This window comes from Vicia villosa, unplaced genomic scaffold, assembly GCF_029867415.1.
Source record: "Vicia villosa cultivar HV-30 ecotype Madison, WI unplaced genomic scaffold, Vvil1.0 ctg.000972F_1_1_3, whole genome shotgun sequence".
NCBI lineage: Eukaryota > Viridiplantae > Streptophyta > Magnoliopsida > Fabales > Fabaceae > Vicia > Vicia villosa.
The window spans coordinates 2044-74132 of record NW_026705439.1 but is presented as its reverse complement, the minus strand read 5'-3'; the positions used below and the strand labels follow the sequence as shown (position 1 = coordinate 74132).

Here is a 72089-nt window from a genome sequence, read left to right as displayed (position 1 = left end):
GCAAGATTGGTGCAAAGGTGAAACCTGAAAGATAAACCTTCCACTTGGTTCACCAGAAATCCTCTTCACACCTCTTTGATCCACTATTCTACTAGCTCCCTCAAAGTTCTTACCAAACAAAAAATGTAAACTGAATTTTCACAAAAACATACAATTTTCAAACACAATAACAATAACAATAACAATGTATGCTATATAAATTGAAAGAAAAGAAAAATGGAAGCAATATACTTACATATAAAGTTGATCATCATTCACTGTCAATTGAAATAAAACCAAAATTAGGGTTTCAAATTTTGTATTGAAATGATTAAAAATGAATACAAAGTAATCTTATACCTGTTTGGGTGGATTCAATTTTCTTCCACACTTTTTCTGCTACTAAATTACTTGCATTCATTCTCAGTTTTGTAGTGACTACCCCTGTTATACCCCAAAATTTGCCCGCGTCTTTTTTCAAGAAAACTCCAATCTGAAAATTAAGAGTCTCATATAATCATGGATTTTTATTTCAACAAATATCCTGACATATGAAATACTTAGTTTTTAGAATTTTTCTTATAAAGTAATTTGGCTTGCAGTTGAATTTATTTTACGCAAACTCCAAATACTGTTTATTACTTCACACATGCTATTTATTTATTTACAGATAAATAGTACTGACACAACTGGTACAGATTTAAATCTTTTGCAGGCGCAGAATCAGGAAACTCAGACTGTACTGGTAACAAGTAGATTATTATTATCTTTTGTTTCCCACTAATTGTTGTACTATTTGTCATAATATTGCTTAATTACTCAGATAATATTTTGTGTGTTTTCTGCCAGTCAAATATTCATTTTTCTGTGCATTAAATGATTTTCAGGGTTATTATCGGTAATTTTACCCGCATACAGTAAATAATAGTTATTTATTATGTCTGTGTTTTTTTTAACAAGTCATGTAAATAAACTTTCATTTTTTACATAAAACAAAAACAAAAACAACAAAAAGGAAAATTAACTTTGACTGTTGATTTTTCACTCTAACTGCTACGTCAATACCTGAACAGTCAGTTGACAGCCAAACTGCTGGCAGTACAATTCTCAGTGTTTTGTACCATCAATCAAATCAATATTTTACAATTCAAAATTCCAAGATTTTTGTTCTAGAAGTCTTCTGAATATCACGCGATTAGCAGAGACTCAACACTGCACAAAAATCAGGTACGCTTAACTGTCTCCTACACAAACAGTCCCTGACTAGGGTTTTCTTGTTTTTACAGGAGAAACAAGTTTTTGAGACCTCAAATGGATTTCATGCACATCCATATATCTCAAAGTACCATCATACAAATTTTCAAACTTCAATTCACTCAGACGCACCGTCAGCAGCTCAAACAGTCAACGGACGACCCGTTTGACCAAAAAAGTCAACAGACAGTCAAAAATGAAATTTTTTGTCAAAGTCCATATTTTGTCAAAGGATTCATCATTTGATCATTGGATGATCATAATTCATCAAAGAAAGATCAAAAATCAACAAAACCCTAAGATTCAAAATTAGGGTTTTTGCCTGAAAAGTCAACTCAACTTTGACTGGTCATAACTCTCTCATCCTTCATCCAAAAAATTCAAACCAAAGCTCATTTTGAAGGAAATTCAATTATCTTTCAAATTAAATTGATCCCATGGTCATTGCATTCACCATTTGAAAAATATGACCAAAGACATTACAGGTCATTTTCAAAGTCAACAAAAAGACACTTTTTTCAAAAGGACACACAAGGAGCATCAAAAATCATTTTGACATGAGACCAAAGACATTAGTTAGAGGACTCTTTGAGGTTTCCAAAAAGTGCAAGATCTCCTTCATATGTCAAAAATTGAGGGATTTACACCTTGTTGAAGTTGGCTAAATTTTGGGAAAATGCATAAAACCAACATTGCTCAAAAATGCATTTTTTCCAAATGGGGCCAAGTTTTCATGGTTCAAACATGTTTGCCATGATATTATGGGCCTCCCACGACCAGGACAAAGCCCACACCATTTTTATTCATTTTTGGTTTAATTTTATCCCATTTTAAGATTAAATGAAAATGAAAAATGGAGGGATAATGCATAGCTTTAATCTTAAGCTAAAGCCTCCACAATTGACTTACTTCTGCAGCAAGAAACAAGTACAGCAGAGGGAGAGAAGAAAATCAAGCCATAGTGGCTTAAATGCCAAGCTACACATGTGGAAAAAGTCAAGATTCCAATAAAGGCATAAATGCTTCTTAGCTTATCTTCTAAGCACTTCAATGCTTATATAAGGGCTATCATACTTCAGTAAGAGGAGAGGACGAATTTAGAAGCTCCCATAGGCATATATCACTCTTGTAACAACTTGTAAAAAATCAAAGAAACTTGAAATTCGAATTTTAAGTTTAAGTCATTTTCAATACAAACTAAGCATTCAAACATCATCCTTGAACATCAATAAACATAACCAGATCAATTGCAAGCCTTGAAACTCACTAAATCGAGCACTACAGGTCACAATTTGTCCAAACATAAATCATTTCGTATTTGATCATACACGCATGCTTAGCAAGATGTAGACATATATTTGAGTTTGGTTTGATGTGTAGATCATTTCTGGAAGTTTAATTAAAGTTTGAGGGCTTGTACACGAAATTGCCATTCTAGGGTTCTTGAGATCCGTTTTAGGATTATTTGATATAGGCAAAATTAGAAGAAACTAAGGGCATATTTGAACTCAGGGGAGAATTTGCAATCGAACCATGGTCTCACATCTCATTTATTTCACGTATTTCCTAACGTTTGATTTGCAGGACATGTAGCTACAGCAAAAAAAACCGTCGCTAAAACCTTTAGCAACAGTTAAAGGCCTAAGCCAACGGACGAAGGAAGAAGACGAACTCGTGTCAGCCTCTCATTGGCTGCCCTGCGCGCGTTTGTTTTTTTTTAAATATATGATTCAGTGCTTTGCAGGCTATGTGCGCACCATGCTCCCTCGTTTCAGTGACCATATGATCGTTCCAGTCACACAATCCAACGCACCAGACACGCTAGTCCATGATATAGACTCTTAAGCCAACCACACTTGATCATTATCTTTTTATTTTCTATTTTATTTTAATTTCTTGTTAAATTAATTAAAAATAGTTTTAAAAATCCAAAAAATACACAAAAAATATTTTTAAGTTTCTAAAATAATATTTTATTTTATGATATAAAAATATTTTATTTTTCTTCATAATTTCAATATTTTGCATAATTAATTAGTATATATTTATATATTTGCTTTTTAATTATCTTAACCAATAAAAAAATCATAAAAAAAAAATTGTTCTTCATATTAAATATTGTTTATATATTATAGACTAATTTTGTACATATTTTGAATAATTTTCTCTTTAAGTTTTAATTATTTGTATAATTATGTATTAATTAGCTTAATCAATTTCAAATCAATTTCAAATAAGTTTCAAAAATTCCAAAAAAATTAGTTTTGTTTTAAAATTAATTGAAAAATATTTTGTGCATATTTTAAACTTAATTTCTAGGTTTAAATCTATTTTCATCTTTTTTCTTCATTTTAATTTAATTAATCATGCATTAATTTTAATTAAAATAAATCATAAAAAATCCAAAAATATGTCTTTTATTTTTCTTGCAATTTAAATTCCTAGATAAATGTATAGGATGTCAAATTCATGTAAATAGGCTAGTTTACATTTCCTGCACAATCGATGTAATAGCGTAGATTTACTTTCCGCACTTTACATTTCCGCATTTTAATTTCCAGCAAATATAAACTGCGTGTATGTCAAAGATAAAATTGAACCGTTAGATCACTAACTTCAAAGATAAAATATCTGAATCCAATCACAATCACACTTGCACCTCTTAAGGTAATCCCTTCTCATTCTTTTCAAAATCAAAGTCAAAATTCTACTGTTGCGAGTACAAAATTGAACCTTTTGTTTATATCCGGTGAAAGGATAGATTTTTAAAGGAAATAGGATAAAGACCTTACAACTCAGGGTAGACCTCCTAGTTTGATTGCTCAAATCAAAACAAAATTCTCATACACTGTTGTTTTTCAAAACAAAACTTTCCAAAATAGATAATATTTTGTATACATGCAAACACGGATCATTACAAAGTTAACGTTCTTTTCAAAACATCTTTCGAAAGATAAACAAACATTTTGTATACATCCGCACAAGGATCATTACAAATTCAATTTACAAAGGTATTTGAAACCACATATGAGCATTCTAAAGCAATTGAAAAGTAATCGAAAAACAAGTGAGCTAAGCAAACTTAAGAGCCCATGGATAACCATGGATACAAAGGGTGCTAACACCTTCCCTTTGTATAACCTACCCCCTTACCCAGAATTTCTTAAAGGTCTTTTTTCTGTTTCTTTTATAAACCTTTCCTTAATTGGATAAAATAAAAGGTCGGTGGCGACTCTGTGAATTTTCAAAAATGCGAAAGCATAAGCGATAAATAAGAGTCAGTTCACGTATCTCTCCCGCTCAGAGGTATGGCCCGAAAAACGGAGGTCCACAGAACTGGCGACTCTGCTTGGGAGTCACTTTCAAAAAACAAAATGTTTTCTAAAGGGGTTACCTTAAGAGAATAGATTACTTCGATGTTTTCAATTGTTTGACTTGATTGCTCTATTTTTCAAAGGTTTGTTTGGGTATTTTGCTTGTGTGAAAGATTCTAACCCGAATCTCGAGATACCTTAAGTATATGACAATAGACCAAGGAAACTGTACGGCATGTACCGATACGGTTGATCTGGTAGTCATCGTTAGTGCGATACTTTGGTTTATACTGATGTCCCTTGAAAACGATCAAGGAGTATATTAGGCTTCCGAAATGTCATTAAACACTAATTTGTCTTAGAACCTTTTTAGTTGAACTTGACTTATGGCCTATTAAGTGGCTAGCTTTGAAATTGATCGAAGTTAGTTATCCTCGAGGAATATTTTGATCGGCCGCTCGAGCGCCGTATTGAGATGTTACTTCCAAGGATCATAGAACCCGAATACTATTCTAGGACAGGTTTTAACCAACTCAACTTCAATGGGGAGGGTATCACCTATCAGCTCCATGCAAGCCTTTAAACCTAAGGCTATTGTTTGATTTGTTTTTGTGTGCCACATGTTTGCATCATAAGCATATCATTTTCTCACAAAACACTTCAAGGATCAAAGAGTTTACCTTTGTTTTTGCAGGTAATGGCTCCCGCTACCCGAGATTACATCCGAATCAACATCTCAACGGTACCATCTGAACTAAAAGACTTAGTGTCAGAATTCCCCAGGAATGTTCAATTCACCGAAAGGCATGGTCACCTACTCCATTTGGTTACCTCAAAATTTGAAGAAGACATGATACGGGTCCTGTTCCAGTTCTTTGACCCTGAACATCATTGCTTCACCTTTCCTGATTACCAGTTGGTACCCACTTTGGAAGAATTCTCTGAACTAATTGGATTACCTGTTCGAAATTAATTACCTTTCACTGGTTTAGAAAGGATTCCAAAACCTGAAGTCATTGCTGCTGCTTTACATCTGCGAAAATCAGAAATCGAGTCCAATTGGGAAACAAAGAGTGGAGTTAAGGGTTTGCTTGCCAAGTTCTTATTGGAAAAGGCTCGACTACTGCTAGAAAACAAAAGTTATCCAGCTTTTGAGGAGGTTATGGCCCTTTTGATCTATGGGTTGGTTTTATTCCCAAATCCCGACCAGTTCATAAGTGTACACATCATCAACCTTTTCCTAATCCGTAACCCGGTACCAACATTGCTGGGAGACATTCTACATTCTCTACACACTCGTACCATGAAGAAACGAGGATCTCTCATGTGCTGTATACCACTACTGGCTAGGTGGTTTACATTTCATCTTCCCCGATCAGTGTTGAGAAATGAACAAAGAATGCAATGGTCTCGCAGGATTATGTCTTTGTCTCATTCAGATATCCGGTGGAACAACTTCTTTCAAAGAGACATTACTATCATTGATCATTGTGGAGAGTACCCTAATGTGCCACTCCTTGGCATCAAAAGAGGCATCACTTACAATCCCTCTTTAGCTTTACGCCAATTCGGATATGTAAGGAGCAACGGTCCTCATGACATTATTATCCGTGGCATTGTGTTTGATTACGAGAATGATTCTCATAGACACCGACGAAGGTTCATACATGCATGGGACAGTGTCTATAGAATAGAAAGCAAAACTTTGGGGCAATGGAATTCTATCCCTATGGAACCTTACCTCAGATGGGTCCGCACTCATGCTCAGAAACTCATTATGCCATATCCCTCTATTCTACCTGTGACTATTGAGCCAGAGGTCGAAGGAGACGAACCCCAAGTTATTCTACACCCGGATATGCCAACTGACCTAGAAGAGTTGCAAAAATCTCGGGTTCAACTAAAAGAGGAAAGAGACACCTTCAAAGCACACTGTCAGGACTATGAGAGAAGGATATTGGAGCTTACCGGACAGCTTCAAGAAGAACAGCAGATCAACATATTCCTGGGGGGAAAGAGAAAGCGTCCATGGGAGACCTGAAGGATCATTTATTTTATTTCTGTCTTGTAAGCCCGAATAAGGCAAAGAAAAAAAAAGAGAATAAATTGATTAACTAATGTTTGTTTCTTCTTTAACAAATCTAAACTCTAAGATCCTTGAAAACATTGCACACACATTTCATTTCATGCATTGCATATACATTTCATGCATTGCATATACATTTCATACATTGCATATACATTTCATTCATATACATTGCATCCAGTCATACACATTGCGTAACAGGTTCTCATGACGGATTTCTCATCTCCTCGCTGTTTATTTCAGTCAGAAGAGATGGAATCTGAGACAAGCATCAAGAATCTCGAAGCACAGAACGCCCCAAGTTCAAGTGGCAATTCTGGAACTGGCAAAGGGACAACAAGAACTGAAAGCCCTGATAATCAAGAAGAAAAAGAAGCCCAAAGGATCTGTAGGCTTGAGTCACCTGAAAAGGAAGATCAAAATCCCAGTCAAAAAGTTCAAAAAGCCACCGATCCCTGAAACAGTCGGTGATGGTGAACAAGAAGACAATCAAAGCAACCAGGGTTCTGCTAAACCCTCTCCCTCTTCAAATGAAGAAGATGATCATTCTGGGGACGAACCGGATGATGACAAATACCAACAGCTGGAAGACCGTATGAAAGCTATGGAGATACAAAAAGTACCTGGTTTAGATTTCAATGATTTGGGGCTCATCTCGGATGTTGTTATCCCTCCAAAATTCAAAGTTCTTGTCTTTGCAAAATATGATGGAGTTTCTTGCCCGAAACTACATCTGAGATCCTATGTGAGGAAGATACAACCTCATACAACAGATAACAAATTATGGATTCACTTCTTCCAAGAAAGTCTGTCGGGTACACAACTTGAGTGGTACTACCAGCTGGAAAATACTAAGGTTCATACTTGGGAAGAATTAGCTGCTGCTTTTTACAAACAGTACCAATACAATGCTAATCTTGCGCCAACCCGTACTCAACTAAGGGGCATGTCTATGGGACCAAAAGAAAGTTTCAAAGGATATGCACAAAAATGGAGAGATATGGCTGGAAGGGTTCAACCACCCTTATCTAATCGCGAACTAGTCGACATGTTCATGGGCACTTTAACTGGCCCTTTCTATAGCCATTTGCTGGGAAGCTCATCATCAGGTTTCACTGACCTGATACTGACCGGAGAACGTGTCTAAAGTGGCATTCAAAATGGAAAAATTCAAATAGGTTCCTCCTATGGTACTACAAAAAGGCCCATCAGCGGGAGAAATGAGGTCAATGCAACACAAATTCAGAAAAGTCGCAAAAGTGAGCAGCATCAATCTGTAGGGGCTGTTCTGATCTCCGCATCTGCACCTCAAAAAGATCAACAGCCAAAATATACGCATCAACCAGATGCACCAAGAAGAAATTTCACCAAAATCAACATGCCAATCTCTCATGCATTGCAGCACTTGCTAAAAGCAGATTTGATCACATTAAAAGGTCCTCCAAAGAATGTCAACACTTCCTCTCCGAATTATCGCCCTGATGCAACATGTGCCTATCACTCAAACTGTCCAGGACATGACGCAGATCACTGCTGGGCCTTGAAAAATAAAATACGAGATATGATAGATGCTGGGGAAATTGAGTTCGATCCTCCAGAAACTCCAAATGTCATCACTGCACCTATGCCAAAGCATGACAAAACTGTTAACGCTATCCTGGACACTGTTTACATCTATGATGTGAACGAATTATCAACTCCACTCTGCGAAGTCAAAGGAAAGCTAATCCGAGCTGGTTACTTCCCAGGATGTGACCCCAATTGCTTTTATTGCTCATACTGGCCCAATGGTTGTGAAAATCTGAGGATGGGAATTCAAAAGTGGATGGATCACCGTATCATGATGTTTGAAAGGCTCCCTTCTATGGATGTGCTGTGCGAAGTCTTTGCAAACGGGATGAGAATAGAGGATGCCTCAGTGATCTCCAGCTTACCATTCAAAATCTCTGCCAAGGCTCCATTCAAAATTTCGGCTACACTCAAAGTGGCATCAGTAGTCATTGCTAGTCCAACTCCATTTCCATACTCCTCAGACAAAGTTGTCCCATGGGGATACGACACTAATGTTTATGTTCATGGAGTTAAGTAGGGTACCTCGACTGAAGAGGCCGCAAAGTTAACTACTCCAACTGTGGGTAATATTGTGGGTACCAGCAAGATCACGAGAAGTGGAAGAATCTTTTTGCCAGAAATTTCTCCAAATGTTGCTGCTGGTCCAGTCCGAGTCCCAGTTCCTAATCAAGATGACAGCGCTCGAGGCAAAGAGCCACAAGTTGATCAAGTTCAAACCCCGGTGGAGATCACTGCTGAGGATCCATCAAAGCAAGAAATGGAGGAAATATTGAAAATCATCTGCAAAAGTGATTACAATATTGTTGAGCAACTGGGGCACACCGCTTCAAAAATCTCAATGCTATCTCTGCTAAAATATTCAGAAGCTCATGCCAAAGCTCTGATGAAGTTCCTGAAAGCTGCGCATGTGCCTCAAGAGATCTCAGTCGACCAATTTGAGAATTGTGTTGCCAATTTAACCGTGAACAATGGCCTCGGTTTCTCTTATGTGGATCTAACTCCTGCTGGGAAAAATCACAACAAAGCCCTACATATCTCCATTGAATGTAATGGCACCACTCTATCTCATGTGCTAGTAGATAACGGTTCTTCTTTGAACGTGTTACCGAAAACAGTACTAGAAAAGCTTGACTTCGAAGGAATTGTGTTACAACCAAGTGATGTTGTGGTAAGAGCCTTTGACGGGTCAACAAGAACGGTATACGGAAAAGTGAATCTCCCAATCAGAGTGGGTTCTCAAATCTTTGATTCTATCTTTTACGTAATGGAAATTCACCCAGCCTACTCCTGTTTACTTGGACGCCCTTGGATACATGGGGCAAACGCTGTAACTTCTACCCTGCATCAGAAGTTAAAATATCCAGTAAAAGGAAATATTGTCACAGTCTATGGCGAAGAGGAATATGTGGTTAGTCACCTAAGCAATTCCAAATATGTTGAGTTGGAGGACGAATTCATCGAAACTCCATGCCAATCATTTGAGGTGATCTCCCCAAATGTCTCTACCACCAAGCATATTCCTGCTACTCCAACTACAACTATGGCTTCTCTCAAAGATGCCAAAGCCATGATTGAACAGGGTGATTGCACAGTATGGGGACGGCTTCCCGATATACCCTACAAGTCCAACAAGCTAGGCATGGGCTATGATAGTGGAAATCAAAAGAATGATCAAGGTCCTCGTTCTGGAGGATTAATGTCACACTTCGTCAGCCAAGAAGTAAACGCTATTGAAGATGAAGGAGTGTTCTTGAACCATATCATTCAGCCATATCCAGATGAAATTCCACCCATTTCCATGGGAATGTGGGATGCTGTGGGAGAACCAAGCGGCGGGTATAATTATCAATATACCGCACCTCAGAATTCTTATATTGCTATGGAAGACATTACCCCGACTGGATGGGGTGATCAAATTAAAAATGACGAAAGTTTCACAAGTCCCGTCACTGAGCAATATCAAAATCCACCCAAAGAAGTATGGGACACGCTAGGAGAACCCAGCGGCAAATATGACTATATGGTGAAATATTCCGCTCCTCCGAGCTCATAAATTGCTATGAAGGACATTGTCCCAACTGGATGGGATGAACATTACGATGAAAATTTCACTTTTGAAGAAGCCAGAGAGATACCAAATAACGAGGTTTGCTTTCTGTCAGCATATACTCCTCATCAGGATGCACAAGTCTCTATTCAAAACATCATCCCGACTGCATGGGACGGCCTTATTGAGCATCTTGCTCAGCCAGCAGAGATATCTCAGCCTGGGCTCTCGTATCCAGCAGAGTATATCGCTTATCCCGAAGGATCGCCGGCTCATTTTCCCACTAATGGAATTAATGCTGTGGAAGATGAAGAAGACAACTGCAACTGGAACAGCTGGATACTCCCTGCTCACAACAGTGGATTGAACAACTGGAAAGCTGAGGATGTGATCTCCTTTGACCAGGAGTAAATGCCATTTCCTGTTTTCTTTGTGTATATTGTGCAAAGATAAAAATGGTTCCTGAACAATCGAACCATGAGCCTGAAAGCCGTGTGCCTTGCCCAAAGCACACTGGTCCTTTTATAAGGGCTTATCATATCATGATCATGTGCATTCAATAAAATCATGTGACGCTTGCATATATAAATTTTGTGATCCTTTTTCTTTCTTTCTTCGCTTTCAAATAGCTATGTTTTTTCTTCACACACACTCACATAACTAACATGCAGATTCACATACACTCTGGATCCAGTCAACAACGATTCTGCTATTGCCCGTCATGACTTTGAAAGTCCGATCTACCAAACTGAGGACGAAAGTGAGGAAGATTGTGAAGTGCCAAGAGAAATTGCAAGGCTGCTAGAACAAGAAGACAAGGCCATACAGCCTCACGAGGAGCCAATTGAGGTCATCAACTTGGGCAGCAACGAAGAAAAGAAAGAAGTCAAAATAGGGGCTGATTTAGAACACAGCATCAAGCAAAGACTGATTCAAATGCTGCGAGACTACGTCGAGATATTCGCCTGGTCCTATGAAGATATGCCAGGCCTTGACAAGGACATTGTAGTTCATCACCTGCCAATCAAAGAAGGTAGCACTCCAGTCAAACAGAAATTACGAAGGAGTAGGCCTGATATGTCAAAAAAGATCAAAGACGAGGTTGAGAAACAGTTCAATGCCGGATTCCTAAAAGTTGTAAGTTATCCTCCTTGGATAGCTAACATCGTGCCTGTACCTAAAAAAGACGGGAAAGTCAGAATGTGCGTGGACTACAGAGATCTGAACCGGGCAAGCCCCAAAGATGATTTCCCTTTACCACACATCGATGTACTGGTTGACAATACCGCACAATGCAAGGTATTCTCCTTTATGGACGGATTCTCAGGGTACAATCAAATCAAGATGGAACCCGAAGACATGGAAAAAACAACCTTCACAACACCCTGGGGAACCTTTTGTTACAAAGTAATGCCCTTTGGTCTGAAAAACGTAGGAGCAACCTATCAACGTGCAATGGTAGCGCTATTTCATGATATGATTCATCAAGAAATAGAGGTGTATGTCGATGACATGATTGCAAAATCCAACACCGAAGAAGAACATCTGGGTCATTTACACAAGTTGTTTGACAGACTCAAGAAATACAAGTTGCGACTGAACCCAAATAAGTGTACCTTTGGAGTAAGATCCGGCAAACTCTTAGGTTTCATCGTCAGCAGCAAAGGTATTGAAGTTGATCCCGCCAAGGTTAAAGCCATTCAAGAAATGCCTATACCTCGTACCGAGAAACAAGTCAGAAGATTCTTGGGACGTCTAAATTACATCGCCCGATTTATTGCCCACATGACTACTACTTGTGTGCCGATCTTCAAACTGTTGAAGAAAGATCAAGTGGAAAGGTGGAATGACAAATGCCAGTTAGCCTTTGACAAAATCAAAGAATATCTCCAAAAACCTCCAATCTTGTTGCCACCTGTGGAAGGCAGACCTCTGATAATGTATCTAACTGTGTTAGAAGACTCAATGGGGTGTGTACTAGGGCAACATGACGAATCCGGCCGAAAGGAGCACGCAATCTACTATCTTAGCAAAAAGTTTACCGATTGTGAAACAAGATACTCACTACTCGAAAAAACTTGTTGTGCCTTAGCTTGGGCGGCTCGCCGACTAAGACAGTACATGCTAAATCACACCACCTTCCTAATCTCCAAGATGGATCCCATCAAATACGTGTTCGAAAAACCTGCTCTCTCTGGAAGAATAGCGAGATGGCAAATGATCTTAACAGAATATGACATTCAATACACTTCACAAAAAGCAATCAAAGGAAGTGTGGTAGCTGATCATCTGGCTCATCAAGCAGTGGATGATTATCAAGCATTGAACTTTGACTTCCCAGACGAAGACATTATGCTAGTCAATGACTACAAACAACCAGGACCAGAAAAAGGACCCGAGCCAGGATCCCGGTGGACTATGGTTTTTGACGGAGCTTCTAATGCACTTGGCAATGGCATCGGAGCTGTGATCATTTCCCCCGCAGGAAGTTACACACCATTCACTGCCAGATTATGCTTCAATTGCACTAACAATATAGCCGAATACGAAGCATGTATTCTGGGTCTTAAAGCTGCAATCGATCTAAGAATCAAATTCCTGGAAGTCTACGGAGACTCGGCCTTGGTAATCTACCAAGTCAAAGGGGAATGGGACACGAAGCACCTGAATCTAATTCCTTACAAAGAATATGTGCTGAGTTTGATTCCTTACTTCGAAGAAATCACTTTCGAACACATCCCACGCGAGGAAAATCAACTAGCTGATGCTTTAGCTACCATGTCATCCATGTTCAAAGTCCGGTGGGACAACGAGGCGCCTATAATCACCATTTACAGGCAAGATGAACCATCATATTGCAATGAGATCAATGCCGAAGGAACAGAAGAAAAACCATGGTTCCATGAAGTAAAAAGATATCTCGAAGCTCAGGAGTACCCTGAAGGGGCATCCATTAACGACAGAAAGTTTCTAAGGAGATTTGCTGCCAAATTCTTTCTAAGCAATGGAACCTTATACAAACGCAACCATGACTCGACTTTACTTCGCTGTGTAAACAAGAAGGAAGCAGAACAGATCATGGAAGAAATACACAATGGTACCTTCGGTACTCATTCCAGTGGACATACAATGGCTAAAAAGATCCTGAGAGCAGGTTATTACTGGTCTACCATGGAAACAGACTGCCATCATCACTCCCGAACATGTCACAAATGCCAGATATACGCTGACAAAGTACATGTACCTCCAGTTCCATTAAGCGTCCTGACGGCTCCTTGGCCTTTTGCAATGTGGGGTATTGATATGATTGGAGAAATCAAACCTACTGCCTCCAACGGACATCGCTTTATCCTGGTCGCTATTGACTACTTCACAAAGTGGGTAGAAGCAGCTTCATTTGCTTCTGTTACCAAGAATGTGGTGGCCCGGTTCATCAAATACAATCTCATTTGTCGGTACGGCATCCCTGAACGGATTATCACGGACAATGGCACAAATCTAAACAACAGAATGATTACTGAACTTTGCACACAGTTCAAGATCAAACATCATAATTCTTCTCTATATCGACCAAAGATGAACGACGCGGTGGAAGCTACCAACAAGAACATCAAGAAAATCATACAAAAAATGACAGTAACCTACAAAGAATGGCATGAGAAGTTGCCTTTTGCTCTTCATGGTTATCGCACATCTGCGCGTACTTCAACAGGGGCAACTCCATTCTCCTTAGTCTATGGTATGGAGGCAGTTCTTCCAATTGAAATTCAGATTCCTTCCCTAAGGATTATGAAAGAAGCCAATCTAGACGAAGACGATTGGATTCAAACACGGTTGGACCAAATAAACTTGATTGATGAGAAAAGGCTCGCAGCTATTTGTCATGGTCAGCTATACCAAAAGCGTATTAGCAAAGCCTTCAACAAAAAATTCAAAAGTCAAGCATACCAAACTGGTGGCTTGGTTGTCAAACGCATCATCTTACCACAAGGTGATCCCAGAGGCAAATGGACTCCCACCTACGAGGGACCATTCATAATCAAGAAAATATTCTCCGGCGGCGCCATGTTGCTTACCACCATGGATGGTGAGGATTTCCCACACCCTGTGAATGCTGACATAGTCAAAAAATACTTCACTTAAAAAGAAAAAAACAGCTCACTAAGTTGAAAACCTGAAAGGGCAACTTAGGCAAAAACTGAGCGTCTCGGTGGATTGAAAACCCGAAAGGGCGGTCCAGGAAAAAATTAGAGACTAAACAAATACTATCCCGGTAGGCTGAAAACCTGAAAAGGGAGCCTAGGCAAAAGTTAGGGAATGAAGCATACAACTATGTTTCGTTCAGCTGCCTACTCACCATCAAGATTCAACAACTCAAAGACACCGATCAGTCCAATCACTTTCTTCCAACAAGTGAGGGATGAGATGCTCGAAGACAGATTGGCAATAGCAGAGTTGAAACTTGACTGGATTGTTTTCACATAGCTATTTATCTTTATAAATATTTTCCAAAACTTTATGACAGTTTCCTACTTCTAGGATTGTTGTCTCCCTGTGCTAATCAGCCTATCATGGCTCTTTTTCAAAAATCAATGCAACTTAGGCTCAAAAATCACTATTTTCACTTTTTCTGTTTTAAATACGTAAACGTCCCAATGATAATTCTGAATGAACATGTGCATTTGAATATGATTGATGTTTACCAGGAAAAACAGGAATAGCATTCAGGAAATGTCCCAATTATCTGGACATCATTCCATCAGAAGAAAATCCCCAAGAGAAACGCATTTCTCAGCAAATTCTTCAAAATGATTTTCTCTTCAAAAGAAGTCTTATCCCTCAGACGGGTTGTTCCAGATTACTATCTTCAGAAGGTGTGATCCCCGCACCCGGACTTGGTCAGATAGTGCATCGGAGGTCATTCCCATTTGAAAGGGCATCAGAACTTCCAGCTACCTTTCATTCCCAAGTGATAGTCAAAGATCCTTCAACAGAGTACCATGGTTCTCAAAGAATTTCCCCAGCCGATGGTACTCAAACAAGACAAAAGATCATCAACAATCACAATATAGTCATATCCAGATGACTGACGGAAATTTATTTTCCCAAATAGAAGCTTGACATCATATTCATATATCACACATCACACATTCATATATTCATACATCACACATTCATATTCACATTCATACATCACACATTCACATTCATACATCATACATCATACATCATACATCATGCATCATGCGCATATTCATACGCATATTCATACGCATATTCATACACAACATAACATGCATATTTCTCCTTTAGCTCACATTACATGCATCATAAACATTGCATATCACTAACTTGATTTTTCAGGTAGACGGATATCTTCAACAAAGATGTTCTCAATCACATGCGGTGTTCACCTGAATTCCATGAACGGTTCTCTCAGATATAATCAAGCCGAAGATTCATTCTAATCACTTACCAACTCAAAAACAAACATTGCAGATCTAAAGTTGATACCTCAGACGGTTCCAGAACGATCTAACATCGAAGATCTAAAGTTGATACCTCAGACGGTTCCAGAACGATCTAACATTGCAGATCTAAGTCGATACCTTAGACGGTTCCAGAACGATCCAACATTACAGATCTAAAGTTGATACCTCAGACGGTTCCAGAACGATCTAACATCGAAGATCTAAAGTCGATACCTCAGACGGTTCAAGAACGATCTAACATCGAAGATCTAAAGTTGATACCTCAGACGGTTCCAGAACGATCTAACATTGCAGATCTAAAGTTGATACCTCAGACGGTTCCAAAACGATCTAACATTGAAGATCTAAAGTCGATACCACAGACGGTTCAAGAACGATCTAACATCGAAGATCTAAAGTTGATACCTCAGACGGTTCCAGAACGATCTAGCATCGAAGATCTAATGTTGATACCTCAGACGGTTCCAGAATGATCTACCATCAAAGATCTAAAGTTGATACCTCAGACGGTTCCAGAACGATCTAACATCAAAGATCTAAAGCTGATACCTCAGACGGTTCCACAATGATCAACTTTCAAAATCTAAAGCGAAAAAACTTTGGACAAGTCCCGTGGCAATCATCCTCCTAGACTTAAAGCGGTAACCTTGGACGGTTCCGAAACAGTCAACACAAAGACTTTCAAATCCTTCATCAAGATATAATCAATGAATTCATTCTGATGAACAAACCATCAACCCATTTACCAGGTGGCATCTGAAAGCCCATCTCAGGTAATGTTTCAATCTGCCAACAACATTTCGAAGACGACATTCAAATGCAACTTCCAACATCTCTTCTGATCAAGGTAAGTGCAAATTTTCAGGGCATCTAAATATTCAATCATCTTCTACCTTCAGATTTCAGACAAATCTCTTCAGGTTTAAGAAGATTGAATAGGGGCAACTGTTATACCCCAAAATTTGCCCGCGTCTTTTTTCAAGAAAACTCCAATCTGAAAATTAAGAGTCTCATATAATCATGGATTTTTATTTCAACAAATATCCTGACATATGAAATACTTAGTTTTTAGAATTTTTCTTATACAGTAATTTGGCTTGCAGTTGAATTTATTTTACGCAAACGCCAAATACTGTTTATTACTTCACACATGCTATTTATTTATTTACAGATAAATAGTACTGACACAATTGGTACAGATTTAAATCTTTTGCAGGCGCAGAATCGGGAAACTCAGACTGTACTGGTAACAAGTAGATTATTATTATCTTTTGTTTCCCACTAATTGTTGTACTATTTGTCATAATATTGCTTAATTACTCAGATAATATTTTGTGTGTTTTCTGCCAGTCAAATATTCATTTTTCTGTGCATTAAATGATTTTCAGGGTTATTATCGGTAATTTTGCCCGCATACAGTAAATATTAGTTATTTATTATGTCTGTGTTTTTTTTAACAAGTCATGTAAATAAACTTTCATTTTTCACATAAAACAAAAACAAAAACAACAAAAAAGAAAATTAACTTTGACTGTTGATTTTTCACTCTAACTGCTACGTCAATACCTGAACAGTCAGTTGACAGCCAAACTGCTGGCAGTACAATTCTCAGTGTTTTGTACCATCAATCAAATCAATCTTTTACAATTCAAAATTCCAATATTTTTGTTCTAGAAGTCTTCTGAATATCACGCGATTAGCAGAGACTCAACACTGCACAAAAATCAGGTACGCTTAACTGTCTCCTACACAAACAGTCCCTGACTAGGGTTTTCTTGTTTTTACAGGAGAAACAAGTTTTTGAGACCTAAAATGGATTTCATGCACATCCATATATCTCAAAGTACCATCATACAAATTTTCAAACTTCAATTCACTCAGACGCACCGTCAGCAGCTCAAACAGTCAACAGACGACCCGTTTGACCAAAAAAGTCAACAGACAGTCAAAAATGAAATTTTTTGTCAAAGTCCATATTTTGTCAAAGGATTCATCATTTGATCATTGGATGATCATAATTCATCAAAGAAAGATCAAAAATCAACAAAACCCTAAGATTCAAAATTAGGGTTTTTGTCTGAAAAGTCAACTCAACTTTGACTGGTCATAACTCTCTCATCCTTCATCCAAAAAATTCAAACCAAAGCTCATTTTGAAGGAAATTCAATTATCTTTCAAATGCAATTGATCCCATGGTCATTGTATTCACCATTTGAAAAATATGACCAAAGACATTACAGGTCATTTTCAAAGTCAACAAAAAGACACTTTTTTCAAAAGGACACACAAGGAGCATCAAAAATCATTTTGACATGAGACCCAAGACAATGGTTAGAGGACTCTTTGAGGTTTCCAAAAAGTGCAAGATCTCCTTCATATGACAAAAATTGAGGGATTTACACCTTGTTGAAGTTGGCTAAATTTTGGGAAAATGCATAAAACCAACATTGCTCAAAAATGCATTTTTTCCAAATGGGGCCAAGTTTTCATGGTTCAAACATGTTTGCCATGATATTATGGGCCTCCCACGACCAGGACAAAGCCCACACCATTTTTATTCATTTTTGGTTTAATTTTATCCCATTTTAAGATTAAATGAAAATGAAAAATGGAGGGATAATGCATAGCTTTAATCTTAAGCTAAAGCCTCCACAATTGACTTACTTCTGCAGCAAGAAACAAGTACAGCAGAGGGAGAGAAGAAAATCAAGCCATAGTGGCTTAAATGCCAAGCTACACATGTGGAAAAAGTCAAGATTCCAACAAAGGCATAAATGCTTCTTAGCTTATCTTCTAAGCACTTCAATGCTTATATAAGGGCTATCATACTTCAGTAAGAGGAGAGGACGAATTTAGAAGCTCCCATAGGCATATATCACTTTTGTAACAACTTGTAAAAAATCAAAGAAACTTGAAATTCGAATTTTAAGTTTAAGTCATTTTCAATACAAACTAAGCATTCAAACATCATCCTTGAACATCAATAAACATAACCAGATCAATTGCAAGCCTTGAAACTCACTAAATCGAGCACTACAGGTCACGATTTGTCCAAACATAAATCATTTCGTATTTGATCATACACGCATGCTTAGCAAGATGTAGACATATATTTGAGTTTGGTTTGATGTGTAGATCATTTCTGGAAGTTTAATTAAAGTTTGAGGGCTTGTACACGAAATTGCCATTCTAGGGTTCTTGAGATCCGTTTTAGGATTATTTGATATAGGCAAAATTAGAAGAAACTAAGGGCATATTTGAACTCAGGGGAGAATTTGCAATCGAACCATGGTCTCACATCTCATTTATTTCACGTATTTCCTAACGTTTGATTTGCAGGACATGTAGCTACAGCAAAAAAAACCGTCGCTAAAACCTTTAGCAACAGTTGCAGGCCTAAGCCAACGGACGAAGGAAGAAGACGAACTCGTGGCAGCCTCTCATTGGCTGCCCTGCGCGCGTTTGTTTTTTTTAAATATATGATTCAGTGCTTTGCAGGCTATGTGCGCACCATGCTCCCTCGTTTCAGTGACCATATGATCGTTCCAGTCACACAATCCAACGCACCAGACACGCTAGTCCATGATATAGACTCTTAAGCCAACCACACTTGATCATTATCTTTTTATTTTCTATTTTATTTTAATTTCTTGTTAAATTAATTAAAAATAGTTTTAAAAATCCAAAAAATACACAAAAAATATTTTTAAGTTTCTAAAATAATATTTTATTTTATGATATAAAAATATTTTATTTTTCTTCATAATTTCAATATTTTGCATAATTAATTAGTATATATTTATATATTTGCTTTTTAATTATCTTAACCAATCAAAAAATCATAAAATAAAAATTGTTCTTCATATTAAATATTGTTTATATATTATAGACTAATTTTGTACATATTTTGAATAATTTTCTCTTTAAGTTTTAATTATTTGTATAATTATTTGTATAATTATGTATTAATTAGCTTAATCAATTTCAAATCAATTTCAAATAAATTTCAAAAATTCCAAAAATAATTAGTTTTGTTTTAAAATTAATTGACAAATATTTTGTGCATATTTTAAACTTAATTTCTAGGTTTAAATCTATTTTCATCTTTTTTCTTCATTTTAATTTAATTAATCATGCATTAATTATAATTAAAATAAATCATAAAAAATCCAAAAATATGTCTTTTATTTTTCTTGCAATTTAAATTCCTAGATAAATGTATAGGATGTCAAATTCATGTAAATAGGCTAGTTTACATTTCCTGCACAATCGATGTAATAGCGTAGATTTACTTTCCGCACTTTACATTTCCGCATTTTAATTTCCAGCAAATATAAACTGCGTGTATGTCAAAGATAAAATTGAACCGTTAGATCACTAACTTCAAAGATAAAATATCTGAATCCAATCACAATCACACTTGCACCTCTTAAGGTAATCCCTTCTCATTCTTTTCAAAATCAAAGTCAAAATTCTACTGTTGCGAGTACAAAATCGAACTTTTTGTTTATATCCGGTGAAATGATAGATTTTTAAAGGAAATAGGATAAAGACCTTACAACTCAGGGTAGACCTCCTAGTTTGCTTGCTCAAATCAAAACAAAATTCTCATACACTGTTGTTTTTCAAAACAAAACTTTCCAAAAAAGACAATATTTTGTATACATCCAAACACGGATCATTACAAAGTTAACGTTCTTTTCAAAACATCTTTCGAAAGATAAACAAACATTTTGTATACATCCGCACAAGGATCATTACAAATTCAATTTACAAAGGTATTTGAAACCACATATGAGCATTCTAAAGCAATTGAAAAGTAATCAAAAAACAAGTGAGCTAAGCAAACTTAAGAGCCCATGGATAACCATGGATACAAAGGGTGCTAACACCTTCCCTTTGTATAACCTAACCCCCTTACCCAGAATTTCTTAAAGGTCTTTTTTCTGTTTCTTTTATAAACCTTTCCTTAATTGGATAAAATAAAAGGTCGGTGGCGACTCTGTGAATTTTCAAAAATGCGAAAGCATAAGCGATAAAAAAGAGTCAGTTCACGTATCTCTCCCGCTCAGAGGTATGGCCCGAAAAACGGAGGTCCACAACCCCCTTCAAAAAAATAAAACTAATTGCAATAACAATGAAACGGTTCATTTTCTAGAAAACCAAACTGGGTCCATTTATGGTTCATAAACCGGTCCGGGTTTTGAAAATTCACAATTAAAACAATGGTATAAAAGAGGGAGTAAAAATCCACACAAGACAGACATTATCCTAGCGAACCTTAATACAAACAAAAATAGATAGCAAAATAAAAGGTGTAGTATGAATCCTCACAATCTTTAGATAATGGTGAATAAATCGGTTGCCAACACAAATTAATTCACGTACCAACAATTCCTATGATAAATTACAGAAAACATAAAAGTTCTCGCAAGCAAAACAAACCTATATTACAGCGAACCATAACTAAATACAGCAAGGCAGCGACAAGGTTGTGAAACATAACAAAATCGTTGTTGTGGTAGCGTCAACCCAAATGCTTTGATAACGACATATTTCAGCAAATTTGAACCAAATCAAAAATCAAAAGCAAAGGCACACCACCACTAACTAACATAGTTTAACAAAATTTAATTGCTTGCGGTAATTTAAATAATGAGTGATTTTAGAAAGAGAATTTTAAAAAGATTGAAAAATACTCTCAACGATATTCTAACAAAAATTAATTGCATGCATTAAATTTACTCACCCGAATTTAGATTGAGTGTTTTAGTGGCAGAAAAGTCACAATCTTGTAGCCGAGGGTGGTTGCGATTATTTTAACGGTTGAATTATCTTAACGAATATGTATACATTATCTCCTTTTTAGCATATTGCTTGAGATGCCCTTCTCTAATCAGTATCTCAATCGCATCCTTTAAATGGATACAATCTTCGGTGTTATGTCTGTGGCCTTTGTGGAACCTACAATACTTCGACTTGTACACATTCGGCCTAGCGAGCATAAACTTCGGGAAGAAATCCTTTCTTGTCTAGAATTCGGCATTGACACACTCGGCAAAGATACGCTCCTGAGACGCGTTCAGAGGGGTATACTCTCTGAACTTCCCAGTTGGACCCTTGTAATCCTTGGCACCGCGATTTTTGTCTTCTCTCTTTTTATCCGCTCCTCGGCGAGAGCCTTCCTCCTGTCGGGAACTCTTGGAATTCTCTTCGTGCCTGGAATTTATGACCGCGTGCACGGCCTCTTTTTCGTCATACTAGATGTACGCTTGTGCCATGAGGAAGAAGGCGTCCAAGGTGGCTAGCGTCTCAATGCCCACAACCTTGGAAAAATCGAACCAAGGTCAGAGGCCCCACTCTAGAAGATACTTTTCACGTTCCCTCCATGGTGGAGACCTGTACGACTGACTTCCTTGTTGAATATTTCAATATACGGGAGGGGCTCATCTTTCCCCTAGACGATGGCCTCCAATGAGGCTTCCGAGTTGGGATGCCTGCGGGAGGCCATGAAGTGCCTCGAGAAGAGTCTACCGAGTCCTTTCCAAGACGTGATGGAATCGTTTGGAAAGCTTTTGTACCAAGTCATTGCGCCTTTGTGCAGATTGGTTGGAAACAAGAGGCACTTTATTGCACCGGGGACCCCTCGATAATCAAGAAGGGCATCAATGTTCTCGATGTGTTCGTCTGGATCCGTGGTCCCGTCGTATGTGCCCAATGAAAGAGGTTTTTCTAATCCAATGGGCAGAGGAGCCTCCAGTATGGCCCGGGACAGGGGGCCTCTGGGTTCTTCTTCGCCATTGTGAATTGGAGTCGGGGAGCGGTTGCGACTTTGCCTATGGTGACGGTGGTGGTCCTTTAGCTTTGGAGAAGGTGATCTTAACCGTCCTTTTGACCGCGGAGAGGTCGAGAGGCGACAAGAGCGGTGATCTTCCTTGCTCCTTTTAGCGAGAGAGGAAGGCTGGTCACTCCTTGAGGGAGAATGTTGGTGTTTCTTGGTCGCCATAGTGTCCTTCTCGGCTCAAAGATGTTTCATGGCACGACACTGTTGTTCCAATGCCCCAATCTGATCATTCTGCTGTCGAATCAGGGTGTTGGTCTGATTTAGAGCTGCAAAAATGGAGGCCATAATGGTATCTGCCGGGTTTGGTTCTGTTATCAAGAAAGGGTTCTTAAGAAGGGTTTCTTGATGGTCTTTTCTGCTGGTGTCTCCGTAATGGAAGGTGGCGTTGTTGTGGCCGTCTTTCGAGGAGGGAGAAGCTTTGTGACCATCACGCAACTAGGAAATGGTGGTGTGTTGAGTTCCAGAAATTCGTTATTTTTACTATTGTTTTGTGGCACTTATCAATTCTTTTGTATTATATTCTCTGAATAATTCCCCGCTTTTTGTATAAATATGTATAAATAGGATTTAATTGAGTTTTTATTCATTTATATACCATTTGATAGTTTTCTATTCATTTTGTAGATATCGAGTCGCTTTTGGAGCACGAGCAATAAAGTGCCAAAGACACGGCTTCAAAACGCGCAATTTTGAGCGACGGAACCAACGAATCGTCGAATAAATCTCAAAATCAAATAAAAATAAATCATCAATTTAGTTGATATTCATTCATTATTGGATAGAGCATGGAATAAGCTTTCCAACGCTTCGAACCGGGCGCAAATCGGAGTTACGGTTCTCAAGTTATGGCCGAAACAGTGCAGAATTTTTCTGCTACTGGTGTCACTCGCCGGGCGAAGGATTAGGCTCGCCGGGCAAGTCCGACTGGCCCAAAAATGTGATTTGCTACTGCCTGGAGTCGCCGGGCGAACCATTTTAGTCGCCGGGCGAAGCAGTGTCGGCAGAAAACGCAATAAAGCTGTTGGAAATCATTTTTTCAAGGATGGTTGGATATTTTAGAGCTCCAATCCATCCAATAGCATTTTTTGAGTGTAATGATGCTAGAAAACACATTGGAGCTGTCAAATGGATGATCCGGGGTTGAATCCTTCATCAATCGGAGCCGACAAACCGGGAGATTTTTGGGTTTTTCTCCATTTCTTCTCTTTGTAGTTTCTTTTGTGAGTTTTGTTATGTATATACTTTGATCTCATGTATATTTGTTGACTATTATGTTATATAAAGCTTGCTTTCATATTTTTATGGATTATTGTCTTAGATTGTTGCTTTGTTGCTATGTGTTTGAGTTGCTATAGAGATGTAGGGCTCTAATGCTTATCCTGGATGATTTTCTATTAACTTAATTGCAGAGATGGATTAGGTTGATAATCACTTAGTGTCAGTGCTTAATGTGTCTGAGTGGTCGTGTTTGTCTGAGAGATCGACATTTACGGGAAGCTCGGATTTCTCATGTGTTGTTTAGGTGTCTGAGAGATCGTCACTTAGATAATTTTGTGGGTTGTGTTGTTGACATGTGGTGATATTGATAGGTTACAAGTTGAGTATATTCGGTCAACAAGTTTAAGTTTGTGAAGAGTAAATTATATGCAATACTTGATAGTTTCTTCTCTCTAAAGAATGAATTCTGTTTGTGTTAATATTTACTTTTCCATTTTTTATCTTTAACAAATTCAATCCAAATTTATAACTATGGAAACTGTTGAACGGCAGTTCAATGCACTAGTCCCTGTGGAGACGATAATTTCCCGGATAAATACTTCCAAAACTTTTGTTGCTTGCCACTTTACTGCCTCAACATGGTGCTGGGAGGTATGATGAATTCAACATCATTCTTTCCCATTAGTGCGGGATAACAGGTGGAGAAATATTCGCCATACCCAGCCATAAAAAATGAAAAGTGAAAGATTTTGGCTCATGAGTTCTTGATGACGCAAGAAGCGGTCAAGAAGGTTCAAGAAAGAGGAAGGGGGAAGCTAGAAGTTTCCCAAAGATGGTGCCATTGTTCTCTCTGGTTGAATAGGTGGCCAACAACGGTAGGCTTGATCTTTGGTGATGGTTGAGAGAAAAAAAGGGGGTTGTACCTGCAAGGCACCCCGACGCCAAAGTAAGTGAAGGAGTAAGGAGGTACAACATAAAGTATGAGATTTTTTTGGGTGAGAGAAGAAAGGTTCCCTTGCCCCGCAGAGGTAGATGACTATTATAGTGGTCCCCTTGGAGTGGATTGGATCTCATACTTTTGCGGGCTTGGGCTCTATTTACGGCCCAAAATATAGGAGACCATTAGACTAGGTATATGCTCGGAATACTAGTCGTTGCTAGGGACGGGGTCCCGCGTGCTCGGTTGATCACCAGTCGTGCCCAGTAGAGAGGGGTATGCATTTGCTTGTGGACAACGCGCAGAATGTATTTACAACTGTTTAATGTAAATTCGTTAGACATTTCTCATCCGGTGGATGTACAACCATTTTTTATTTAAAAAAACAAGTATAAATTTAATAAAAAAAACGGGTTTAAATTAACCTTTTTATACTAGTGAGTGAAACAAATGCTACCAGAAGATAGCAGTTTTCTTAATCATTTTTATAAAGTCAAGAAGATATTGTGTCCAATGAATTTGAAATATATCAAAATACATGCAAGCCATAATGATTGCATATTATACCGAAAAAGTGTGAAAATTTGGATCAATGTCTAGAATATGGTGAGTTTCGCGACAAGGTACAATGACAATGACAATGACAATGACAATGACAATATCAATAAGAAACGTGCTCCTGCTAAAGTTCTATGGTACTTGTCAATAATGTCCAGGTTTAGGAGTTTTTTTCTAATGCCAATGACGTAAACAATATTAGAGGACATGTAGATGATAGACAATGTGATTAATTCGTTGTTTCTGGATTTTGGTCTTGAGATGATTTTTTTAAGCAATAATTAACCAATAATTGGATCCTGAATTATTTGTGGATGACTATTATAGTAGGGAAGCATACACTAAGTGTTATTCATACAGTGTGAGTTCCATTAATGACATGGATATGTGGCCTAATGTTGATGTTGAAGATATTCTTCCACCATCATACAAGAAAGGTCCAGGTAGACCAAGAAAACTTAGGATTAGAGAGCATGGTGAAAATGGATCTAGGATGAGAAGGCCAGGTGATAACTACAGGTGCACTAAATGTAATAACATTGGACATAACTCCAGAAAATGTCAGGCTAAGGAACAAAACCCTGCAACTTTAAAGAGAAAGGTATGTGCATAACTTTTATGTGATTTCCATGTAACATGTTTTCTGTATGTTATAGTATTTACTTTTTATTTTTCTTACAAAGAAAAGCACCAAGGAAATTTGCTGCAAAAGGAAATATGGATGAGGATATTGATGAGCCAGATATGGCTGCCAATGCTGATCCAAATATGCCTGCCAATGCTGAGCCAGATATGCCTGCCAATGCTGAGCCTGCAGTGGATTACTTTGAGGGAGAATTTGATGCATCAGTTGAAGGTATGATAGCCTCAGCAGAAGCTAACTATCAAGCATCTCAATCATCTCAGATAGTGAATCCAACTCCTACAAACAAGTCTCCACTCAAGAAAAGAAAAAGAAAGTTGGCTCTAACAAGAAATGATGTCTGAATGTTACAATTTGTATTTGTTCTATTTTTTGGAAGTAATTGCCATGCTAAGTACAATGTGGCCTATGCAGTAATTGGAAGTACATTATTAGTATCAGTTTGCTATTATGATTAATTATAATCTAAATTCCTAAGCACAATATTAGTATTAGTTAGTATTAGTATCAGTTTGCTACTATGATCAGGTGTATTTTTTGGAAGTACTTGAAATGGTATCAGTTAGCATGTATGCAATGGTTATCACCATTTATGTCTTACAATTTTGTATCAGTTACATGTTTACAATGGTTATCACCATTTTGGTATCTTACAATTGTTATTCAACTCAGATTGGTACCAAATATACACAATAACATACAAAATAGATTGAACAAAATAGATTCAACTCAGATTGGTACAATTTAGATTGAACAAATTAAATTCATATCTGCAACTCGGAATTGGTACAAAATAGATTGAACAATTTAGATTCAACTCAGAGATTACAACAAATTTTGGTACAGTCAATCTACCTAGAACTAAACATAATAGAAAAAATTCCAAGATGCAATCAGAAGGTATGTGAGGGCTTTTATGGTATGCTGATCTTTTGAGGACTTCAATTTTAGTTTCTCAATCTTCTGGTCATTATTTTTCCAAACTCATGAACAAAATTCTTCGCAAAGTCAACTCCATAATTCCTCGTAACATCCAATTTCTCTTCACTTTCAGTACAACATCCACCATGCCTTGCTAAATCACGTTTTCCACTCTGAAGTTCATTATCCCAATGAAAAAACTGACAATCATCATCGCTCTGGGAAATTGATGAAAAACAAGAAAATACGTAAAAATACTCCCAAGAAATGATTAAATAGTATATGAACAAGGATTAAAGAGAATATTAACAAACCCTCCAATTTTTACACTTCTAATATCTCCTTCATGGGTTTGAGGTTGATTTCGACACAAATATTCTCATGGAAAGCTCTTGTTCACAGAAAGGAGCTTTTCTTCCACTACTGTTTACCCTTGAACTTGCGCTTCCTATCATTCCAGAACAAATTTGGGAACACACGAAGAAGAAAGTGAAAAAATAATCCTAGCTGCTACCACTATGGAAGAGAAAAGAAGAAAATAGATTTAGGGTATACTCCATCCGTTTTTTATTATAAGTCGTTTTAGACTTTTCACACAGATTAAGAAAAATAATAATTGTGGTATGAAAATGAGAAATTATGAAGGTTTTTACAAAATTATCCTTCATTAATGACATGTGGAAGATAAATTTATATAATTGAAAGGAGAGAAAATAATAAATATTTAAGGATATAATAGGAAAAATAGCATTAATTATTCATTGGAATTGTAAAATGACTTATATTTAAATACAATTTTTTTCCAAAACGACATATAATAAAAAACGTAGAGAGTATTATTTAGGGTTTATTTCATTTTATGTATTTAATATTGGGAGAAATAATTAATTACAAAAAATAAAATAGAAAATAATTTGAATAAAGGACACGTAGAAATGAGTTTAAAAGGAATTGCCCATTTGTCATTATTTCCAACTCAACATATTAAAAGAAAAAATCCACTAAAAGTTTAAAACGAGTGAATCTAGAAATGACAAGAATGAACCAATCGTTAATTGGTCTAGTGGTGATTGACGTTAAACTTGGTGGAGAGAATCACGGTTAAATTTTTTTTATCGAATTTTTGGGATGCACTCCAAATGACAGAGGTAAAATGAAAATTAACCCTAAATTTATTGAAAAATAAGAATTACTAAATTGTTGTGATTGAAAACATAATTACATAATTGACTTATACAAAGAATTGCTTAAGAGTACCGGTTTGCGGGGGGTAATTTTGCAAACTGTTCATGATAATTCATAAATAATATGGAAAAAGTCTCTAGCGCCATATGAAAAAAAATAACTAAATTAATTTTTTCTTGAATAGGATGTACATTTCCAAGGTAGAATTTAGTTCATTTTTATATGTATGTTATTTTTTATTTCTACTATATATTCATCTTTTAGTTATATTTTAATGTGAAATTTAAACCATTTTTTTTCATCATCAATTTTTTTTATCTAAATAATTATATTTTGATTATAATATTATAATATTATAATAATTATACTTAACATTTGCATTTAAATCTGTAAGTTTTCTAGTCAAAATATATAATATAATATATTATTAATTTACAAAATATTATTGAATTCTTATCTTAAAATGAAAGTCATAAGATTATGATTTTATTGTTGAAACTATTAAATAGTTTTTGTCCAAAAGATATAATATAATATATTATTAACTTACAAAATATTATTTTATTTTTATCTAAAATTAAGAGTCGTAAAACTATATGATTTTATTGAGGAACCCTATTAGCTAATATTTGTAAGTAGGTTTTGGCCAAAAAAATATAACATAATATATTATTAATTTATAAAATATTATCTTATTTTCATTTTATAAAAAAATTCATAAAATTATATGGTTTTATTCGAGAAAACTATTAGGATAGTTTTTGACAAAAAAATATAATATAATATATTTTTAATTTGAAAAATATTATTTTATTTTTTATTTAAAAATAAGAATTATAAAATTGTATAATTTTATTGAAAAAAAAACTATTGACCATAGGTAGTTTTTGGCCAAAAAAATATAAATATAATATATTATAAATTTTACAAAATATTACTCTATTTTATATTTAAGAATAGGAGTCATAAAAATATAATTTATTTTACTGACGAAAACTAACTAATATGATAGAAACGATTTAGAGGAGGATATTTTTTTAAAATAGATTTTATGATGGTATATATTTTTAAAAAAGTATATTTATTTTGTGCAAACTTTTTAAAACATTTATATAGAATGTTAAGAGAGTATTAAAAGTTTTTTTAGACAACCTATTATAATAAAATAACATATAAATCTATATAATATTGTAGCAATCTATATAAAATTAAACCAGTTTTAACAAAATATTACAAATTTTAATTTTCTTTCTAGAATTTTATTTTTATTTTTTAATATAACATGGAGAGGATAGGATATTAGTAGTTTTTTTGGTTGACAATATGCATATATAAATAGACACATAAAGAAAAGTATAGTGTGTTATATGTACAAGCTGAAAATGAAAACTACAAGGAAATTTGCAGTTAGAATGTTATTTCTATTGGCCTTTTTCATCTTCACGCTAGGTATGAAACGAATGAGCTAATTTGATTAAATTGTCTATCCTTATGTTTTACACTTTAAATCATTCAATTTTTACATTCAACACTAATATTATGTACACATGTTTTGGTTGAAAATGTAGATATTTGCTTGGCATTCAAAGGAAAGTTTCCATGTAAAACCGATCATTTTTGTCAGATCTTATGTACTGGACAGCAAGGACGATGTCTTGGTGGACAGTGTTGGTGTTTTTCTAGACCTCCAAATTATAAATTAAGTTGAATATTGTGATGTAATCTTAATATATGAATAAAATCACAATCTAAAAAAATAAAAGTATTAGTAATAAATAAATATTTTATATAATCATATATACTGTTAGATAACAACTTAAATAATTTTTTATCAAAGTATTAGTAATAAATAAATATTTTATATAATCATATATACTGTTAGATAACAACTTAAATAATTTTTTATCATTCTTTTGTTATACTTCTATTACTAATACCAAGTTTTTATTTCGGCCACCTTCAAGCGTGATATCTTGGATCCTTGATTAGGGATGACAATCAAACAGGTGCGGGCGTGGGTGTTATTGTATCACCCGGATAGCGTTTGGATTCGGGTTTGGGTGGTGATTTCGGGTGCGAGTTTGGGTAGTGTGAAACCCGCACCCGACCCGACTCGTTGTCATCTCTATCCATCTCAAGCGGACGATATGGTTTCTATGACGTTTCTCTAACTATTAAACTTTCAATCATCTAAAAAAAAGAATATTCATCCCTCCAACGCATTCAACGGTCGTTCGCATCTCATGTTGATTAATTAGCGTGTTATTAATTCAACTGCACTATATATGCGGTTCACGCCATTTGAGATAACATTTTTCAAATACAATTTGAATACTCTCTCTCATATAATGACTTGAGCGTCGGAGTGCTAACTTTGCAGGTACACACCGCTCCGTCGCATCGTAACCTTTCCACCATTGCGCTCTTGTGAACATATCCATTTTTGGTTCTGGTACAGAACGCACCTGTGGGAAAGACTTCATATTCCCATGTATCTCATGATTCCTTAAGTATAATGGCATTCCTCTAGCAAGATATTCTCCTTAACTTCAAACTAGAGAATCCAATAATCGATGTAAATTTGATCTCAATCCAGAAAATTGAGTCGAACACCGATAGGGATCCATCGATTCTTTGGATCTTGGTTTTTTAGTGCTTCAGAACTTCATCAAACTGCAAAAATGATTGGATCAAGGACCACTCGCTCCACCACCACGCGTGAAGCCTCTTTGGTAGCCGCTAATGTGATACTTCCAGCCAACTGGCGAAGAAAATTGAAACACCAAAACTCTTCAATGAATGAACCTAATTCTCGCTCTACCACAAATGTGAATAGTCCATGAACTGTTGCGTCATGTTCAGTCTCCAATTCCAACAGAACTGTTGCGTCATGTTCAGTCTCCAATTCCAACAGAACGGTCGGAGATCTCGCGAGGTTTTGGCACCCTCAAAGAGAACCTTGGATCTCAAAACGCGAATGAGTTAGTTAACAAAATCTACAATATTGTTTGACAACAAAACTACAAGGCGAAGGAAGAGAGGTTCCTTCGTTTTGAGGAATTCCTTTAGCATGTTTAACAAAAGGAAAAGACATGGCAAGAAGTCGAATAAAAAAGAAACAGGTTTGAACGACCGACTATAGCGAAAGAAGAAGGAAAGTCCAGATATTTAAAGAACGTTCTAAAGGCGATAAACATAATACTCCCCCTAAGGGTCTAGGAGGATACCAAGCGACTTTCGCTCAAGCATCAGTTATGTGCTTAGACCTTGGAGAGAAAAATCCCTATGTACATGCAAAAACCTCCCAAATTATAAGAATACAACTAAAAAGAGGATCATGACTATCACATGCAACTTGTCAATGACCGAATCAAGTACTATTGCACTGATGATGCTTCCAAATGCAAACTCTTGGCTTTGACACTGGTTAGACCAGTGTGGCTTTGGTTCAACAACCTTCTTAACGGTAGCATAGAGTCATGGACGGATTTTTATGATCAACTTACTGCATATTTTACCGCACACAAAAGACAACAGGTTACCATAGCCATCCTCAGCTGCATGATGCAAGAAGCTAAAGAGAGTCTATTATCCTACATTGATCGTTTCACTCAAGTTGCAATAGAATTAGAGGGAACCGAATAATCAAGATATGTTAAACTTGTCTCAACCTTATATAACATTACAAGAAAAACTAAATTATCATTTTGATAATCTAGTTTCATCCATCGATGCTCGCTCGAGCCCCAAACTAGAAAATATCCCTGTAGGCTAAGAAAGGATATCGCCAAAAAGACATGTGACCAATATGATAAGTATACTCTTTTGAAAACTTTTCAAGGATGAATCCATGGTTTTAAATTGCGGACCGCATCACCTGATGCGGCCGCAATATTGCGGTTGCGGTAGTGTCCGCATCCGCATCAGGCCGCAATTGCGGTGTGATTGCAAATCACAACAAAAACCGCATCGTAACACCGCAACGGCCGCATTATAACACTGCATCGGCCGCATTAAGCCGCGTCAGGCCGCATCAAACCGCATCAGATTATGCAATGCTCGCAAAAATTATTTGGTCTATCTTCTTTTTTAATTATATCGAAGATTTAAAATATATTTTAAAAGGATTAGTGATATTTAAAATGATGACGAGTTGTTAATGAGATATATTTGAAAATTTAGAGAAGAAATTGAAGAAATGTGAATTCAAAAATAAATAATATAATATAATATTTTATGTTCATAAATATGAATTCACGCCGCAACGACCGCATTCCGCATCGCAACAACCGCAATAGCCGCAACCGCAGTGACCGCAACCGCATCCGCAGCCGCAACCGCAATTTAAGACCATGGATGAATCTACCATGAGTGAATATCGAGTTTACGAAAGAAGGAACTCGACCTCTTAACACCATGTAAGAATCTTCCCGGACAGATAGATCAAAGTATTTTCGTTTCCATATAGGGCATGGCCAAAACATTGACGATTTCATTCAGCTCAAAGAAGCTATTGAATCTTTGATCAAGAGGGGATGTCTTCCCGAATATGTTCAAGTAAGCAAACGAGAACGAGAAGGATCCTTGAAAACTAAATCCCCTACAAAGCTTCCTGTACCTAGTTCTGGGGCTGAGAAAGGGAAAGCAACAATGGCAAACCCATGTATATTACAGTTACCACAGGTGTAACACCTTGCATGAATCCTCTTTCCAGTGGAACGATCAAGGGATGGATCTTAGAGATGATGGCCATTTATCGAGGAAGGGGCAACTTATTGTCGAGTACTTCGAACCGACTATGTTGGAGTTATGAAACTCCAAAAATATTGGAGGAGTACCTAACTAGTCGTTCCCCTTGGTTATCATAGCTATTGTAGGACAATTCAATATCTCACGAATCCTAATAGATAAAGCTGGCTCATGTAACATCCTTTACTCATTGTTATTCGATAAAATGGACCTAGATCGAGGAAGTTTTATATCATGCGGCGCCTTAGAGTTGCATGCATTTAACGGAAGAACTATTCATACCTAGGGATACATATAATTTATGGTATTGATGGGAAAGGGCAGAGACATATGGACCATCAATACCCAATTCCTAGTCATCCAGGGAGGAAGCCTTTACAATTGTATCTTGGGTATGCCTTTCACTACCGCCTTGGATGATGTCGCTTCGACCGTGCACCTCAAACTCAAGTATCATAACTGTGAGCCAGCATAAAAACCCTCGTTATAAACACAATCATTAAAATATGAACTGTTTATTCCTTTATGATTGTTAACAGTAAAACCATAACACAAATATACAAATATATGTTGTAGTGAACTAGGGAACAACTGGCACAGTTGCTACCTATCATTGGACTCAATACATATCATTGGCTCTCCCCCTGAAGCTGAGGATGAGTGAAGTAGGCTAAATTCTCATGAAATGTAACATCTTTAGAGAAAAAGTATTTACGACTAGGAGGATGATAACATTTATATTCTCTCTTGTTTGGGGGATAGCCAACAAACATGCATCTGGCTGCGCGAGGGTCCAACTTACTTTGGTGTTGTTTATGGATATGGACAAAGGAAACACAACCAAATACTCGAGACTCGAAACTCTGCAAAATAGGAAAAGAAGGAAACTGTGAAGTCATAAACTGAACAAGACTGACATTACCTAACATGCGAGATGGAACCCGATTAATCAAGTAGGCAGCAGTCATAATGGCTTCTCCCCAATATGAGTTGGGAACTTCCATTTGGAAGAGAATGGCTCGAGCAACTTCAATTAAATGACGGTTCTTTCTTTCTGCAACACCATTTTGTTGTGGGATGTCGACACATGTAAATTCATGAGTTATTCCCCGTTGACTGGTAAAATTTGAAAGGATGTGATTAGCATACTCTTTGTCGTTGTCAGAGAGGATTCTTTTAATCCCCTTGCCAAATTGTGTTTGTACCATATTAAAAAAAAACTAATAAATAATTCCGGTACTTCTGGTTTATCCTTCATCAAGAAAATCCAATTTGCTTAAGTACAATCATCAATAAATGACACAAATCATTTAGCACCCGAAATATTAGAAATAGGTTCAGGTCCCCAAACATCATAATGTATGAAATTAAAAGGTTCAACACTTATATTGGAATTAGAAGTAAAAGAGATACGGTGATGATTAGCTAACTCACAAACATCACATTTAAAACACTCAACTAAATGTTGTAAAAATAAAGAAGGAAACATACAATTAACTAAAGAGAATGGTGGATGACCAAGACACTTGTGTTGAAGCCAAATTTATGCGGCAGAATGAGAAGAGGACACCGAAGACTCAGTCTGCAAGTAGGAAGCCAACACCTTCGAACAATTTGGTTCATTAGATAGGTAGTACAACCGTCCCTTTTCTTTAGTAACTCCAATTGTCTTCCCTGAGATAAGATTCTGAAAAACACAATAAGAAGTGAAAAACATTTCTTTATAATTCCAATATTTTATAATTTCAACAGATATTTATTATGCTCAACTTGTCAGTAGCACCATGAAAGACGTTTGCTGAAACAATTTTTTTGAGCACATCAGCTAGTTGACTTTCAAATTTGACAAATGGAAATTGTGCAATCTTTTGGTCAATATTCTCCTTTATGAAGTGACAATCAACATTGACGTGTTTGGTGCGATCAAGTTGTACCAAATTTTGTGCAATTTCAATGGTTCTTTTGTTGTCACAATAAAGAATCGTAAGTTCTTCATACTTGATTTAAAATTTTTTTAGAACACTTTTAATCTACAAAAGTTCACGCACACGATGGGCCATACATAACTCGAAATTTAGCTTCGCACTTGATCGTGCCACGACCTTTTGCTTCTCCAAGTGACAAGGTTACCCTCTACAAATGTAAAGTATCTCGATGTGGATCTTCTAGTTGCTTGATTACCTTACCCAATCAAAATTATAGAGCCTTTTAACACCATTTTTTGAGAACAATAATCCTTTACCAGGAGGATTCTTCAAATATCTTAGAATTCAATAAACAACATATGCTCTTCACTTGGTGAATGCATGAAGTGGCTTACAACACTTACATCATAAGCTATATCAGGTCGTCTGTGGGCCGAATATATTAGTCTCCTGATAACGGTCCTTATTTATAGGGACTTGGTGTGGGAATATTCCAAGCTTATGATTCAATTCCATAGGTGTTAATGCTTGTTTACAAGCAAGCATGCCAGTCTCGGTTAAAAGATCTAGCACATATTTTTTGTTACGAGAGAGAGAGAGAACGATCCGTTGTTTGGATTTAGCAACCTCAATTCCCAAAAAAATATTTAGGTTGTCGCAAGTCCTTCATTTTCAAATTCAGCAGCCAAATATTAATGCTTTTATTTCACAAGGATCAAAGTTGTTTTGTTGAAAGAATACATTAAGGATTATCTGTCATTATCATCATATCCAGATTTTTGCTGATGCCAATTCAGCTGACAGTAGTACTTAAAAGAACACTCTAAATCATTTCTAATTTGCTTGTTTTCAAATAGAGAACACGAAAACAGCATTTTCATTTTTATGTTTTTATTTGGAAGTTTTAACTATGTATATTTCTATTTCTTACAAGACTTAGTTTACTACTTCCATTTAGTCTTTTTGTTTCCTGCTAATAAAATTCATGAAACTTGCTGATGCAAATGTTTATCTTGCTGGTACTCTTAGGTTGATATTTGGTATGGGCTTATATGGATTTTTCGTAAGCAACACATTTCCTCATATGTCGCCTTCGGTTGACCGTTCCCTTGAAGGATCCTCTCTCTTTGAAATGTTCACTTTGAAGGTAATCATAAATCCTACAAGTAATGTTAGATTTGACTTCGATAGTAAGGTTAAAACGAAACTTTGCTATCGAAGTATAGATATTGTCACTCGTCTATACCCAACAAAGTGATGTCTGCCAACTCAAAAATCAGACGGTGGACTATGATGTGATCAGTGTTAATTTTTAGTCTTCGATACAAAAAATATTACTTCTAGTAATCTTAAATTTAATCAAAGATGTTATATTCTGGTAATCTCTAATCACACTTTTCTTTACCAGTAAAGAAATGTTCTTTGTCTAATCTAGTTTCCACAAAGCAAGGTCTTTGTTTTCTTAACAAGAAATATAAATAAAAATTTGAAGGCTATATTTTGGAAAGCAACAAAGCTAGCTCTTCATCAGATACCTTAACTTCGACGTACGATCCCAACGATGCAGCAAGCCTCGCAGCTAATTGATGTTTACACTGAAAAACACACACACAACGCAGCGCAATGATAAGAATGTTTACGGTGAATTTAAAAATATGAAGACATAAAAGACAAGAAAGTATAAGGCATTACACATAGTTGTTCCCCTCTGTTGACAACATCATAGAAGAAAGATGCACAAAAGTTTTCTGCAAAACACAGATATTGGTCTTTTTTCCGCGATTCCCCTGTAACCTAAACAAATGTAGAATATGCATATATTAATTTAAATCAAAAGCATCAATGATTCCTTACATTGTCATCAAAATTTGCTAAGCAAATAACATTAAAAATAATAGTCAGATTTTATAAACCAAAAACAAAATAATATCTCTAAGCCAAGTATTAGGTCCAACTAAAGAAGCACGGGTACGAAGACGACACTGATAGACAAAAAACCAATAAAAATTTGAGAAAATTAAAGTTGGAAAAGTCAAAATTGATTTTGACATATTTTGATGTTCACAACTAAAATTAATTTTCCCTCTGGAACATATTCTAAAATTGATTTTCCCTCTGGAACATATTCTAACATGAAGTAACACTTTGCACTATCAATTCACTCAAAATCTATTTCATTATAATGAATTTTGCACAATCAATTCAAAATCAAACACACAATGAATTCATTCAAAATCAAACACACAATGAATTCAACCACATATGTGATATGTGATATGTCGGTGTCCGACACAAGTATATGTCAAACACCGACTGCGGACATGCCTTCAATCTGAAATGCCGGCTCGCTTTATCATTCAAGTGTTTCAAAAATGTGTGTCTGAAACCGAAACCGACACTAACACTTGTTATTACGTTTAATTTATTCATTTTTTTCAAATTATTACCACTGTGAACGTGTCAGTGTCGGTGCCATGTTTCTGGTGTTTGTAGTTCATAGAACAAAAATCTATTGAATGTAAGTAAAGAAACAAAGGTAGATGCAAAGCAAGATAGGTGCAAAGGTGAAACCTGAAAGATAAACCTTCCACTTGGTTCACCAGAAATCCTCTTCGCACCTCTTTGATCCACTATTCTACTAGCTCCTTCAAAGTTCTTACCAAACAAAAAATGTAAACTGAATTTTCACAAAAACATACAATTTTCAAACACAATAACAATAACAATAACAATGTATGGTATATAAATTGAAAGAAAAGAAAAATGGAAGCAATATACTTACATATAAAGTTGATCATCATTCACTGTCAATTGAAATAAAACCAAAATTAGGGTTTCAAATTTTGGATTGAAATGATTAAAAATGAATACAAAGTAATCTTATACCTGTTTGGGTTGATTCAATTTCCTTCCACACTTTTTCTGCTACTAAATTACTTGCACTCATTCTCAGTTTTCCAGTGACTACCCCCTTCAACAAAATAAAACTAATTGCAATAAAAATGAAACGGTTCATTTTCTAGAAAACCAAACCGGGTCCATATATGGTTCATAAACGGTTCATTTTCTAAAAATGAAAGAAGTAAAAATCCGCACAACACAGGTTTAGACTTACTTAGTTACTCAATATGTATTTGCTTATCATCAGCTTTTTCTTCATAATCTACATAAGCAAGATTAGAATGTAGTTGGCACTGTAATATTCTGAATTCATATATATGTAAATGGAGAATCATATGGTCCAAAATATTTTCTTATCATCAGCATCTTTGTACATTCTTCATAATCTACATAAGCAAGATTAGAATGTAGTTGGCACTGTAATATTCTGAATTCATATATATGCAAATGGAAAACTTCTGCTCAATGATTGAAAATTTCTACATTATATGCATTCAGTACCTCATTGTATGTTATGTTTCATTAGTTTTCAAATATCATTGAATCCTCAATATTTTCACACCAGTTATGACTTGAAAAGTCTCAGTTTGTATAAGGATATTTGGCTTCACCACCAATATTTAGTAGAATTAGTATGCAAGCATTAATTAATAGCTAAATCATGCAATCCTTCAACATGCCACAATTAAAGTTATGATGCAATATTGCAAGAAATAACAGAACTAATAAAGAATACCTTGGGTTAGAAAAGTGGTTTTTACACAACAGTAGTCTAGTACACCATATTTGACTGTGAAGTTGTGTCATGTCACTAATAGTATTCATTCATATGTGAGTCTTCTTGTGTCTGTCTACCTTTTACAGCCAACCATTCATTCAAAAAACAGTACTCTTATCTATTCTTTCACATGCCATTGAGTCTTTGCTCCTTACTTGCAATTACTGCTATCTCTCAATCTTCATAGCTCTTACTCTTTTTCTAAATTCAGCTATTAGCTACAACTTCCTTACTTGCTGATTTGCTTAACAAAATCAAAAACAAGATGGCTACAGCTGCAACTATGATAGGAGGTGCTTTTCTCTCTGCAACTGTTCAAACCTTAGTTGAGAAACTGGCCTCAACAGAGTTTCTTGATTACATTAGAAACACCAAGATCAATGTCACACTCTTGAGAAAGTTCCAAACAACCCTGCTCACTCTTCAGGCTGTGCTGGATGATGCAGAAGAGAGGCAGATCAACACTCTTGCTGTCAAAAAGTGGCTAGATGACTTGAAAGATGTTGTCTTAGATGCTGAGGATTTGGTCGGTGAAATAAGTTACGACTCTCTTCGGTGCAAGATGGAGAATAGACAAGCTGGAAGCAGAACTAATCAGGTGTTGAGTTTTCTTTCATCTCCTTTCAAAAACTTCTATAGAGACATCAATTCCCAGTTGAAGATCATGTGTGAAACACTTGAACCTTTTGCACAACATAAAGATACCCTTGGATTGCAAACAAAAAGTGCTAGAGTTTCTCGAAGACCACCTTCAAGTTCAGGGGTTAATGAATCTGTCATGTTTGGTAGGAATGATGATAAAGATACAATCATCAATATGCTTTTATCAAACTGTGGCACCAGCAAAAATAATAATTTAAGTGTTGTCGCAATTTTGGGTATGGGCGGTGTTGGAAAAACAACCCTTGCACAACTTGTTTACAATGATGAAAAAGTTGAACAGCATTTTGATTTCAAAGTCTGGGTTTGTGTATCAGAGGGCTTTGATGTTGTGAGAGTAACTAAATCTCTCCTTGAATCAGTTGTTAGAAATACAACATCTGATGCTTCAAAGGTATGGAAAAGCGATAATCTTGACATTCTTCGAGTTGAATTAAATAAAAACACGAGGAAGAAAAGATTTTTGATTGTGCTAGACGATTTGTGGAATGATAGTTACAATGAATGGGATGAGCTACTCAGTCCACTTGTTGATGGAAAACCTGGAAGTTCGGTGATTATAACAACGCGTCAACAAAAAGTTGCAGAGATGGCAAAGACATTTCCTATTTATAAATTAGACCCTCTGTCACATGAAGATTGTTGGTCTATACTCTCAAAACATGCATTGGGAAATGATGAATATCACGACAGTAAAAACATAGCCCTTGAAGAGATTGGTAGGAAGATTGCAAGAAAGTGTGGTGGATTGCCAATAGCTGCTAAAACACTAGGAGGACTTCTACGTTCAAGGGTAGACACAAAGGAGTGGACTGATATTTTGAACAGTAACGTATGGAACTTACCAAATGATAATATAATGCCTGCTTTGCATTTGAGTTACCAATATCTTCCCTCTCATTTGAAAAGATGTTTTTCGTATTGTTCAATTTTTCCAAAACATTATCCACTTGATAGGAATAAATTGGTTTTGTTATGGATGGCAGAGGGCTTCCTTGATTGTTCCCAAGGGGGAAAATTGGAGGAGGAATTAGGTGATGATTGCTTTGCTGAATTGTTGTCTAGATCCTTAATTCAACAATCAAATGATGGTGCTCATGGAAAATTGTTTTTCATGCATGATCTTATCAATGACTTAGCTTCAACGGTATCTGGAAAAATTTGTTGTCGGTCTGAATGTGGTGGCATTTCTGCAGAGGTTCGACATTTGTCATATATTCAAGAAGAGCAAGATATTTTCATGAAGTTTATGCCTTTCTACAATTTTAAATGCTTGCGAAGCTTCCTACCCATTAGTTTTTGGAGGTCACACAATTACTTATCCGTCAAGGTGGTTGATGATTTGCTACCACTACTTAAAAGGTTGCGCGTGTTATCGCTATCACAATATACAAACATCACCAAGCTACCAAATTCAATTGGAAATTTGGTGCAGTTGCGGTATCTAGATCTTTCCCACACTAAAATCAAAAGCTTGCCAGAGACAATATGTAACATTTACAATCTGCAAACCTTGATTTTATTTGATTGCTACAGTCTGACTGAATTGCCAAAGCATATGGGAAATTTAATTAACTTACATCACCTTGATATAAGTGGAACTGGCATAAAAGAGTTGCCTGCGGAAATTGGTGGACTAGAAAACCTCCAAACTTTGACTGTTTTTTTAGTGGGTAGGCGACTTGAAGGGTTAAGTATCAAAGAGCTAAGGAAGTTCCCAAACCTACAAGGAAAAATCACCATAAAAAACCTACATAATGTTGTTGATGCAAAAGAGGCAGAAGATGCCAACCTGAAAAGCAAAGTGAAAATTGAGAAGTTGAAGTTGATATGGGGGGAAATAAGTGAAGACTCAGTAAAAGTAAAAGTTGTGCTTGAAATGTTACAACCACCAATATACCTGAAGAGACTTAAAATTGACTTATATGGTGGGACAAGTTTTCCGAATTGGTTGGGAAATTCTCTGTTTTCTAACATGGTGTCCCTTAGCATTCATAATTGTGAATATTGCATGACACTTCCACCGCTAGGCCAATTACCTTCCCTCAAGAAGCTGAGTATATCGAATTTGTTGTTATTGGAGACAATTGGCCGAGAATTCTATTGTATTGAGGAAGGAGAATGTTCCAATTCTACCTTCCAACCATTTCCATCCCTTGAATACATGCAATTTCACAAAATGCCAAATTGGAAGGAATGGCTTCCTTTTGAAGGCATAAATTTTGCATTTCCTCGACTTAGAACTATGGAGTTACGCAATTGTCCCGAACTAAGAGGGCATTTGCCTAACCACCTTTCTTGCATGGAAGAAATTGAAATGGAAGGTTGTTATAATCTATTGGAAACACCACATACTCTGCATTGGTTGGCGTCAATCAAAAGAGTAAAAATTACAGATAATTCAATTGATGGAGATAGGAGGAGCACTCAATGGTTAATACTTGAGGTTGGCTCTCCATTGCAACATGCAACTTTTGGAAGTTTCCCAATGTCTATTCCTAAAATGATTATGCGTAGCGCTTTTCTTACTCACTTGGATCTCTGTCATATTGATAGGAAGTTATCCTACCAAGACTATAAAAACAACCTTGTCCTCAAGGTTGTCGTTTTGGAATCTGGTGGTTTTGGGTGTGGATCCGGTGGTTTGGCCGGAGGCGGTGGCAAATATGAAAGTTCCGCCGAAGTTGATGATGACAGAAGCTTCACCTGAGTGTTCGTCGGAAATGACTTTGGATTTGTCACCAGAAAGGTTGCCCGAAGTGCTATTGCCGGAGATGTCGCCGAACTTGAGTTTTTTGGATCTGAAATTTTCTTTATTTCTTCTCTTTCTGAAAGTGTTTCTGTAGTGATCTGCACGGCATTTTTTTCATTCAATTCTTGTTTGTTGGTTTTTACAACCTTCTCTTGCAATTTTGTTTTCACATTTTTGTGTGAATCATGAACTATTTCTGCAGCAATCTGGTGTTTTTCCTCAGAGTTTGGTTTTTCTGCTACATACTTTTGATATTTTTTTTTTGTAAGCAAACTGTGATGCCTTGAGAGAAAGGCCAAAGGCTTGAATTTGTTCTTTCAACTCTTCTCTAGATCTGTTTGAGATTTCATAAATTTCAGTTATATATTGTTTTAGAGTTTCTACTTGTGAATAGAAATCTTGAGGTGAAGGTGTTGAAATATGGTTAGATGATGAAGTTGTTGTGTGTGTAACAATGGACTCATAAGGATAAGAGAAGGTGAAGGGTGGTTGTTGATGTGAGTCAGAAATGATGTGGTGTTGTTGGTATGGAATGAAGGTTGAAAATGGAGGATTTATGGATGGGTAGTAACATGTAGGATATTGGTATTCGGATGGAGGAATGAAGGTGTTGTGTTGTTGTTGGTATGGAATGTAGCAAGAATATGCCATAGAAGAGGTTGAGTGCAAGAATGAAAGCACCAATTGATAGGAAGATTTTCCTATCAAGACTATAAAATTAGGGTTTGAACAATAAAAGAGAAAAACATTAAAAATTAAGCTAAGAAAATAGAGATAAAAGATAAAGGGTTAAATGCAATTCACCCCCCTGCCATTAGGGCGTGTTTCAGATTTGCCCCCCTGAATTTTTTTTTAAAGAAGACACCCTTATAAAAGTGTAAAGCCAGTTTCACCACACCCTTTTACTACTAATGCTGACTGGGCTTTGACTATTGGATGACGTGGCAAAGGAATAATTGATGAGTGTGTTATCTTCTTAACCAATCTTCATAACCAATCTTCACACTCTCAAAAATCTTCATCAATTCACTCTCCAACAATTTTCACTCATCAAGAATCTGCAAATAAAAACCAGAAACGAATTCATCAACATCAATCACCGCCATAACCGCTTCATTCGTTCATCAACAATCCTCCTCATCATTCTTCACTGCGAACAACAACAACAACATTGCAAGCAGCATCAGACCTTCATCTACAAACAACAACAACCTATGGCAAACGTTAAATTGCGAAGGGAGAGGAAGAAAAACGGAATCGAAGCTTACCGGTTCTTGAAGCTTTATCTGAGGCTGGATGCACCGATATTTGTTTAGCAACTGGAGCTGAGTGGGTTCTAGAAACTTGGAAGACTCTCAAACTTAACTTAAGCTCTACATGAATTAGTTCATTTTTCAAAAGTGCTGCTGCTGGTTACAACATTTATTCTTTCTTCCAATCATAGGTCAAACTGATATGTATGATTCAATTGCATTATGTTAGTATAATTTGCTTTACAGTAGCAAATAGAATTCAAATGTATGTTTGTAATTTATAGTTTCTTTGGGGCAACATGCTTTTGAGAGCTTTTTTGTGTTAGACCCTACTTTTGGCTTAGGTACATGACAGTAAGAGATGTGGCCTTAAATTGTGGTTCCCTTGAATATGGAATTTTTGGAAGGTAAGAACCGGTCAATTATCCACAATAAGTGCTTGTAGACAGGATGGTAAGGAATATAAAAAATACCTCTTGGAATTCGCTGAAAACTAAATCAAGCAGCATCAAATACAAAACAACTATATGGTAATGCCCAATAGAAAGCCTAGGCTCCTAGAGGTCTTTAAGTTTCAAGCTGAAGGTGTTGGTTTCGATTTGGTCAAATCATCAACCAGAGAGTGGTCTAGATGAGGAGTGTTTGAATTTGGTGTTGTAAATATCTATCTTGAGGTTCTGCAGCTCCGGTTTGTAGTTGTCTGCGCAAATTGATTTTGAATTTTGGTGTTGCAAATTCATCTTGAGGTTCTGCAGCTTTGGTGTTGCTAATATTCTTCAAGAGGTTGCTGTTTAGATGTGCCTTTGCGAGAGAGAGCGAGAGTTGGATTGCTGCGCCGTTGAGAGTTAAGATCAAAGATGGAGACGAGAGGACTGATACGGAGAGGATAAGCCCTCCGCCGTCGTGCCATCGCCGCGCATTCGTGATTGCTCCGGCCGCCGTCGAGTTCACACAGAGGAAAGGAAGAAGGAGAACGTGAAGCTATCTCACGTGACACAACCCTAATCCCTTTTCAATTTTGGTTCAATTTTGCCACGTCATCCAATAGTCAAAGCCCAGTCAGCATTAGTAGTAAAAGGGTGTGGTGAAACTGGCTTTACACTTTTATAAGGGTGTCTTCTTTAAAAAAAAAATTCAAGGGGGCAAATCTGAAACACGCTCTAATGGCAGGGGGGTGAATTGCTTCTAAATGTCTCCATGAGACTACATTATATAACTTTCTTAATGGATAATAATAATAACATAAAAGCCCAAACACTACTAAAAGCCCAATAACCATACTAATAATATAAATCCTATTATTACCCTTCTATCACATATTGAGTCTCTCACTGCATTTCCCACAAATGGTCTACCCACTTCATTGCAGTCACTTTATATTCATGGGTGTAGGAAGTTATCCTTCATGCCTTTTGAAACATTTCAAAATTACACATCACTTGTGAGTCTTGAATTGTGGGATAGTTGTGATTCACTTACATCATTTCCACTTGATGGTTTCCCTGCACTCCAAACACTCCGCATATTCGGTTGTAGGAGTATGAATTCCGTTTTTCTTTTAGAAAGTCCTTCACGTCGATATTCAACCCTCCGATCACTTGAAATCGTATCACAACGCTCAAATAAATCACTTAAAGTCAATCTTCGGTTGGACACACTCACAAACCTTGAAGATTTGGGTCTGAGATGTCCTGGAGAGTTGTCATTTTGTGAAGGAGTTTGTTTACCCCCCAAATTACAATCAATTTCTTTCCAAGGAACAATGTTGCATGTAAAGGAATGGGGTCTCCAAGACCTAACTGCTCTTTCAAGATTGACAATTCGAGAAAGGGGTGAAATGCATAACACCTTGACAATGGATTGGATCCTTCCCATCTCCCTTGTGTCTCTCACTGTCGAAGGTAATGTGTCCTTTGAAGTAAATGGGTTTCGACACCTGTCCTCTCTCGAAAATCTCCACTTTCATCAATGTCAGCATCTCAAGTCATTGCCAGAAAACTGCCTTCCTTCCTCGCTGAAATCACTTCAATTTCTTTTCTGTAAACAACTTGAGTCATTACCAGAAGACAGCCTCCCTTCCTCTCTGAAGAAACTGACAGTCGATGGATGTCCTCTGTTAGAAGAAAGGTATAAAAGGAAGGAAAACTGGTCCAAAATTGCTCACATTCCTGTCATACAAATAAATGACCAACTCACAATATGAAGACAAGTTGTCTTCCTGTTGTTTCAGGTATGATTTTCTTTCATACTTGCTTATTTATGTTCACAATCCAAACACATCTCTAAATATTTTCATATCATCTCATTGGTTAATAACTTTATTCGACAATTCTCAACACAAAGCCAATAATCAATCTCTGCTACGTTCCTCTATATGGGATCTAATGTATTCTTTCTTATATACAAATTGTTAATGGTTTACCTTTTATGTTTCCTCAGTTAAAATTGCATAGAATCAAATCTTTTGCACATTTGTTGAATAAAGTTAAATCAATCTTTTCTGTTATACTTGGGATAATATTACCGGAAATTCAAGTGTGTTTACTTTTATGAGACATGGTTATTCAGTTGCAATAAATAACACATTATGTTTTGCTATGAAATGTGTTTGTTTCTGAATTGAAACATTTTATACTACAATGAGAATTTGACAATCTGTCATTTGGAATATGAAAGGAAAATGCTTATTTGATCTTCATTTTCTTAAATTCTTACCAATTTTACTTCTTCGCTTCTTCAACGATTATGTGAAAACTGTTGGCTAATGTTGAAAAGGAAAATAATTTTTTTGGTCTTATTTTCAGGAGAGGCCTAAGTGGATGAAAAACAGCCCAGTTGGTGAATTGAAGATAAAAAGGGGTGCATGCTATTGTCGTGGTTTCCGTTGATTTTCGAAAGATTTGATTTACGTAGCTAATATTCAGTATGTATTTGATCATCATTTGATTGAATCTTTGTGTATTCTTCATAAGCTGCATGAGCCAGACAGATAGAGAAGAATGCAGTAAGCTTTGTAACGTGAACCTGTGATAAGAATAGCACTGTTACCTTTTTGACAAGTACGACCTTGTTGATTTGACACGACAAGTATTATCGAAATTTACAAACCAAGTATACGTCCAGGCAATTACATCGTTTCAGAAGAAGAATATCGATGCTTTGCACTTGAACAGCCATAAGTTCCTCCAACTGATAAAAGATATTGATTTATTGCTTGATTTATCTTTGTGTTCCACTGCTTTGACATTCATAATTGTGAATATTGCACGACACTTCCCCCGCTAGGCCAACTACCTTCTCTCAAGAAGCTTAGTATATTGAATTTGTTGTTATTGGAGACAATTGGCCTAGAGTTCTATTGTGTTGAGGAAGGAGAACGTTCCAATTCTACGTCCCAACCATTTCCTTCCCTTGAGCATATGAAATTTCGCAGCATGCCAAATTGGAAGGATTGGATTTCATTTGAAGGCATAAATTTTGCATTTCCCCGACTTAGAACTATGGAGTTACGTAATTGTCCTGAACTAAGGGGAGATTTGCCTGACCACCTTTCTTGCATGGAAGAAATTGAAATAGAAGGTTGTTATAAGCTATTGGAAACACACCATACTTTGAATTGGCTATCGGCAATCAAAAAAGTAAAAATTGCAGAAGATTTAAATTATGATGTGTATGCTCAAAGCTCTCCCTTGCAACATGCAGCTGCTGAAAGTTACCCAATGTTTATTTCTAGAATGATGACGAGTAGTATTTGTCTTACTCACTTGGTACTCCGGAATATTCAATCTCTCACTGCATTTCCCACAAATGGTCTGCCCACTTCATTGCAGTCACTTTATATTGATGGGTGTAGGAAGTTATCCTTCATGCCTTTTGAAACATTTCAAAATTACACATCACTTGTGAGTCACTTACATCATTTCCACTTGATGGTTTCCCTGTGCTCCAAACACTTCTCATTGAGGGTTTTAGGAGTATGAATTCTATTTTTATTTCAAAAAATCCTTCACGTCGGCATTCAACCCTCCGATCACTTAAAATCAAATCCCATTACTCAATTGAATCGCATAAAGTCAATCTTCGGTTGGACATGCTCACCGATCTTGAACATTTGTCTTTGAGTTGTGATGGAGAGTTGTCATTTTGTGAAGGAGTGTGTCTACCCCCCAAATTACAATCACTTGTGATTGAATGCAAAAGAACAATGCCGTGTGTAAAGGAATGGGGTCTCCAACACCTAACCACTCTTTCGAACTTGACAATTATAGTAATGGATAACACCTTGACGATGGATTCGTTGCTCCCCATCTCCCTTGTGTCTTTAACTGTTTACGGCAATCCGTCCTTTGAAGGAAATGGGCTTCGACACATCTCCTCTCTCCAAAATCTAACCATTTTAAGTTGTCCGCATCTCAAGTCATTGCCAGAAAACTGTCTTCCTTCCTCGCTGAAATCACTTGTATTTGTTGATTGTAAGCAACTAGAGTCATTACCAGAAGACAAACTCCTTACCTCTCTCAAGAAACTTACCATCATTGGTTGCCCTTTGTTAGATGAAAGGTATAAAATGAAGCAAAACTGGTCCAAAATTGCTCACATTCCTGTCATACAAATAAATGACCAACTCACAATATGAAGACAAGTTTCCTTCCTGTTGTTTCAGGTATCATTTTCTCTTTCATACTTGTTTATTTATTATTCACAATCCATCACGTCTCTAAAGATTTTTCATATCATCTCATGGATTAACATTTTATGTTTCCTCTGTTTGAGATTTATTGTATACTTTTTCCTGTAACTTTTATCCCAAGAAACACTTGACTTAATGTTGTTTGAGACTTTTCTATAATGCTTTTTAGTTTGATAGAAAGATTTTTCTTTTTTGAGACATGGTTATTCAGCTTCAATAAATAACACATTATGTTTTGCTATGAAATGTGTTTGTTTGTGAACAAAACTATAATTATATATTTTTGTTAACTGGATAATTTTACACTGTAATGATAAATTTGAGAATCCAGTCATTGGAGTAAATGAAAGGAAATGCTTCTTTGATTTTTATTTTCTTAAACTCCTACCAATTTTACTTCTTCGCTTATTTGATGATTCTGTGAAAACTGTTGGCCAATATTGAAAAGGAAAATAATTTTTTTGGTATTATTTTCAGGAGAGGCCTAAGTGGATGAAAAACAGCCCAGTTGATGAACTGAAGATAAAAAGGGTGCATACTATTGTTGTGGTTCTTCATTTAAATATGTTTTAGAGGAATCAAATGCTTTCCGTTGATTTTCGCAAGATTTGATTTACGTAGCTAGTATTAAGTATGTATGTGATCATCATTTTATTGCATCTTTTGTGTATTCTTCATAAGCTGCATGAGGTAAACAGATAGAGTAGAATGCAGTAAGCTTTGTAATGTTTTCTTATTATTTGATTGTTGTATGAAATCTCGTGTTCCACTGCTTCGTTACTACGTGCAACATGCAGCATAAATAAATGGAACAAATTGAAGAAGCTGTCTTGTTCTTTGTTCTAAATTTATGCAGCCTTGTTAACTTTTTTTAGATGAGTAAAGCTGTTGTCACTGCTACAGAATTAGGTTACATAGCTAATATTCTGTCTCAATTCTCTTATCATTTGACTGCATCTTTGTATGTTTCCTTATAACATGCTTGAGCCAGTGATAGCTTTGAGCTAAGAGGGGTGTTGATAGACATAGAGCCCATTCAGCAGTTGATGAGAGAATGGGTTGGCCAAATAAGCAAAACCAACACAGAGGATACAACAAAAGAGGAGATCACAACTGGGGTGCTATTGAGCCAAGATGCCGCAAGAAACCGGCTGACATGGCAGCATTTCGCTTACCAGCTGGCTCAAGACTGTGTTGTCAAGGAAACTTGCGGAGGAGTTAACTTTCAGACCCAAGACCAAATATTTTGGAGGAATTAACATTCACATTCTCCTTCTGGCAACTCAATTGCGTCGTTTACGAGGTTAAAAATTGGGTTTCATTTAAAATCAATCACAAGGTCATTCTTCTCCCACTCTCATTTTGAGGGTGAAGACGATGTCATTTTCACACTCAATCGCATGCTACAAATGTGGCCTGCCCCTTCCATCATTTTAGGTTTGGTTGTTAAGACTAACAAACATTACTCATCTGCTATTCCCTTTCTAAACAAATAGAATTCCATGGCATTACCCCAAACCAAACATTGTCTCTATCAACACTCTCATCAATTCTTACTGCCAATATTGATCCATGCATTTTTTAAAGAGGGAAAGGTACCAATTCAACACATTACAGATCAGTTTCAGAATTTTCTTTGAACTACAGGCTCAAACAAAGAAATCAATTAAAAGTTGGACAAGATGTGTAAATGGAGTACCATCCTTGGCTTGGAACGAACTGTAAGTGGTAGAGGTTCTTGTTGAACACATTCAGAGACTAATGAATCTGTTATAGTGGGTAGGAATGATGATAATGATAGACTCATCAATATGCCGGTATCAGATAGTGGCACCAACAAAAATAATGATTTACGCGTTGTTACAATTTTGGGTATGGGAGGAGTCTCTAAAACGAACTCTGCAAAACTTGATGAAAATGTATGAAAATATTGGAGACAATTGGAGAAGGTCTGAATTCTTCCTTTCAACCATTTCCTTCCCTTGGGCATATCAAATTTCACAACATGCCAATTTTGCTTTTCCTAATCTTAGAACTTTAGAATCACACAATAATCCTGAACATAGAGGATTTCATCTGGCAGTTTGGTAATGCGGTATGTAGATCTCTCCTCCACTAAAGTCAAAAGCTTTTCCGATTCAGTATGTAAACATAACTATTTGTAAACCTTGATTTTAGCTATTGATTTTTATTTGCATACTATTTCTACATATTGGCGGTGAAATCTAATATCTTATTTGAAATCTAAAATTCTGAGGTAATAATGCAATCCTCTTATGAATATAGAAGAAAGATATGTTTCATTGTATGTAGTCAGTATTTTATCATATGCTATGTTCATCGTTTATCACACAAAATGCTCAACAAAGACTAGTCTCTATTTTTTTTATAAATACTTGAAACTAAACTGAAAATTCAAATAACAGTATATAGCAGTAGTCTTGTACACCATATTTGACTTTGTGATTATGTAGAGTCTTTGTTATGGATAATGGACCCATGCAATAATATCAATTATAACAAGCAAGTCTTCGTGTGGCTCTCTACTTTACAGCAAACCATCCAAAAAACTACTCTTGTCCACTCATTCACATTTGAGTCGGCTTGAGTCTTTGCTCTTCATTACTTCCATTTACTGTTTATCTCGTTCAAAATTCAGCTATTAGCTACAACTTCTTTACAAGCTTATTTGCTTTAAGAAAATCAAAACAAGATGGCTGCAGCTGCAACTATGATAGGAGGTGCTTTTCTCTCTGCAACTCTTCAAACCTTAGTTCAGAAACTGGCCTCAACTGAGTTTCTTGATTACATCCGAAACACCAAGCTGGATGTCTCCCACTTGAGAAAGTTACAAACAACCCTGCTCACTCTTCAGGCTGTGCTGGATGATGCAGAAGAGAGGCAGATCAACAATCTTGCTGTCAAAAAATGGCTAGATGACTTGAAAGATGTTGTCTTAGATGCTGAGGATTTGGTCGGTGAAATAAGTTACGACTCCCTTCGATGTAAGATGGAGAATACACAAGTTGGAAACAGAACTAATAAGGTGTGGAACTTTCTTTCATCTCCTTTTAAAAACTTCTATAGAGATATCAATTCCCAATTGAAGATCATGTGTGAAACCCTTGAACCTTTTGCACAACATAAAGATACCCTTGGATTGCAAACAAAAAGTGCTAGAGTTTCTCGTAGACCACCTTCAAGTTCAGGGGTTAATGAATCTGTCATGGTGGGTAGGAATGATGATAAAGATACAATCATTAATATGCTTGTATCAGATAGTGGCACCAGAAAAAATAATAATTTAGACGTTGTTGCAATTTGGGGTATGGGAGGTGTGGGAAAAACGACCCTTGCACAACTTGTTTACAATGATGAAAAAGTTGAACAACATTTTGATTTCAAAGTCTGGGTTTGTGTATCAGAAGACTTTGATCTTGTGAGAGTAACCAAATCTCTCCTTGAATCAGTTGTTAGAAATACAACATCTAATGCTTCAAAGGTATGGAAAAGCGATAATCTTGACATTCTTCGAGTTGAATTAAATAAAAACACGAGGAAGAAAAGATTTTTGATTGTGTTGGATGATTTGTGGAATGATAGTTACAATGACTGGGATGAGCTAGTAAGTCCCCTTGTTGATGGAGAACCTGGAAGTTCGGTGATTATAACAACGCGTCAACAAAAAGTTGCAGAGATGGCAAAGACATTTCCTATTTATAAATTAGACCCTCTGTCACATGAAGATTGTTGGTCTATACTCTCAAAACATGCATTGGGAAATGATGAATATCACGACAGTAAAAACATAGCCCTTGAAGAGATTGGTAGGAAGATTGCAAGAAAGTGTGGCGGATTGCCAATAGCTGCTAAAACACTGGGAGGACTTCTACGTTCAAGGGTAGACACAATGGAATGGACTAGGATTTTAAACAGTGATGTATGGAACTTACCAAATGATAACATTATGCCTGCTTTACATTTGAGTTACCAATATCTTCCATCTCATTTGAAAAGATGTTTTTCATATTGTTCAATTTTTCCAAAGGATTATCCACTTGATAAGAAGAAATTGATTTTGTTGTGGATGGCAGAGGGTTTCCTTGATTGTTCTCAAGCAGGTAAATTGGCGGAGGAAGTAGGTGATGAATGCTTTATTGGATTGTTGTCTAGATCCTTAATTCAACAGTCGAACGGTGGAGCTCGAGGAAAATATTATTTCATGCATGACCTTATCAACGACTTAGCTACTGCCGTATCTGGAAAAATTTGTGGTCAGTTTGAATGTGGTGACATCTCTGAAAAGGTTCGTCATTTATCATATATTCAAGAAGATTATGATATTTTCATGAAGTTTAACCACTTCTACAATTTTAAATGCTTGCGAAGTTTCCTTCCTATTTCCCATCATATGTGGCCTAAATACTTATCCCTCAAGGTGGTTGATGATTTGCTACCAACAATGAAAAGGTTGCGGGTGTTATCACTATCAAAGTATGTAAACATCATCAATCTACCGGATTCAATTGGCAATTTGGTGCAATTGCGGTATCTAGATTTGTCCTTCACTGAAATCAAAAGCCTGCCTGATACAATATGTAACCTTCATAATTTGCAAACCTTGATTTTATTAGGTTGCAACTGTCTCACTGAATTGCCAGTGCATATTGGAAATTTAATCAGTTTACGTCACCTTGATATAAGTGAGACTGACATAAAAGAGTTGCCTACGGAAATTGGTGGACTAGAAAACCTCCAAACTTTGACTATTTTTTTAGTGGGTAAGCGACATGAAGGGTTAAGTATCAAAGAACTAAGAAAATTTCCAAACCTACAAGGAAAATTTACCATCAAAAACCTATACAATGTGGTTGACGCAAAAGAGGTAGAAGCTGCCAACCTGAAAAACAAAGAGAAAATTGAGGAGTTGGAGTTGATATGGGGAAAACAAAGTGAAGATTCACTAAAAGTGAAAGATGTGCTTGAAATGTTGCAACCACCAATAAACTTAAAGAGCCTACTTATTGATTTGTATGGAGGGACAAGTTTTCCGAGATGGCTTGGAAATTCTTTGTTTTCTAACATGGTGTCCATTAACATCCATAATTGTGAATATTGCTTGACACTTCCACCGCTAGGGCAACTACGCTATCTCAAGGAGCTGAGTATATCTAATTTGTTGTTATTGGAGACAATTGGACCAGAGTTCTATTGTGTTCAAGAAGAAGAATGTTCAGATTCTAGCTTCCTACCATTTCCGTCCCTTGAGCATATGAAATTTCACTGCATGCCAAATTGGAAATATTGGCATCCCTTTGAAGGCATAAATTGTGCTTTTCCTCGACTTCGAACAATGGAGTTCCATTATTGTCCTGAACTAAAGGGACATTTGCCTAGCAAGCTTTCTTGCATGGAAGAAATTAAAATAAGGGATTGTTATAATCTATTGGAAACATCACATACTTTGAATTGGCTATCGTCAATCAAAAAAGTAAACATTGAAGAAGATTTAGATTCTGAAGTGTATGCTCAAAGCACTCAATGGTTAATGCTTGAGACTGAATCTCTGTTGCAACATGCAACTTTTGAAAGTTACCCAATGTCTATGCCTAAAATGATTATGAGTAGCGTTTGTCTTACTCACTTGGAACTCTATCGTATCCCGTCTCTTACTACATTTCCTACAAATGGTCTTCCCACTTCATTGCAGTCACTTCGTATTGAAGGGTGTAGGAAGTTATCCTTAATGCCTCCCGAAACTTGGAGAAATTACACATCCATGACAAGTCTAGATATATGTGAGAGTTGTGATGCGCTTACGTCCTTTCCACTTAACGGTTTCCCTGCACTCCAAACACTTTCCATTAGTATATGTAGAGGTTTGAATTCCATTTTCAATTTAGAAAGTTTACCTTGGCCGTCAAGCCTCCGGTCACTTACAATCATCTCCCGTAGAGCAATTGAAGTCAATCTTCGGATGGACACACTCACTGTTCTTGAACATTTGTATCTGAGTTGTGGAGAGTTGTCATTTCGTGAAGGAGTTTGTCTACCTCCCAAATTACAATCAATTTATATTTATTTTGCAAGAACAATGCCGCATGTAAAGGAATGGGGTCTCCAAGACCTTACCGCTCTTTCAAGATTGAGAATTCGAGAAAGGAGTGAAATGGATAACACCTTGATGGACGATTCGTTGCTCCCCATCTCCCTTGTGTCTCTCAGTGTCAGTGGTAATATGTCCTTTGAAAGAAATGGGCTTCGAAACCTCTCCTCTCTCGAAGATCTCCGATTTGATCGTTGTCTACATTTCAACTCATTGCCGGAAAACTGCTTTCCTTCCTCGCTGAAATCACTTGAATTTAGTTTTTGTGACAAACTTGAGTCATTTCCAGAAGACAACCTCCCTACCTCTCTTAAGCGACTGACCATCAGACGTTGCCCATTGTTAGAAGAAAGGTATAAAAGGAAGGAAAATTGGTCCAAAATTGCTCACATTCCTGTCATACAAATAAATGACCAACTCACAATATGAAGACAAGTTGCCTTCCTATTATTTCAGGTATCATTTTCTCTTTCTTACTTGTTTATTTTTATTATTATACTTGTTTTAGATATATTTATTCAACTGGAATAACTCATTATGTTTTGCTATGAAATGTGCTTGTTTGTGAACCAAACAAGAATTATATATTTTTGTTAAACGAAACATTTTATATAATAATGAGAATTTCACAATAGAATCTTTAAAGCAAATGCTTATTTGATCTTTATTTTCTTTAACTGTTACCCAATTTCATTTTTATTAATTGAAATGTCACTAATAATATTGAAAAGGAAAGTAATTTTTTGTCTTGTTTTCAGGAGTGGCAGTTGATGAATTGAAGATAAAAGGAGTGCATGCTATTGTTGTAGTTCTTCATGTAACTTGTTTTAGAGGAACCATATGGTTGCCATTGATTGCCGCAAGATTTGATTTATGTAGACAATATAAAGTCTGTACTTTATCATCATTGTATATTGCTCATAGGCTGCAGGAGCCAGTCAGAGAGAGTACAATGCAGTAAGATTTGTAATATTTTCTGATTATTTGAACGATTCATAAAAAGTGTAGTTTTAAACCTTGTGTTCCACTGCTTTATTAGTATGTGGCGACATGAAGCATAAATAAATGGAACAAGTTGAAGGATTGTTCTAATCTATTGGAAACATCACATACTTTGAATTGGCTATCGTCAATCAAAAAAGTAAGCATTACAGAAGATTTAGATTCTCAGGTTTATGCTCAAAGAACTCAATGGTTAATGCTTGAGACCGACTCTCCGTTGCATTGTGCAACTTTTGAAAGTTATCCAATGTCTATTTCAAAAATGATTACGAGCAGCATTTGTCTTACTCACTTGGAACTCTATGATATTCCGTCTCTCATTGCATTTCCCACAAACGGTCTACCCACTTCATTGCAGTCACTTCGTATTATAAACTGTAGCAAGCTATCCTTCATGCCTCTGGAAACATTTCAAAATTACACATCACTCGTGAGTCTGTTTTTATTGGCTAGCTGTGATGAACTGACATCCTTTCCACTTAATTGGTTCCCTTCACTCCAAACACTTTCCCTTGCTTGGTGTAAGAGTCTGGATTCCGTTTTTATTTCAGAAAGTCCTTCACTTTGGGAGTCAAGCCTCCGATCACTTGAAATCATGTGCAGTAACTCAATTGATTTATTTAAAGTCAATCTTCAGACGGACATGCTCACCGAACTTGAACATTTGAATATGATGATCCCTTGTGGAGAGTTGTCATTTTGTGAAGGAGTTTGTCTACCTCCCAAACTATAGTTAGTTGTGATTTATTCATCAAGAACAACGCCGCATGTAAAGGAATGGGGTCTCCAAGACCTAACCGCTCTTTCAAGTTTAACAATTGGAGTAAGTGATGAAATGGATAACGCCTTGACAATGGACTCGTTTCTCCCTATGTCCCTTTTGTCTCTCACTGTCGGTGATAATCTTTCCTTCAAAGAAAATGGGATTCGATACCATTGTTATAATGAGAATTGTCACTCACAGTAAAATACATTATCTTTTTTCAGGATGAAAAACAGCGCGCTGGATGATTTGAAGACAAAAAGGGTGCATGTTATTGTTGTGGTTCTTCTTGTAAACTTGTTTTAGAGGAATCATATGGTTGCCATCGATTTGAAATTTTGAACAAGATTTGATTTACTTAGCTTATATTAAGTCTGTATTTTATCATCATTGTATATTGCTCATAAGCAGCATCTTTGTGATCCACTGCTTTGTTAGTATGTAGCAACATGAAACATAAATAAATGGAACAAGTTGAAGAATCCATGTTGTTCTTGCTTCTAAATTTATGCAACTTGTTTGAGTCACATAAACAAGTAAATGTATTTTACTTTCATTCACAGACAAAAGCTATACAAGCTCAAAAAGCTTCTATGGTACTACATGTGCATTAAAGTTACTTTAAAATATTGATATTTTGTATATCTAATTTCCCTCACAGTACAATACAGAAGGATCTGTAAGATTCTTAATTCTTAGCTGTAAGTAAATGATCATATGATTCAGAAAGATACTGTTTGGAAACTATAGTATTAGTTAAGTTTTGCAGTGATCATCGAGGACTCGTCTATTCGTGTATTGACTTGCTTCCCAATGCTGTTTCATGTAGCACTTCTTCGGTATGAGATTTGATGTTTATTATTCTTACTCGTCTAGTCAATAGTGATGGTTACAAATATGGTTTTTAATCATGCTTATCTATCTACGTTGAAATATACAATTAAGTCGAAAAGTGTGGCTTGCAAAGCAAGTCGACAAATTAAGGTTGTATGTTGCAAACCATCATTCATTTTCTGTTGTTCTAGACTGAAACAAGATATTGTTTTATAAACACATTGTTAAGCACGTCTTCATTATATACCATTGGCAAAATGAAATCTACAACATAAACTCCTATACAACATAAAACTTTAGACTATCTACAAGAGTATTTTCTTGCAATTTTAACAATGCAATCCTATGAATCTGTCTGATTCTCTCCCTTGATAATTTAAACAGCTTTCCTATCTTCGAAAGAGATAGAGGAGTCTCTCTATTTAGTCCATAGTGTAATCTTACAATCGCTTCTTCTCTCTTGTTAAGTGTACTAAGAAGCTTCACCACCCCTTCTTTCACTTGCTCTCTCTCAAACATTTTCTCCGGGTTCATTTCGACTGGCCCTGGTATAAATTCCTTCAAAATCATTTCATCCGACCCTGATATAATTTCCTCCGAAATCATTTCATCCAACTCCTCCAAAATCATTTCATCCGACCCTGATATATTCATCTGCATTATATATCATTGCCAACATTATCACTAATATCTCATGATTTGCATGAATAAACAGAAGAACAAAAATATTCCCTCGGTCTCGTATATAAACAAAGATTTTTTTTTCCAGATACATTGAACAATTGAATAATTGATGTATCTGAAGTCTCATATATCAAATACATTGACTAATTGATGTATTTTGACCAGATACATCAATTATTCAATGTATCGGAAAAATGAGAGTATCCTACTAAATCATGCTTAAGTCAAAGTAGTTTGTATTAAGAGTGAAGTTATCGAACCTCGAGAATTTTCTGATAAGATATAGCTCGGTCTAATGAAACTGGTTGTCTTCTTATTTCATAAACAAGTTGTACAGTTGAAACATTCACATCAAGTGCCTCGGCTATTTCATCGTACATCGGTTTCCGTCCCAATCTATAGCTCAAGACAATGTAAGCCTTTTCAATTTTTGCAACCATTGCATGCATTTGTCCCTATAAATAACAAACTAACCAAACATTCATAATCAATATCCTTCTTCTAAAATCTTTTGTGAAACTATCACTGAAGTTGCATAACAAGTTTAGGTAGTGATTCATTAGAATGAATCAGGATTCATCATAGCGAATCAGAGTTTATCATAATGAATTCGGATTCAAGATAAGACTCACGGCCAAAAATATACGCATGAGATATTTGCATCAATCGAGTTCAACTTAGTAGCAACTAGCGAATCGAAAAAATGACTTGCATTTTCATTAAACTATCGAATAAGCATCTCACCGGTAATCTGATCAATCTAGAATTCTCAGCCAAAGCTTTAACAATAGCTTGTTTAATCCACCAGTAAGCATATGTGGACAGCTTACACCCTCTATCCGGATCGAATTTCTCTGCTCCACGAAAAAGCCCAATGGTCCCTTCCTGGTAAAATGAACCAAAATACTTAAAATGAGAAACTTTCACAAACATAAAAAACACCAAAAGGTCTGAACATTCACCTGAATTAGGTCTTCAATACTCATTCCTTTGCCTTTATACTGACTCGCGATCCATACAACTAAACCCCGATAATCACGCGCTAATCTTGCTTTCAATTCTCTCTCAAGAACAAACCTTCTTGAAATATCAATATTCCCTTCATGTTCTGTCTTTCTTTGATTAGAAACTTCAATTCTTGCTCCTTCCTATAACAAAAAAAATTTCAATACACAACAAACACAAATAACACACACACACACACATATATATATATATATATATATATATATATATATATATATATATATATATATATATATATATATATATATATATATATATATATATATATATATATATATATATATATATATATATATATATATATATATATATATATATATATATACCTTGAGACATAAACCTAGCTCAGGCTCTTCTGTTGAACTCAGAAACTCTGATGTAACAGACCCACCAACCATTTTCTGCCTCAAGAAATTGTTTTGAAAATTCTCTTCTTCCATAATAGATGCCAAATTTTTTCTTCTTTTTCTCCTTCTCTTCCTCCTCATATTATCAACCCCATTTTCACTCTCTACAAAAGGCCAAACTTTTCCATTTCCAGTGGCTGGATCCACAGCAGTATTGGCTAAAGAAACTGGTTCTGTTGCTGCAACAGAAGCATCTCTATGAACCAGATTTGCACCAAACTTTGAAGGAGTAGTAATAGGTAAAGTTAGTTGAATTGAATGGGGTGATAGGAGAGATGGGAATGTTGGAAGTGAGTTTAGAGACATGGTAGGGACTAGGGAGTGTTGATGTGTGGATTGTGGATGGATGAGATTCATGTTAGGGCTATAAAATGGAATAAATAATTGGGTATTTCTTATATAAGGACTCTAAATTTTTTGTAGAATTTTTTTTTATTGAAATAGTGAGCAAATATTTTTTTAGTGACAATTTGTATTAGAAAGGAGATAAGGTGAGTCACATAAATGTGTGGATGTGAATGATCAAATTCAAAATTGAGTTAAAAAGTATGGACTTTCTTTTTTTAATAAACTAATATATATAATAAAACAAAAAGAATAAACAAATAAACTGAGGGGCCAAACCAGACTCAGTTTAACCACAGCAAAATAGAAATTTCAAACAGAATACAACTACTACAACAATGATTTACAGGAAGTAAAAAATCCACAACACATACACTATTTAGTGGACTAGATTACATGAACAAAACTAGATAGGAAAAAAAAAGTGTTGTTAAGATCTTCACAACCTTTAATAAATGGTGAACGAAACGGCCGCCAACACGAACCAATTCACATCCCAACAATTCTATGAGAAAAATCACATCAAACTTAGAAGCTCTTTCAAGCAAAACAACATATATCACCGAGAACCATAACAAAGTACAGGCAGCAACAACTCAAGTTATCTAGTTTAAAATTTAGGGGAAAACTCATTTTTTGTATTTATTTTTTATAAAACTCTTTTAAAATATAATAAAAGACTATTATAAAACACAAATAGATTTTGTGATATTCAATTAAGATAATTATAATTTTTTTAAGAGTTTGTTTTTGATTCAAATGAGGGAGAAGGAATTTTAATGGAGGAAATAGAAGGGAGGAGAGGGGAGGGATTTTTTTTATTTGTATATATGTTTGGTTCAAACGTTGGAATGAGAGGAGAAGAGAGAGATTTTAGTTAAAAATATATTTGAGTTCACGAGAGAGGAGAGAGATTTTATTAATAACTTATCTTTTTATCTTTATAATTTTATATAATTGATATGATATTCAAAAGTAAAAATTTCATAAATAGTTTTTTGGAAATAATATTTGCAATATTGAATGATTAAAAAATTATAACTAACCACGTAACGTTAAAGAATTGGGTACGCTTAATTAGTTATGATAACTCTCAACACACAATAAACAATGTGTCGATAAAAAAAATTTAATTCATAAAATAATTTATTATTAAATATTATATATATTATATTATAATAATAAAAAGTAAATGATTTAAACATAACAAAGTTAGAAAATTATTTAACATAAATAAATACAAAAATAAAAATTATAATAAAAAAATATAGTAGTTATAATTTTTATAAAATAAAAAATAAATATTAAATAATTTGAATGTGAAGAATAAATATAATATGTTAATGAAAGTAATAGAGAAAAAAAAACAAGAACACAAAAAATTGAAATAACAAAATAAAACTAAAGATATTTTAGTAAATATATTAATTTATTAAATATTTAAACTTACTTTTCCTTCTCTCTTCTCAGAATCCCTCTGATTCGAGTGGACGCAAAATGTGTGATTTCGAAGGATTTTGTTCCCCTTCTCTCTCCTCCTACAAAAGGTGTGATTTCGAAGGATTTTGTTCCCCTTCTCTCTCCTCCTAAAAATTGAACCAAACACATTTTATTATAAATATTGCTTTACCTTTTTACCTCGAACCAAACACAACCTACCGTAATGAAATTTGTTAGTATTCAATTCAAATATGATTTTATTTTAATAACCAACTATTAAAAAAAATACCCAAATAACTAAGTTTCGGTAAAAATTATGCAAATAATCATATTTGAGAAAATGTTAAAATATATTAAAATTTAAAAGCATATTATATCCTTACCGTATCCACCAAACTAAGACATACTAACAATCCCACTCAAATTGATAAAACTTTTTTCATCATCGTATTTCATACTATGTTAATATTGTTATTTCTATTTACTTTTTTTTTTTTTTTTCTTTCTATCATCATATATCCTATAATGTTTTTCTTTCAATCGCCAAGCTTCTTTCAATATATATATTTTTTTTGTTTTGACAAATCTTTTTCTATTAACATCTTTATTTATACCAACCAATTATTATTATTATTATTATTATTATTATTATTATTATTATTATTATTATTATTATTATTATTATTATTATTATTATTATCATTATCATCATCTTCTTTCTATACTTTTTTTTTTTTGATCTAACATTTTTAACATAACAACTATTTACTTTTGAAATCTTCAACATATATCTAAGTTCTTGCTTATATTTTATAAATATTTTTTTATTGATATTGTATTCTATGTTAATTTATATTATTAAGATTATATAAGTGCGAATTTTTTTATTATATATTTTCTGTTTACTTTAATTAATATTTAATACATTTTCACAAATATTTCCTGTTCCGTTATGGAATCCAATTAATCGGAGAATCGATGGTTGTGACAAGCAACGATATATTTGGACTTTAGATGCATCGAAGGAGGGGCTGACCTTCAAGGTTACCACTCCAACATTCAAGTTAGTATGTTAAGGAGAAGAGTGAATGAAATTTAAATATGAAATTGTGTACCTGAAATTAGCGTGTGCCCTTTTTGTATTGAAGCGGTTATAACAACCCTCTATTCACTAGGCGCGTGATGCAATGAGCCGTTGGATGTATCATGGCCTTGGATTTCATGTATTGTTTTGTAGGGTAGTTCTCATGTGCTGTGAGCAATTGAGCGAATCATTGTTTCCCATGGGCCACGACTAATGACCATTCTGGTTGGCCCAAAACAGTTACCTTAAACCATCGTCTCTATTTTTCAATGAGAGGGTTGTCGTGTTTGCTCCATCTAAGACGATCATTCCTTTAGCTTAAATGGAAAGTCAATAAAGATGTTACTTTTTTTTTTGAATTTACGCCTTTAATCGGTCTCATTCTTTAGATGTTTTTTTGTAGGTTTCATCATAATGACCTTTAGGAATGAAACAGTTGAGTGCCTTGTTGAGGCAATCTCGAGCATTGATATGGTTCATTAATTTTAGTAATTTATCGTTCGATTCTAGAAGAGTCAGTTTGCATTTTTTTGTTGAGATTTTATCTTTGCTTCTTTGTTATCTAAATTTTCTGCAACATTTTTCCTTTTTGTACTTGAAGAAAGTAATATGCATTATGTTCTAAAAATCAAAAGAAGACATTTCTGCCTCTTGGGTTGACCATGTCTCTTCATCAACTGTCTCTATCTTTGTTTGAGAGGTTGGTCTTGACAGAGCATTTATGGACGTAGGTCCATCTTCGAATTGAGGTGTCTTGACTCCTGATGAAGATAAGAGAATTTGTAACGAGTATGATAAATGTGTCATCCCTTTATAAGAATGTACCTTCTTGATCTTGGGTCTTCGGTTGCTCTTTAATAGCTTTGAAATATATAAGTTATGAAAAACTTGATGATTGCCCCCTCGAAGCTACATCCTCCAAATTAAGCATGTTAAAGTTTTCCAGTTTTGATGTGAATAACAAAAAGGGAAACCCATTATGTCCCTTTTCTTCCATCTCTTTAAAGTACAGCGTAGTCTAGTGACTCATGTGTGAGGCCATGGTTTGATTAATGTACTGCAAGTTGTTCATATTTTTGAGATTTTTTCAGAGAGCTTGAAGCATTTCAAAAATCGATTCTACTTGATTATCAATCTCCATAAAGAATCTCATGCAACGGTATGCACCGTAGGATCCAGAGTGGGAGATAGACGTACCAGGTTGTTTCCCAAGTACTGGAACAATGGTCATTTTCTGATGGGGAATGAATTGTACGTCTACAAGGAGGAAGACATGTCCCGTGAGGATCTTTATCTAAAGAGGTGGTTGATAGTTTCTTTAAAGAGTTGGGTTATGCTAGAGGTGTTACTACTCATGACGAGGCTTCCCAGAAGCGCTTAAAATGACTTATCAAAACTCGCTTACTCATGGATTCCTGCACCAAGGAGGAGAGAAAGGTTGTTTTTGGTGAATTTCCAATGTATATTGACCCATATCATCAATTAAGTTATTTGTAATGTGCTTACTTTGATAATCATTATTTACAGACTCAATGAAGAATAAAGAAGCACTTCGCCTACTAAGACGGGGAATCCAACCAACTATGGCCGTTGCTGACCCTTCAAACACTTTGAAGCCGGTCAATGATACTTCCCCTCAAGGGCTGGTGAAGGTGCTCTAACTGATATCCTGCGGTCGTCATGCGTAGTGAGTCCTCCATCTCCTGTGTAGTTGGCAAGGTCGGGCTACCGTACTCCAAAAGAACATTTATTGCTACCTCAAAAGAAGATTGTTCTTATATACACTACTACACAAAACACATACAATAATGGTTGCGAAACACATATAATGACAGTAGCACGTCTGTTGTTAGGTAATGTGTGATTGTATGTATGATGTTGCACCGAATCAAATCCTGTGCATATTTGTTGAGAAATTTGAATCAATCTTTTATTGGTATACCTGAGATAATACAAGTGGGAAATTCAAGTGTGGTACTTACTTTGTTTGATAGAAAGAGTTATCTTTTTTGAAATATGGTTATTCAGCTGCAATACATAACACATTGTGTTTTGCTAATGAAATGTGTTTGTTTGTGAACAAAATTATAATTATATGTTTTTGTTAGCTGAAACATTTTATACTATAGTGATAAATTTGAGAATGAGTCATTGGAGCAAAACTATGAATGAGTCATTGGTTCTGATATAAGAGAAGTTGTTCACAAAGACAACATTGTTTTAGACTAAAACAAGATATTGTATTATAAAGACAATTTTGAGCACATCTTCATTATATATCATTGGCAAAATGAAATCTACAAAATATTTTCCTATACAACATAAAACTTTAGACTATCTACAAGAGTATTTTCTTGCAATTTTAACAATGCAATCCCATGAATCTGTCTGATTCTCTCCCTAGATAATTTCAACACCTTTCCTGTGTCCTCAAATGATAGAGGGGTCTCTCCATTTAGTCCATAGTATAATCTTACAATCTCTTCTTCTCTCTTGTTAAGTGTACTAAGAAGCTTCACCACCCCTTCTTTCACTTGCTCTCTCTCAAACATTTTCTCCGGAGTCATTTCGACCGGCCCTGGTATAATATCCTGCGTTATATATCATTCGCAACATTAACACTAATATCTCAAAATTTGCATGAAAAATCAGAAGAACAAAAATATTCCCGTCTCATATATAAACAAAGATTTTTTCCAGATACATTGAATAATTGATGTATCTGAAGTCTCATATATCAAATACATTGAATAACTAATGTATTTTGACAAGATACATTAGCTTTTCGATGTATCTGAAAAATAATATGTTTATATATGAGACCAGAGGGAGTATCCTACTAAATCATGCTTAAGTCAAAGTAGTTTGTATTAAGAGTGAAGTTATCGAACCTTAAGATTTAAACTGCTGTGATCCATTATAGCTTTGTCTAATGAAATTGGTTGTCTGCTTCTTTCATAAACAAGTTGTACAATTGAAACATTCACATTGAGAATCTCGGCTATTTCATCGAATGTCGGTTTCCGTCTCAGTCTTCTCCACAAGACATTGTAGGCCTCTCCAATTTTTGCAACCATTCCATGCTTTTGTCCCTATAAATAACAAACTAACCAAACATTCATAATCAATAGCCTTCTTCTAAAATCTTCTGTGAAACTATCACTGAAGTTGCATAACAAGTTTAGGTAGCATTTCATTAGAATGAATCAGAATTCATCATCATGGCCAAAAATATACGCGCGATTATTATCAATTGAGTTTAACTCAATATCGAATTGACATATGACTTGCATTTTCATTAAACTAGGGAATAAGCGTCTCACCGGTAATCTGATCAATCTAGAATTCTTAGCCAAAGCTTTAACAATAGCTTGTTTAATCCACCAGTAAGCATATGTGGACAACTTACACCCTCTATCCGGATCGAATTTCTCTGCTCCACGAAAAAGTCCAATGGTCCCTTCCTGATAAAATGAACCAAAATACCTAAAATGAGAAACTTTCACAAACATAAAAAAAAAAACACCAAAAGGTCTAAACATTCACCTGAATAAGATCTTCAATACTCAATCCTTTGCCTTGATATTGACCCGCAATCGATGCAACTAAACCCCGATAATCACGCGCTAATCTTCCTTTCGATTCTCTCGCATTCACAAGAACATACCTTCTTGCAATATCAATATTCCCTTTATGTTCTGTCTTCCTTTGATTAGAAACTTCAATTCTTGCCCCTTCCTACAATTAATAAATTTTCAATACACAACAAACACAAATAATTACAAATTTTAAGATTATATTTACAACATATACATACCTTGATACATAAACAAAGCTCAGACTCTTCTGTTGAACTCAGAAACTTTGATGTAACAGACCCACCAACCATTTTCTGCCTCAAGAAATTCTTCTGAAAATTCTCTTCTTCCATAACATATCCCAAATTTTTTCTTCTTTTTCTTCTTCTCTTCCTCCTCATCTCATCAATCCCTCTACTTCTCTCTCTAACAACCCCATTTTCACTCTCTACAAAAGGCCAAACTTTTCCAATTCCAGTAGCTGGATCCACAGCAGTATTGGCTAAAGAAACTGCCTCTGTTGCTGCAACAGAAGCATCACTATAAACCAGATTTGCACCAAACTTTGAAGGAGTGGTAGTAGGTAAAGATGGTTGAATTGAATGGAGTGTTTTGAGAGATGGAAGTGCTGGAAGTGATGTTAGAGACATGGTGGGGAGTGTTGATGTGTGGATTGTGGATGGATGAGATTCATGTTAGGGCCATAAAATGAAATGGATAATTGAGTATTTCTTATATTGGGACTCTATAAATGTTGAATTTGTAAATAGTTTTTACTGAAAGAGTGACAAAATGTATTTGGTGACACACACTTTGTATTAGAAAGGAGATAAGGTGAGGTAAGGTGAGTCACTTCAATATGTGGTGTGGATGTGAATGACCAAGTTAAAAAAACTCATTTTTGGCCTCAAGTTACCTAGTTTAAAATTTAAGAAAAAAACTATTTATTTTATTATAAAAAATCTTTTAAAATTTAATAAAAGACTTTATAAAACTTAAATAAATTTTGCGATATTCAATCAAGATAATTATAATTTATTTAAGGTAGTGAAATTCGTATTCAATTCAAATTTCAGAAAATTTACAAAAAATTATATTAGTATTTAAGAATTGTATGGATAAAAATATGATACGGTAATTTTATCCTAACATGTATTCAGTTAATAAACCTATAAACGTGTTTGTAGATAGTTAATTTAAATTCAAATCATAAATTAAAATATGGAATGGACTTAAGTTGAGAATTCATATGGGCCTGTAATATTGACACCCCACCTTAAGCCCATTAGCTTGTGTTTTTGTTTGAACTGACTGCAATTTGTTTGGGCATTATGGACTGGGCCTAGCGCCCATACCTGTTATTCACACCCTTAGATTTAATGTCCAAACCCCTGGCCCATTTGTTTTTATTTTCTATTTTTTTCTTTGTAATATTGTTTGATTTTCTCATTTTTATATTATTATTTTAATATTAGAAAATGATCAAAAAAATATTTTAAATGCATGTTAGTGTTAACGATTTTATTTTAGACTTTTATTTTTTGTATTTGTTTAAATATGAAAATATGAAAAATATGCTTGATGCCTTGATGCTTGTGTTCTTGATGAATTTTTTATTTGATTTTGATGAATTTCTTGATATTTGCTTGAGTTTAATGCATGATCAAATGCTTGTGTGTCTAATAGGCTCCCTTAAGATTTTTATTCAATTTTAATCTTTGGTTAAATTGAATTAAATAGACCTTAGGCTTTTAATCCAAACATGATCACATATTAGGGTTTCCCCTTTGATCTTAGCCTTAAGTCCATAAATGCATGATAACAATTATGGTTTGAGATCCCTTTGCTTTTGTTAATTCGTTTGCGTTGCACTTTCCTTTCTTTAAGAGACAAACTTCCTTTCTCAATAAAAAAATCCAAAAAAACTTAATAAATTTGATACTTATAAGTACTTCATGAGCCTTAAGTACATGGGAAAAGATGAGCGAGAGTTATTCCTTACCTCTTCTTAGAGTATTTTGTACGCGAGATTCTTGGCTTGTATATACGAAGTATTCGCTGTTAGGTGTCAAATTGTGTTAATTTCAAGTTTAGTTTGTGGCACAATTCGACCGATTTTATCAAGTTTTCGTATAATTCCTCTTAGTTTTTTATAACTATTTGTAGTTTTATAATTTAGCTTTTATTTCATGTTAATATGCTTTTTAGTTATGATTTTTCAGGTCTTGGCAATTTTTGGAAGCTTTGAGCTTGATTTGGCCAAGATTGAAGATTGGCTGGCAGAGGTTAGCGCGTCACGCGGTATTAGGGCGCGTCACGCCCTGTCTTAGATATTTTGTGAGGCTTCCAGCAGAGAAAAGCGCGCGTAGCGAGCTGGGGCGGTTTGATCTGCAAGTGACTTGGCGCGAAGCGCGCTAGAGGGCGCGACGCGCTCTGGACAGAAATTGGAAATGCTATAAAAGGATCAAATCGGATTTTGTGAAGGGAGATTCAACTTTTGAGAGCTCAATACATCATTTTCTACTGTAGCAACTGATAAGTGAAGATTCAAAGCTTTGATCGTCGATTAATCGCCGTTGATGCTTATTATTCTTCATCCTTTCCTTGTTGAGCAAGCTACCATGTCCATGGATAGCTAAATCTCATTTGTATCAAGATAAGATGTAATCTTCCTTTACTTTTGTATGTTTTTCTTGTGAATATTGTGTATGAACAAGTGATGATCAATATAGATGGTTTAGTTTGTTTATTAAAGTTTTTCTATGGTATAAATGTTTGAGACATCAATGTTTTTACCTTGACCTAATTTCATCATATATCAAACTATAAATTGCAGACATGGATTAAACGTTTGATATTTACATTTTATTGGTTTATAAAACGTTATTTGTATTGTTTAAGTGGTGGAGAAATCGGCGGTTAAACAATACGGTAAATCTAGCTATATCGTTGCAGACACGGACGGTATAGACGTCAATACGTGATTATATTGATCGTTAACAAGTTCATATATATATATATATATATATATATATATATATATATATATATTTATAGGTTGACATACAAAGTTAGGTCAGTGAAATCGAATCTTGATACATTCTTTTAAACTTAGAACTTTCCTAATTTTACTCTTTGCTACTAAAGTTGTGAATGATATTTTACCAAACCCAAAGTAACATTAACTCAAAACAACATAAACTATAGAACGGCAGTGATATCGCAATAATCCATGTGGAAACGATAATATAAAAATACTCCAATATAATTTCAACAAAATGGCGCCGTTGCCGGGGATTGTTGTTTAGATATTGCAAGCATTGCAATAGTTTGTTTTGTATTGAGTCTTATAATTAATCTCTTGTTTCTAATTTCTTATTCCTTGTGTTTTTTAATTTGCTTGGTTAGCTTTTCAGAATACAGTTTATGCAAGGACGTGTACCTGCAGATCAACTCCTTTTTGATCCTGAGATTGAGAGGACTGCGCGTAGACAGAATAGCAAGACTCGTAGAAGGAGACAACTAGCTAGGGAAAGAAGACAACAACAAGAAGCTTCTTCTTCTTCAACTCCGGTTGAAAACTTAGTATAGGGAGAAATGGCAGGAGAGATCCATAATGTTCCACCTCGAGGGCCTTGTGTTAATATCCCTTGTTTGAATGCTCAATTTGCTCGTGATCAAAACAATGGAAGAAACTCCGAGATGAAAACGGGGTTACTTCAATTGTTATATCAAAATCCTTTCACTGGATTAGATCACGAGGATCCTTTTACTCATCTCACGAATTTCTATGAGATAGCCGGAACCATTGGCGCTCCGGAGGCCGAAGAAGAACAAGTGTTCAAGAGACTATTTCCTCATTCCTTGATAGGAAAAGCTAAGGAATGGTATCTTGATCAACCAAACAATGTCATAACTAATTGGAATGAGTTAGAGGAGAAATTTCTTGATCGGTTCTTTCCACATAATAGGTTCATGGAGGCGAAAACTTCCATTTCTGTGTTCTCACAAGGTCCTAATGAAGCTCTCAATGAAGCATGGGAGAGGTTCAATCTATGGTTCGAAAATGCAAAGGGCATGGATTTGATGAATTGACTCAAATCCATATCTTTAGAAATGGACTTCAACCACAACCTAAAACACTTTTAGATGCTACCGCTGGTGGGTCTTTGATGTCAAAAAGTGCTGACGAAGCAATTGCTATCATTGATAGAATGGCCTTGAATGATCATCAAGGGCAACACAACCATAGTACATTACAAAGAAAGCCGGGAGTTCTTGAGTTGAACACGAATGATGCAATACTTGCTCAAAACAAGTTATTGACACAACAAGTAGAATTGCTTACTCAACAAATGTTAAAACTCCTTCAACAACTCAAAGAGATGCATGAGATCCCTACTAAAAATCAACAAGCGATGTGTTGTGAATTGTGTAGGGGAGATCATCAAACTGGTTTTTGTCCTCCACCCGGTGAAGAAGTGAATTATGTTTCAAATCCTAATCAAGGCTATGGTGGGCGACAACAACAACCTTACAACAATAACCAAGGTTACCAACAAAGAGGTAATCAAGGTTATCAACAAGGATGGAGGCCGGATGCGGGTCCTTCAAATCGTCAAAATCCTTATATAGGTGGTTACAATCAATAACCTCAACAAACAAAGCTTTCAATGGAGGACACTCTTAGCCAATTCATGTAATTGTCAATTGCGAACAACAAGAGTACGGATGCGGCCATTAAGAACCTTGAGACACAAGTCGGGAAATTGTCAAAACAACTTTCCGATCAAAATAAAGGTCCTTTTCCGGCCACTACTCAAGAAAATCCTCGAGAGCATTGTAAGTCTATTCTAACTCGTAGCGGTAGAACTATTGATATGGGGGTAGGAGAGGAAATTGAGGAAGAGATTGTTGAAGTTGAAAAAGATAAAGTGATTGAAGTAGAAAAAAATGTTAAGGGTGACTTAGTTGAAAATGAGAGAGAGAAAGAATTATTTGAGAAAGAAAATCTTGAGATAGGAGAGAAAAAGAAAAAATTGAGTGAGAAAGGGAAGATGAAAGAGGATTCAATTCATGTGAAACAATTGCCTTACCCTCCAGGTCCGTCAAAGAAAGATGATGCCAAGCAATATGCTCGGTTCTTGGACATTTTCAGTAAATTGCAAATAAATGTTCCTTTTTCCGAGGCATTAGAGAAAATGCCGATGTATGCTAAATTTATCAAAGACATCATCACCAAAAAGAGGAGATTCTTGGATCCTGAGGTAGTGACGGTGAGCTCTTGTTGTAATGCGTTAATTCAACGCACTACACCGATTAAATCAAATGATCCTGGAAGGGTGACGTTGCCGGTGTCTATTGGCAATGTTCGTATAGGCAAAGGTTTGGTGGATACCGATTCTAGTATAAATTTCATCCCATTGTCTATGGTGAGAAGGTTAGGAATTGACGATTTGAAGGAAACTCGAATGACGTTATCATTAGCTGATAAATCCACAGCTCATCCTCATGGAGTTGCGGAAGACTTGCTTGTCAAGGTAGACAAATTTTGGTTTCCTGTTGATTTTGTTGTCATAGACATGGAGGAAGATCCAGATATACCGTTGATCCTAGGAAGGCCTTTCATGAAGACGACCTGAATGATGATAGACATTGACGATGGCTTAATGAAATTGCGATACCAAGACGAGGAATTATGTCTTGATCTCTTTGAAGCCATCAAGCATCCGAGTGATGAAGATGATTGTTTTAGAATCGATGTGTAATACAGTGAACTGACTTTATCGAAATGTCGCGGTAAGCAAGAGTCGCCACCGACTTTTATTTTATCCAAATATTAGAAAGGCTAAAAGAACAGAAAAAACCTTTTAAATAAAATAGGGTTCGGGGGGTAATTATGCAAAGGGAAAGTGTAAGGCACCCTTTGCATCCATGGTTTTCCATGGGCTCTTAATTGCTTTGCTCTTTAGTTTTGAAGTCAAAAGTTTCAGAAAATGTAAAAAAAAAAAGATAAGGACTTTAGCTCGTAAATGAGCGTAGCCTTATTGAAGATTTATGAGAAAGAATATGAAAAAGGTTTTTTAGAGCAAGGCAAAGCGATTAAGGGCAATTACCTTATAGTTTGAAAAAGGAGTTCTTTTAGCCTTTCAGGGTGAAAGGGTCTATCCTTGCCATAAGAGGGCAGGAAGCCTTTCATTTGGAGATTGAAGGGTCATCGAGAGTTCGTTCGCCATAAGACTATCCCATGCCATATAGAGGCAGGTAGTCTGAGGGAAGAACCAGAATAGCCTTTCGTTTAGGCAACCAGAGGATACCTCAGCCTTTTCGTAGGCAACTTCCGAGGGTCGAGATCATGTGTATCGAAGGCAGCATCATTAGGGACCATGATCTTAATCGAGGCGACATGGCTGAGGTATCTTCGTATTCGAGGGACTGGCTATTCTGCAAAAAAACACAAGGCAACAAGGCAACAGGCAACAGGCAACAGAGAGGTTACCCCAAAAGTGTGCGTGTGTGCACCAATCACGTGACCAGTTTCAGATATTTATCTTATAGTTAAGTGATTCTAGATTCAATTCAAAGTTATCACTCCCTAAAATTACTAACCACAGCAATCAATAATTAAAGCAATAACGGGAGAGGGAAATTGAAACCAGCAGAGGGAGAGGGGAATTGAAACCAGCGGAATAATAAACAATTAAGTCTAACATAAGTAATAATTTAGGGTTTAGGGTTACCGACTATGCGAAGCTTTGGTGTTTGGCAAACCCTGAAAAAGTGGAAAAATGGCAAACAGAAATAGGGTGAGTGCATTATCGGTTCGGAGGCAAACAAAGCTAACCCTAAAAAATAAAAAGATAAAGAAAATAAAATAAATAAATAAAAGGCACTTAGCTTTGAATTTGATCTGATATGGTTGGCAGTCAGAGGTAGCCTCGGGGTTGACCCTGGAAATGTTTGTCAAAAGCAAAGGCAGAAAAAGATGTGAGTGTATGCGGAGTTCAAAAGGTAAACCCTAATTAAAAGGAAACAAAATAGACTTTTAAGACAATAATAATG

At 35.7% G+C, this 72089-nt stretch overlaps 5 protein-coding genes across 8 annotated transcripts in view; 2 read left to right on the top strand and 3 right to left on the bottom strand.

Annotated features, from left to right (window-relative positions):
- LOC131632626 (uncharacterized) overlaps positions 1-400 on the bottom strand; it is a 1567-nt gene extending 1167 nt beyond the window's left edge. The window contains exons 1-3 of the mRNA XM_058903373.1: positions 340-400; positions 236-257; positions 25-130 (exon numbers count right to left, since the gene is read on the bottom strand). Of these exons, the coding sequence (XP_058759356.1) occupies positions 25-130; positions 236-257; positions 340-400 (189 nt within the window). The remainder of the gene's footprint in view (positions 1-24; positions 131-235; positions 258-339) is intronic.
- Positions 401-34193: 33793 nt separating this feature from the next.
- On the bottom strand, positions 34194-37780 carry LOC131632625 (uncharacterized). The gene is made up of 6 exons (XM_058903372.1): positions 37611-37780; positions 37507-37528; positions 37296-37401; positions 36417-36518; positions 36260-36319; positions 34194-34486 (listed from the first exon to the last, which is right to left on the bottom strand). Exons 1-6 carry the CDS (start codon positions 37738-37740, stop codon positions 34343-34345), a joined length of 564 nt encoding a protein of 187 aa, XP_058759355.1. The 5' UTR covers positions 37741-37780; the 3' UTR covers positions 34194-34342.
- A 661-nt stretch (positions 37781-38441) lies between these two features.
- On the top strand, positions 38442-48582 carry LOC131632618 (putative disease resistance RPP13-like protein 1). The gene is made up of 5 exons (XM_058903363.1): positions 38442-41609; positions 44385-45194; positions 46867-46915; positions 47470-47731; positions 48236-48582. Exons 1-4 carry the CDS (start codon positions 38669-38671, stop codon positions 47702-47704), a joined length of 4035 nt encoding a protein of 1344 aa, XP_058759346.1. The 5' UTR covers positions 38442-38668; the 3' UTR covers positions 47705-47731; positions 48236-48582.
- A 1738-nt stretch (positions 48583-50320) lies between these two features.
- On the top strand, positions 50321-55704 carry LOC131632619 (putative disease resistance RPP13-like protein 1). The gene is made up of 2 exons (XM_058903364.1): positions 50321-54320; positions 54623-55704. The coding sequence occupies exon 1, from the start codon at positions 50472-50474 to the stop codon at positions 54291-54293; it is 3822 nt and encodes a 1273-aa protein (XP_058759347.1). The 5' UTR covers positions 50321-50471; the 3' UTR covers positions 54294-54320; positions 54623-55704.
- Positions 55705-56245: 541 nt separating this feature from the next.
- Positions 56246-65806, bottom strand: LOC131632620 (RNA polymerase sigma factor sigD, chloroplastic). Of its 4 annotated transcripts, none has more exons than XM_058903366.1 (5): positions 65267-65806; positions 58110-58295; positions 57892-58032; positions 57408-57602; positions 56246-57117 (listed from the first exon to the last, which is right to left on the bottom strand). In XM_058903366.1, the coding sequence occupies exons 1-5, from the start codon at positions 65675-65677 to the stop codon at positions 56743-56745; spliced, it is 1308 nt and encodes a 435-aa protein (XP_058759349.1). In that variant the 5' UTR covers positions 65678-65806; the 3' UTR covers positions 56246-56742. The 4 variants fall into 4 exon arrangements, with proteins under 4 accessions (XP_058759349.1, XP_058759350.1, XP_058759348.1 ...); XM_058903367.1 differs by lacking the exon at positions 65267-65806 and adding an exon at positions 58569-59011; XM_058903365.1 differs by lacking the exon at positions 65267-65806 and adding an exon at positions 58500-59009.
- Positions 65807-72089: the final 6283 nt, after the last annotated feature.

Coding starts and splice junctions, on each gene's coding strand:
- LOC131632619 (XM_058903364.1), top strand. CDS start 50,472: ATGGCTGCAGCTGCAACTATGATAGGAGGTGCTTTTCTCTCTGCAACT.
- LOC131632625 (XM_058903372.1), bottom strand. CDS start 37,740: ATGAACCGTTTCATTTTTATTGCAATTAGTTTTATTTTGTTGAAGGGG. Junction 37,529..37,610: donor AATTGAATCAACCCAAACAG/GTATAAGATTAC, acceptor TTCAATTGACAG/TGAATGATGATCAACTTTAT. Junction 36,320..36,416: donor ACAGAGGGGAACAACTATGT/GTAATGCCTTAT, acceptor TGTGTTTTTCAG/TGTAAACATCAATTAGCTGC.
- LOC131632620 (XM_058903365.1), bottom strand. CDS start 58,937: ATGAATCTCATCCATCCACAATCCACACATCAACACTCCCTAGTCCCT. Junction 58,296..58,499: donor AGCTAGGTTTATGTCTCAAG/GTATATATATAT, acceptor TTTTTGTTATAG/GAAGGAGCAAGAATTGAAGT. Junction 57,118..57,407: donor CTTATCAGAAAATTCTCGAG/GTTCGATAACTT, acceptor TATATAATGCAG/ATGAATATATCAGGGTCGGA.
- LOC131632618 (XM_058903363.1), top strand. CDS start 38,669: ATGGCTACAGCTGCAACTATGATAGGAGGTGCTTTTCTCTCTGCAACT. Junction 41,610..44,384: donor TACTCACTTGGATCTCTGTC/ATATTGATAGGA, acceptor CCCTTCTATCAC/ATATTGAGTCTCTCACTGCA. Junction 45,195..46,866: donor ATGTCCTCTGTTAGAAGAAA/GGTATAAAAGGA, acceptor CTCTCACTGCAT/TTCCCACAAATGGTCTGCCC.